This window comes from Oryza glaberrima, chromosome 11 (assembly GCF_000147395.1).
Source record: "Oryza glaberrima chromosome 11, OglaRS2, whole genome shotgun sequence".
NCBI classification, from domain to species: domain Eukaryota; kingdom Viridiplantae; phylum Streptophyta; class Magnoliopsida; order Poales; family Poaceae; genus Oryza; species Oryza glaberrima.
In genome coordinates this window covers 14,576,741-14,647,956 of record NC_068336.1, presented here as the reverse complement: position 1 = coordinate 14,647,956, position 71,216 = coordinate 14,576,741, and the positions used below count along the sequence as shown (strand labels likewise).

General features: G+C 42.7%; 6 protein-coding genes and 1 pseudogene across 7 annotated transcripts in view; 5 read left to right on the top strand and 2 right to left on the bottom strand.

The window, feature by feature from the left end:
- LOC127754199 (anthocyanidin-3-O-glucoside rhamnosyltransferase-like) overlaps positions 1-1,650 on the top strand; it is a 1,803-nt gene extending 153 nt beyond the window's left edge. Inside the window, exon 1 of the mRNA XM_052279688.1 lies at positions 1-1,650. This exon is cut by the window's left edge and continues 153 nt beyond it. Within this exon, the coding sequence (XP_052135648.1) occupies positions 1-1,411 (1,411 nt within the window). The 3' untranslated portion in view covers positions 1,412-1,650.
- A 23,507-nt stretch (positions 1,651-25,157) lies between these two features.
- On the top strand, positions 25,158-26,184 carry LOC127755285 (anthocyanidin-3-O-glucoside rhamnosyltransferase-like; annotated as a pseudogene).
- Positions 26,185-38,711: 12,527 nt separating this feature from the next.
- On the bottom strand, positions 38,712-41,602 carry LOC127754853 (SKP1-like protein 1). Its single transcript, XM_052280448.1, has 2 exons — positions 41,138-41,602; positions 38,712-39,129 (listed from the first exon to the last, which is right to left on the bottom strand). The coding sequence occupies exons 1-2, from the start codon at positions 41,483-41,485 to the stop codon at positions 38,956-38,958; spliced, it is 522 nt and encodes a 173-aa protein (XP_052136408.1). The 5' UTR covers positions 41,486-41,602; the 3' UTR covers positions 38,712-38,955.
- Positions 41,603-46,033: 4,431 nt separating this feature from the next.
- On the top strand, positions 46,034-48,603 carry LOC127753897 (uncharacterized). Its single transcript, XM_052279345.1, has 2 exons — positions 46,034-46,380; positions 47,538-48,603. Exons 1-2 carry the CDS (start codon positions 46,195-46,197, stop codon positions 47,922-47,924), a joined length of 573 nt encoding a protein of 190 aa, XP_052135305.1. The 5' UTR covers positions 46,034-46,194; the 3' UTR covers positions 47,925-48,603.
- A 2,330-nt stretch (positions 48,604-50,933) lies between these two features.
- On the top strand, positions 50,934-53,868 carry LOC127753679 (UV-B-induced protein At3g17800, chloroplastic-like). Of its 2 annotated transcripts, none has more exons than XM_052279093.1 (3): positions 50,934-51,105; positions 51,876-52,150; positions 52,884-53,868. In XM_052279093.1, the coding sequence occupies exons 1-3, from the start codon at positions 51,010-51,012 to the stop codon at positions 53,668-53,670; spliced, it is 1,158 nt and encodes a 385-aa protein (XP_052135053.1). In that variant the 5' UTR covers positions 50,934-51,009; the 3' UTR covers positions 53,671-53,868. The 2 variants fall into 2 exon arrangements, with proteins under 2 accessions (XP_052135053.1, XP_052135054.1); XM_052279094.1 differs by lacking the exon at positions 50,934-51,105 and adding an exon at positions 51,127-51,319.
- A 1,220-nt stretch (positions 53,869-55,088) lies between these two features.
- On the top strand, positions 55,089-55,881 carry LOC127754069 (rapid alkalinization factor 23-like). The gene has a single exon (XM_052279534.1). The coding sequence runs from the start codon at positions 55,303-55,305 to the stop codon at positions 55,615-55,617; it is 315 nt and encodes a 104-aa protein (XP_052135494.1). The 5' UTR covers positions 55,089-55,302; the 3' UTR covers positions 55,618-55,881.
- A 4,663-nt stretch (positions 55,882-60,544) lies between these two features.
- Positions 60,545-63,793, bottom strand: LOC127754688 (serine hydroxymethyltransferase 4). The gene is made up of 4 exons (XM_052280262.1): positions 63,026-63,793; positions 61,568-61,958; positions 61,373-61,474; positions 60,545-61,105 (listed from the first exon to the last, which is right to left on the bottom strand). Exons 1-4 carry the CDS (start codon positions 63,701-63,703, stop codon positions 60,861-60,863), a joined length of 1,416 nt encoding a protein of 471 aa, XP_052136222.1. The 5' UTR covers positions 63,704-63,793; the 3' UTR covers positions 60,545-60,860.
- Between the last annotated feature and the right edge of the window lie 7,423 nt (positions 63,794-71,216).

The following is a 71,216-nucleotide window of genomic DNA, read 5'->3' as shown; positions in this document are numbered from 1 at the left end:
GACGGCGGCCGGCGGCGGCGGTGGAGACGGAGACCTGCACGTGGTGATGTTCCCGTTCCTGGCGTTCGGCCACATCAGCCCGTTCGCGCAGCTGGCGCGGAAGATGGCCGGCGTCGGCGCCGGGGTGCGCGTCACGTTCCTGTCGGCGGCGGCCAACGTGCCCCGCGTCGAGGCCATGCTGGGCGGCACCGGCGGCACGTCCACCGTGGCGGCGCTCGAGCTGCCGCGCGTGCCGGGGCTCCCCGAGGGCGCGGAGAGCACGGCGGAGGTGTCGGCGGACGGTGCCGAGCTGCTCAAGCTCGCCGTCGACGGCACGCGGCCGCAGGTGGAGGCGCTGCTGGCGAGGCTCCACCCGGACGTCGTGCTGTTCGACTTCGCCACGCCGTGGGTCGTCGACGTCGCCAGGCCGCTCGGCGTCAAGGCAGCGCTCTTCTCCGTGTTCGCCGCGGTCTCCGGCGCGTACGTCATGGCCCCCGCGCGCCGCCGCCTCCCCGGGCCGGGGCGCCCGACCGTCGACGACCTGGCGTCGGCGCCGGAGGGGTTCCCGCCGTCGTCGCCGCTCGCCACCGTGCCGGCCTACCAGGCCGCCGACTTCAGCTACGTGTTCGAGAGCTTCCACGGCATGCCGTGCGTGTACGACCGCGTCGCCGCATGCCACAACGCCTGCGACGCCCTGGTCATCAAGACCTGCGCCGAGATGGAAGGCCCCTACATCGACTACATCGCGGCGGAGCACGGCAAGCCGGTGCTCCTGACGGGGCCCATCGTGCCGGATCCGCCGCGAGGCGAGCTGGAGGAGCGGTGGGCGACGTGGCTCTCCTCCTTCCCGGACAACTCCGTCGTGTTCGCCTCCTTCGGCAGCGAGACCTTCCTGCTGCACGCCGCCGCGACGGAGCTCCTCCTCGGACTAGAGGCCACCGCCCTGCCGTTCCTCGCCGTGCTCAACTTCCCCAAGGGCACGGACGCCGAGGCGGAGCTGAGGAAGCTCACGCCGCCGGGGTTGGAGGAGAGGGTGAAGGGGAGAGGGATCCTGCACACCGGGTGGGTGCAGCAGCAGCACATCCTGCGCCACCGCAGCGTGGGCTGCTTCGTCAACCACTCCGGGCTCAGCTCCGTCGTGGAGGGGCTCGTCGCCGGCTGCCGCCTCGTGCTGCTGCCGATGAAGGGCGACCAGTACCTCAACGCCGCGCTGTTCGCGCGCGAGCTCCGCGTGGGCACCGAGGTCGCGCGCCGCGCCCGCGACGGGTGGTTCGGGCGTGAGGACGTGCGCGACGCGCTGGCGGCGGCGTTCGCCGGAGGAGAAGACGGCGGCGGCGAGGAGAAGAAATGGCGGGAGTTCTTGATGGACGACGCCGTGCAGAGGAGGTTCGTGCGGGAGTTCGTGGCGGGGCTGAGAAGGCTCAAGGGCTGAAAACGGAACGTCACGCGTCGTTAATCAGATCGACAGCTGTCACAACTCTGAAGAAAATCGGACTCTGTTCTGAAGACTGTGAAGAGAAGGAATCAACGGCTGTGATTGCTTGATACTGCATCGCGGTTCTCGCTCTAGGGAGTACTACATCCGTCCTAAATAAGTGCAGTTTTACACTGTTTATATCCAACGTCTGACTTAACGTCTTATTTATAAAAATTATTTTTATGATTAGTACATATCACTGTGTAACACTGTGCTACGTCATACTTTTGTCATTTTCTTAAACTGTCCGCCGCATATCGCATATATAGATGGCCACAGGACCCATCCGGCACCGCACAGCCCGGCCCAAGCACGGGCTAGGAACGGCCCACCAGCGATCGGGCCGGCACGGTACGGTCGGCACTTCGTGCCGGGCAGTGCCGGCCCAAGGGCTGCACCTCCGGCCCAGGCATGGCCCATTCGCATATAAGTGCTTCTCGCAGCTGCAACCTGGAACTTGTATCGATGATGATTTGAAACCTAAAACCTACTCTCTCCGGGTTGATAATACTTATGCTTTTACATAAGAGTTAGGTCAAACTTTAGAATCTTTGATTATAAATTATTTTTAAAATATTTACCTTTCAAATACAGTGACTACATATATAAATTAGTTTTAAAAAATACTTTAATAAAATCACATATTTGTTAAAAATTTTACACATATTAAAATAAAAAATAATGGTTAATTTTTTTTAAGACCATGCTCATGTCCAAAACGATAAGTATTATCAACCCGGAGCGAGTACTACTTTATTCTTTGTCTTGCGGTGATTAATTTCCTACCTGCATAGTTTTCCTTCTATTTAATTACGCCTTTCACAGTGCGAGTACATGTCGACTAGCCCTAGCGCGCCAATTTGGATTTACGCTGATGTGTTGACTCCGCGCGAGCTCCTGCTGAGCCGCAACGCATTCTTCGACCGCCTCGGCAGCACGTGGCGTGAAAACTTGAACCACGCCTGTGCTGTTGTAACATCCTAAAAATAATTATTTTCTAATTCAGCATCTTAATAACCTTCTAAACCAAGGAGAATAATTAGAGTAACCTCCTCAAACTAACCAACATTTAATTTCTATTGTGTTTTTTATTTAAAAATATATTTGGCTAAATTGATGAATTTTGTGATTGAATTTTATTTTCGAATTTCAAAACTTTTTTAGACTAAAATTCCTTTATTTAATATAATTGAAAAACTTTTTACTTGTATGAATTATGGTCTAAGAAATCCTCTGATATTGCCCTTGAACTTCAACCACCGTAATTCTGATTTCATTCGAATTAATCCTTAACCAAAACCTTGGATCTAGAGCTATCTCTAATTCTCCTCTATCCAATTTTTTTTATATAAATATTCCAATAGTCAATTCCTATCTAGTCTGTAATTTAATTTCTATAGCTTAACTCCAACCTTGGCAGAAGAATAATATTTTTAGAATAATTGCAAGAAAATATATTTTATCCTCCCATCCCAAATCCAAAACCTCATTTAGCCCATAATTAATTCTCTAAATATTCCACTCCCTCCATTTTCCTTCCACATACTCAAAAGTATATCCAAAATTAAGAGCCATATCGTTTTCGGGCCTTGAGCGTTACAAATGGTATCAGAGCCGACCAATACAACTATACGTATATATGAACATGTATGCGGGCATACGGTGCGTACGAGATGATACCAAAGTGTCATGGTTGGCATCGTGTCACGGACAGAAATTCGCTAACCCGAATTTCAAGCAGAATGTGTATTAAATCTCTATCTAGATCCACGTCTTACAAAAATAACAAAATAAATCTCACAAACGCAACGGAAAAAATGAATAAACAAGACTTAATCTTCACGACCAAAAGCATAGCTTCCACCATAAACCACATGCAATCTTCGACGTCCAGAACAAGATAAAAAAAAATTGGTTTATTTTGCTGTTTCAGTAGCCTTATTGCTTGTATTTCTTGTATGCTTTGTTGTTGTTTAGATTCCGTCAGTTCCGGAGATCCAATTTATTTCGAAGTGGTTGCCGAGATTCAGTCAGCTCAAGAGCAAGGCAAGTCATACATACATCATTGATCATGTTGAGTCTATTTTACAAATCCCCTACTTTCTATTAAATTGCATTGTTTTAGAATGTCATGTGGGATGGATGCCTACCGTACTCAGCCTGTTGAATATCTTATGCCATTGATAACTTGAGTTATAATTGACTAGGTGATTGGTTTAGGAATGCTTAGCCATACTTAGATCAATTAGCTCACAATGGGATTCATTATAATTTAGTCCTTAATTGTATGATGATGTACCACCATGGTTACGGTTTAATTAAACTAAAATATGCTTTAATGGTGGGTTGTGGGTACATGCATGATTTTGGAAGTCGTACCCATGATAATTAAGGACCGGTTCTCGGGAATCCATGGAAGATATACTCGTTCTTATCACATGCCAGCATGGGCTCTAGGCTTAATCTAGAGTATTACTTAACCTAGCTAACATACCATGGCAAGGGTAGAGGCGATTGTGCGGTTCAGACCTAGATAATTGTCTCTGTTGTTTCCGGATTTACCTAGGCACGAGAAGGGACTGCCCGACTTGGCATAAGGAGGGGGTGAAACCTGAGATGGGTATGTTTGGTTAGGGAGAGTTATATGATGGGTTTTGTCACGATTTCCCCCTTTGCAGTATCGTGGCAGTACTTCAGGGCATGTGATGAGGACATCACTCCTTCAGATACACACAACAATCCTCCACCGGTCATTCAAGGACCAATAACAAGAGCTCGCGCGCGACAATTGAATTTAGAGGTGAGCTCGTTCCTATATTCTTCTTTATATGATTTTGAGAATAGATTGCTACCTAATGAATATATTGTGATTAGGAATAAAGGAGAGGACAAGGACTTAGAGAGGGACTTAGAGGCATGGAGAATCATCAAGGACGTCCAAGTCAATATGGAGGCCCAAACCAGGTCGACTTCGAGTACGATTCGGAGTCCAGGACCAGTCTGCACTAAAACAGGCGCCCAAGTCGCATCTGTGCACGGATTGGGGCGTTCCTTATATGGATGGAAAACTAAGAACATAACCTTTCCAATGGTTCTGGTCCCACGTTCAAATTCTTTCCGAGTCAATGGGAATCGACTAAACAATTTAACGTCCAGAATCTGTCCCGGTGCTGCGTCATCGTATTTGGGCGTTTAGGCCGTGTATCGTGTTGGAACCCATTAGGGTTGCGTCAAGGGTTGTTTACACGACCCTAAATTCTATATATCAATACCCGTCGTCATATTTAGGGTTTGGGTTTTGCTTAGATTATTCTGTCAAGAACAGTTTCGCCGCTAGATCGGTTTGTAAGACCCCAACTCGTGAGCTTTATCATTTATTTGCAATTTTGGTTGTATTCTTCTTTGTTCTTGTTTGTGTTCTTCGATTCGCAAACAGGGATTTGCCTTCTCGGCGAGGTCATCCGTGTTTCAACACGGGTGATAACCAGAGGAGACGTGGTGCTGCGATTGCGGGGCTCAAGAGCGTGTTCGTTTAGAAGCCAGATCGAACTGTGTCGTGACTCCATCCAAATCGACTACCTATTAGAACCTTTCAGAAGATCGGGAACCCTAGTCAACATTAGCATGGTAACATGTGTGGAATCGTGTCTTGTGGGTAAAGTTGTACACCTCTGATCAGAGGTAAAACTATTCGAATAGCCGTGCCTGCGGTTATTGGGTGGTCAACCAGTTCACCGTGATTAGTCCCACTATAATAATATGACTTATAGAACTGGTGTAGTTCAGGTGGTTTGGTTGGACCTGTTGCAACGTGGATTTAGCGTTGGACAGTGATGATTTAATACTGCTTAATTATACACTGTTTTTACTCATTCAAAATAATGATTTATAAATATTGCTTTTATTGCAAATATCCAATGAGCCACTCCTTTGATAATACCTTGCATCATACCTACCCGTTGGTATGACTTGTTGAGTACAGTGGTTGGTACTCAGTCTTGCTTTATCCCCCCCACCCCCACCCACCCAGAGGCAGAAATTGGTTCAGATGATGAGTTCTCTGAGGATTGAGCTTGTTCCGGACGTCGAGGATTGCCTGTGGTTTATGGAGGAAGCTATACTTTTGGTCGTGAAGATTAAGTCTTGTTTATTTGTTTTTTCCACTGCATTTTTTAGATTTATTTTATTACTTTTGTAAGACGTGGCTGGCCCTGGACAGATATTTAATACACATTCTGCTTAAAATTCGGGTTAGCAATTTCTGGGCGTGACACATCGTCTGCAACCGAAGGAGGAAGACACGCAACGCGGAAGGTGTAGCACGCACAGGAGCAGGCGACGCGAGCACGGGCGCCTAACAGCGGCCATGTCGGACAGCTACACTCCTAGCCAATGATAAGTTTAATTGAGATTGGATTGTTATCTCCACATTTTCCTCATTATTTGTTAGGCATTAAGTTAGATTTCTAAGCCTATTTACAGGGCATTTGGGATTGAAATCAGCTTGCAAGATTCCACTTTGTTTCCCATCTCTTTCTCTGTTTTCTCATCTCTTCTTCTGTGCCACTACCACGGGTCGCCGATCTTCTAATTAAGTTGCCGAAACCTCGGCCACCGATTACTCACTCCTACCCCATTAGATCATACACCGGTGCTCGTAACAACCAAGCTCCAAGACCATGGTGTCAGAAGATCTCTCCACCCACAAACAACCCATTCTCGAACCCACCGACTCACCCACCAAGCTCCAAGACCAAATGTCAGAAGGTTCCAGGGATGTGATCGTTGTTGGCTTCCAAGCACGATCTAGCTGATCTCAGTCAGACCGTTGCGGTGGCCACATCACGCATCACATCCCTGGAACAACTCCAGGGCACGATGTCATCATCGTCGCCACAGATCGCGCCTTGTTTGGGTGGCAGTGGCATCCTGGGTACGCCTGCCGTGACAGGCCAATCGCCGCCATTGGTGACAGGACCACAGGATACGAGCAGCGCTACCAGCGTTCCTCGTTTCTACAAATTGGAGTTCCCCAAGTATGATGACAAGGACGATCCGCTCAACAGGTTCAACCACTGTGAGCAATTCTTCCGTGGCCAGAAGACGCATGACAGTGATCGTGTTGGGTTGGCAACGTACCACCTAGCCGACAACGCACAGGAATGCTACTTTCACTATGAAATTCACAAGGGGCCTCCGACGTGGGATGAGTTCAAAGACCTCTGCCATGGCCAATTCGGTCCACCGATCCACCGCAACTCACTCGGTGAACTGAAGCGGCTGATCCAGACATCCACGGTGGCTGCCTACCAGACCATGTTCTTGACGCTTGCATGCTGAATGTCTGAAGCCCTCTCCGACCAGCAGTAAATCTAGCTATTCACGGCAGGTTTACATGATGAACTGGCGATCGATGTCGAGCTCGACCAGCCTGATGAGTCTACGCCACGGACGAGCCTTGCATGTCCCTGAACAAGCTCTCCGGCGTTGACGGCGCGAACACCGCTGGTTCGGCCAAACCCTGGCTAAGCCCCCTGACAGCACCTTTCATATGGGTCACTGCCTGGTGGGTCCTCATGTCGTTTTGGGGTGTTTGGACGAAGTTGAGGCGGTTCACCTCCTGGTGTGTGCTCTTTGATCCATGTACTCTTCTCCTCATTGGTTGGAATTATGTTCTCTTATTTGTGTTTTCTCTTAATTTGCACAAGTAATCACTTGCATACAAATACTCACCAGCAATTATGGAATTGGTTAGTACGTAATAAATCCATACCGCTAGATTTGGTGGTAGACTTTGGTAAAATTTATGCAGGAATTGATGGTCAAATTTGGTAGTTGAGGACCGTCAACAGCGACGATGGTTACGATATATAGGAGTAACATATTTTGGTCGGGTCATTTCTCCCAGACCCCAATTCGTCGATGTCTTCCTCATCGGAAAATTCGTAGCAGCAGTGTCTTGATGTAGATTGGGACGATGACGATTCTGATTTGAAGTGGAGCATAATTCGGTCAGGTCATATCTCCTAGGTCTGAAGACGTCAAAGATTTTTTGTTCAGAAGATTCGCCTTTTGGACCCATCTCGTCGAAACCTTGAAGCACCAAATCCCCCTACAGTATTTGTAGAATATGGGGATTGTAAGTGACAGGGTATACACGAGATCGAGGTAAAAGAGACGGGAGATAGGGACTTTTATACAGGTTCAGATCCCTTAACTGATGAGTAATTTTCCTACTCCTATTGGCTGAAGTTGGTGTTGCCATTTATATATCAATATCACATAAGTATAATATTGGGGATGCCTTAATCTAGTCCCGATCAGCCTAGCGGCATAGAACTCTCACATGTGGTCGGCGGCTAGTGTATTCTGCCTTCTCGAATATCATTCGGCGAGATTGAAATTGTATTATATTGGCTTGTCTAGATCCGTATTTACTTTTGTTCGCCTCCCATGTGTGTCCCCTCTCCTACTAGGAGGTCTTGTATTAGGAAAACAAGTATGGATACGATAAGAGTAGTCCTTGTCGTGCTCAAGTAGGACTTTTTTTCTCTTTCTTTATTCGGAACACCTTTCGTATATGATGCATGATTGCATATAAAACTTGGTATATGGTGGGTCCCGTCGAGCCTAACAAAAAATATTAGTGATGTCTTATTTATAACACCGACACTTTTCAAGATCGATTGGCAATTTCATTGAAGCTTGATTCTTTATTCTTCTGCAAATGAGAATGAATTGCCTTGTGTATATTGAGTCTGCAAGACGTTAGCTTGAAGCAAAGATATATAGCGGGAAACACGCATTTGGATGAGTCTGCAAAATACATTTGCATGGGCAAGTTACTAATACTCTTACAAGGGACAAACCAGGGTTCTTTCTGAAATACTTTGGCCCTATCACATTTAGGATCCAATGCGTTACTTTTGCGTGATGTGTTCTCACCTGCACGTAATAATTAGCATGACCAAAGGTGTTCATACATTACTACGTATATGTACTAGAATATGTCATTTCACCTAAACTGATAGCTACATGCTAATTGTCTATCTAACATGCGCTAACGGCATTGGATAGCAAAAAAATGGAGTACATATTTATGGATGGTTTAATTTCTGAAAGATCATTTCACCTAAAATTGACATATATAACTTCTCTAATCTCTATATGTCAATTTTATGGATGGTTTAATGTCATATTTAAACATATTGACATATAACTTCACCTAAACATTATGCAAGCAATAATGTGATAATGATGTGAAAATATTGTTTAGCTATTGCTTGCATGTTAATTTTAAAAATACATTAGAAATGATATGTCATATTGACATAATATTTAAAATACGATGATGTGACATACTTGTATATGATTTAAAATACTCTAGATAATAATATATTGCTTGTGGGTGATGATATGATATACTTACATGTTGAGTTTTAGGAGAGTAGTGAGCATCAACTTTATAGTAACTAGCAAAAATACCCGTGCGTTGCAACGGGCGAAAAACAATCCAATATCAATATACACTTTTTATGCATAACCATGTCAATGATAATGTCTGTATAGATCGTTACAGCTAAGACATATCATAAGAAAAATTAGAACATCTTTAATGTAATTGTCGATGCTTGCTTTACCCAAAAGAATTGGATTATTCATGTGGTAGCATATAGTCTAAATACTCTTTCAATCTCATTCTTGCAACCAGTAATAAGATCAATCAAATCTTACACTGCCTCGCATGGTCAAGTCTACACAAAATAAAGCCACCGTGCACTCTCCAAATAACAATTAAAAATATGTTTATTTTTTTTAATATTATTTTCATATAATATGTTATCAGGAATAGTAGCTATACTTAACAAAATAGTCTGATAATCGTGATGTGTAGGGCCTCCAATACAGGAGAATAGATGAGGAAACAAAAACCACTCCATCAATTTTAATTTTATCTCGTTGTAAAAAAAAAGACAAGCAAGACTAAGATTCTGACGTCAGAACATTCAACCAACGACGCTTCGAAAAAACCAAATCGACATGATAGACGATGGATTACACAACGTTAGGAATCTTTTTTTTTTCTGGAATCGAACGTTTTTCTTTTCAAATCAGACATTTTATTGGCATTGCACGATGCCGAACCATTTTTTTTTATAAAAAGTGGTTTTTCTCGCGTTGAGTCAGACTGCTTTTTTTGAGCGGTTTTTTATTTCTCGCGTTGAGTCATATGGTTTTCTCTAACTTTTTTTTTAAGAAACAGTCGGTTTTATTTTTCGCGCTAAGTCGGACGGTTTCTCAAACCGTTGCGGGTTTTTTCTCGCGTTGAGTCCGATTGTTTCTTCGATCCGGTATTTTTATAAACGGTTTTTTTTCCTTACGGTTTTTTCGAAGCGGCTTGTTTTTATAAACTAAGTTATTTTTTCTTCCGTTGTTTTCTCGAACCATTTTTAAGAAATGGCACATTTTTTATGACAGAGCCTTGTTATTATTCTCTCACTCGCTACGTGTGCAGTTTATTTATCCAATTATTTTATTCCTAAAGGTGAGCCACAAGCTTAAGGTCAATCTTAATATTCAATGCCTCATGGTTAAGTCTCACAATGTATAAGGTTCATCATAAGGAACTCTATGGGTCTTTTAAGACCCACATTGTAGACAGGGCAGAGCTAGAATGAAATTGGGAAGATTATGGGTACCACATACCCACATGGCATGTATATCCGACTGGTTATAGTAGATAGCTTATATAGATAGAATATGTTTAGGAAAGGACTCGTGTATTATGTTAAGTTGTATATAAGGAAGTATCCCGTAGTCCGTAAGGTATATGGGTTGTCCATTGTAATCTCTGCTCCTCCCCCTATATAAGGAGGGGTCCGGGTGCTCCTAGGGACATGACTTTTCTCCCAGATTGTCAGATCAATAATACACTCGGTGGAATAAATCCTCGGACAGGAGTAGGGTATTACTTCTCATCGAGAAGGCCTGAACTTGTATAAACCTTTATCTTCTAACCCATCCACTTTTCAAGCTTGATTGGCACCCCTTTTAGTATTGCCGAAATCTTGTTTCGACAGAAATGGAGAAGGGTGCCTCTTGCTTAATTTACTCTGCTTTAGATCAAGTTTAAGTTGATACGGGTGTCTAAGTTTGTATAGGGGTGCACACATGGTGAAAATTAGTGAGGTATAGCTAAAAAATTTTCTTGACTGGTTCCTGTGCACCCCGGCACCCACTCTATACTCTACCGTGCACCCACTCCTATACTCTACCTCCGTCCCTGATTGTGGGTGTCTCAAGTAGCGAGCATCAACTTTATAGTAATATTGGATTTGCCAAGCAAACATTGACCCGGCCCATTAAATGTGTGCTAATTATTGATTTAGCCGTGCCCTTAATATAGGAGAATGCCCAGCATCGGTCGACCAGGGGAGGTGGGAAAATCGGTCCCTCCCCCTCCCCCACGTGCGCATCTGTTGGATCCACCCACTTGTCCCTCTCCTTTTTCCAAAAAGATGTTTCACCTAGTGTATTTACAATGTTTCATTATTTATATATCTAATGTTGCAGTGAATTAAAATATTTTTTACAACAAAAAACCCACATATTTTGGAAACCCTCTATTAAAGAAAAAACCCGCATATTTTGGAAACTCTCTATTAAGGGAATTTGGTTTATTTTTTGTTCGACCAAAAATATTTCACTATGTTTAATTTGGTTTTTTTCCACCAAAAATGTGATCTGAAACATTTTTTCGCTATTTGCTGAAACATTGTTTTTATATAAGGTGAAACAACACCTGATTTAAACGATTGAGACATTTTTGATCTACTCAGTGAAACAATTCCGATATACCTGGTGGAACATAATGCAACATTTAAAAATAATTCAATAATAAGCTATTTTTTTTCGTCGGAATATATTCATGTGTGGTTTTGTTTTGAAGATTTAATTACAATGAATTTAATGGTGTAATTGGATTATAATTTGGATAAATAATTTAAGAGAAAAATTAGTTTAAAATAATTTTGCACTTAAATCGGCGTCCGATTTTAATCTCCTCCCATCGGACGCGAAACCGGAGTCGCGTCCCGTAATATGGTAATGGGATACAAATACTTCTCACTGAAAAGCAATCCCCAACTAAGAATGGCCGGATGCCACGGCCGCCGGCGGCGACGAGGCCGGCGAAACGTTGCACGTAGCGTTGTTCCCGTTCCTTGCGTTCGGCCACATCAACCCGTTCGTGCAGCTGGCCCGTAGCCTCCTTACCGTCCGTGGGGTGCGTGTCACGTTCCTGTGATCCTGTCGGCGCCTCGGCGGCGGCCAAGTGGCCCACGTCGAGGCCATGCTGCCCGCGGCCGTCGCCGTCGCGGCACTGCATCTTATATGAAGACAAGAGCACGACGTGGGGAACTCACCGAGGTGTGGCGCGACGATGGACGACGACGGAAGACGGCCGACGGCGAGGCAGAGGCGGCGATGTGATCGGGTCGGCGATGGCGGCTGCGTTCTGGTGATCTTCGGCGAAGGGGAGGGGACTCTATTTATAGGCACGGGAGCTCGGGTCCGGGCCCAAAACGAACGGCGCCGGGAAATCCTAGAGTTTTCGCCGCAAAAAGGAAAGATTTGATCCGCGAAATTGGAAAGAATTTACTTCGGGAATTTTTGGGGATTAATTCAGAAAAACGTAGAGGAGATCAAGGGGAATCCATTCCCGCAACTAATATGGAAAGAGGAGCAACGGGGAAGCCGGATTTGGGAAGGAGTGGCGGCGGCATCGGGCTAGGTTCGGCCGGCTGGAGGTTGATGGTGACACTGTTGCGACAGGGATCAAAAGTTGACTTCTGGCTGGGCTTCTTTTCCTGACCTGATTGAAGGAGGACGACATCTGGACTTCGGGGAGGTAAAAGGCTGGACGAAAGGAAAGGAAGAATGGGCCGAGAAAGAAAGTGGATATTTTCTGTTTCGGCCCGAAAAGGAAAAGGGTACTTTTAATAACTTTTCTATTTAAATTAATCACTGAAATGATCTTTAAATTGTTAAAAATAGTTCCAATGCACAAATAATTTTAAGAAAAATAATCCTGAAAAAAATTAAAATCACATCATTTAATGATTAATTTATTATTTAAATAATTATTGAAATATTCTTTGTGTTATTAAAATTTGTAATTGAGCTCTGAAAAATCCGAGAAAATTTAAGAGAGTGTAATTAATAATGGAGAATTTAATAAAAATTAAATCCAACCATGCTTTATATTTAGAAAATTTTATTTCCCACATTTAACTTTGTTTGTGAATTAATTAATATTTAATATAAGTTCTAAGAATAATTTATTAAATAATATATAAATCTTGAAACGAAAATCAGAATGTGACAACAGTGCAGTTGGAAAGGTAGAACAAGCAGAGCAGTAGCGTAAATAATCCCACCTCGCTCGCCAGCAAGAGTAAGCAAAAATAATCCCACCTAGATCGCCAGCAAGAAAAGTGACCTCCTTAAATAGGAGAGCAGTCCGATCATGGTAACACCAATTTGAAATTTTTGTGTAAAAGCCAGGACGAAAAGCGTAGTGTGTTACAGTGTTAAGTATGGTCCAACTAAAAAAAGATGTATCTCTAATATTGTTAAGAGCAAGTTCAATAGTATAGCCAACTACTAGCTCCAATTCATCTATAGCCAATGTAATAGTTTATTCATACAATAGTTACATACTACACTATTAATACCTAGTCCCACCTGTCACAGACACACTGCGTCTTGGAGTGACAATAGTTACATACTACACTATTAATACCTAGTCCCACCTGTCACAGACACACTGCGTCTTGGAGTCCGTGCTACAGCTGGAGTGACAATAGTTACATACTACACTATTAATACCTAGTCCCACCTGTCACAGACACACTGCGTCTTGGAGTCCGTGCTACAGCTGGCTATAAATCTGTAGCCCGCTGCTCTTCTCTCTCCTGATTTATCTTCTCTTGGAGTCCGTGCTACAGCTGTCCGTGCTACAGCTGGCTATAAATCTGTAGCCCGCTGCTCTTCTCTCTCCTGATTTATCTTCTCTTGGAGTCCGTGCTACAGCTGGCTATAAATCTGTAGCCCGCTGCTCTTCTCTCTTCTAATTTATCTTCTTAAAATATGTTTACAACTGGTTTATAGCCTGCTATTGTAACTGCTCTAAGATGTATCTAATATAGTTTTCAGACCCTGGGCGTTACACTTACCTATGCACGCTACATGCATGTAGCGGTTGGGTTAGCCCGGTGTAGGTTTGTGCCTAATAAATGGAGGCATGACAGTCATTCAAAACTTGAAGAATGAGTTGATCCGAGAACGCACCGCTACCTATCCCAGTGAAGGCTTGTCACGTCCTAATAAATAATCATTCTCTAAAAGGAATAATAGAATTAATTAAAATTCTTGGCAAACACTAAAATACGTACAAGAAAAATTCGAATGTGGCCCGGAGAATTTATGTTTAAATTCTCCTTGGTCTAAAATGATCCCTCAAATTTTACTTGAATTTTCAGAGCACCGAAAATAATTATTAAGCAACAAAAACAATTATCAAAATTTATTAAAAAGAAAAACTAAAAATAAACCCTACTTCCTCCTTTGGGCCGAGCTCAGCCCAAAGTCCTCCCTTCCTCCCTCTCTTTCTCTCCCTCTCCTTCTCTCCCTCTCTCTCTCTCGGGCCGCCCCTCCCTCCTCTCCTTACCGGCCCACTCCCTCCTCTCCTCCTCCCGCCTGGGCCTGCCCTGGTCCAAGCCGAGCCGCAGCCCTCCCGCGCACGCGCGCCCCACGCGCGCTGACCGCGCGGACCGGTGGGTCCCACCCGGTCGTCGTCCTCCTCCCGTCCGGCTCCTCCTCTCACTCCCGTGAACCCTAGTGCCAATCCTCCAAAAATCCACGCAATTCAAACCGGGGTTTCAGAAATTAATTGGGGGGAATTAATTCACATTCCTTCCTCTTCAATTCCCCCTAATTTCCCCCTTGAGTAGCGCCCTCAATCGCCCGGAACGGCCACGCCATCCCCGCCCACCTTCCATGGCAGCCGTCCGCCATTCTCGGCGCCGTTCTGCCCTCTCCCATGCCCGGCTAGCTCCCCTCTGCTATAAAATGGGATCCCCTTCCTCCGTTCTCTCGTTTTAGCCTCCTACCGCGTCTCCCCGTGGTCGCACCGCCTCTTCCCGCCGCCCTCCTCTCTCTCCCGTGCCGCCGGCCACTTCCAGCCGCCTCCCCCTCCTCGCCCGTGCACCGGTAGGCCGTGCCATCGCCATCCTCGGCATCGCAGCCGCCTCCTCTCCCCCGGCCTGCCCTCCATTTCGCGCGGTGACCGCCGGAGGCGCATCCTCGTCGACGTCCAGTGGCGTCACCGCCACTGCACCGCCTCCAGCCGCCTTGGCTGCCGCGCCTGAGCGTCGGTCGGCCGTGCCGTCGCCTTCCTCAGCTCCGCGGCGTCGTCCTCCTCCCCGGCCTGCCGCGCCTGAGCGTCCGTCGTCCGCGCCGCCCCTCCCTCGGTCTCGTCGGCACCCACTCCGGCAACCCCTTCCGCCGTGCCAGTGCGCCAGCTGACGTCGCCGTCTCCACCTTCGGCATTGCAGCGGCAAGGTTATCCTCGGCGTCGCCTCCCCCTCCTCCCCTACCGCGCCGGTCGTCCTCGCCAACGTCTCCTCCGGTCGGCCGTTCCTCTCCGTCGGCTCGTCGTCCCATGGCGCCGCCTCCGTCGTCGGCAATGCAGTGGCGCGTTCCATGCCGTCCTCGTCTCCGTGCAGCTGCTGCCGGCTGCCCTTGTCGTCCTCTCGTCGTTCCCGCTCGTCGCCGGCCCTCCCTTCGTCAACCTGTGCTCGTTCGTCGCCCGCGTTTCGTCAAGAGTGCATCGCAGCCCCGTCGTCGTCTTCGTCCTTGGCTCCGCATCGTCAAGCATTGCGCCAACTGCGTCTCGCCTTCGTCCAAGGATTGCCGCCAAAGTGTTGTCCTCGTCTCCGTTGTTTCTGTCCGTCTCCGCCGAGCCATTCGTCATCGTCGTTCCCACGCCTCGTCACATGGTGGTAAGGGTCCGTCCTCCCGCTGCCCCGTCCTCGTCCTTTCGGTGTTGCCCCGTGCCCGTTGTGCGGTTGTCGACCCCGGTACCCATGTACCGGTGTCGGTAGTCGTTCGTGTGTGCGTGTGGTGACCGTGTTAGTGTGCCCGCTCGGCAGCCGCGTGGTTTCCACGTGTGCAGCCCGCGTGGTGTCTAGTGGAGTACGTTTGTCGGCCACTCACCTTGGTTGACACATGGGGTCCGCTTCCGTTGACCCGTGAACCGTCTCTGTGTACCCGGTCTACCGTGGTCCCTTAGGTTGACATGTGGGGTCCGCATGTCAACAGCACAGCCTTCCTGTCTTTTCCAGGCTAGTGCTTACACATGTTTTATAGTTGCAAAGCTTAATTATAATAATCCGCAAATCTCCATATAACAGCATTAAACTTCGAATGACCATATCTTGGTCATACGAACCCCGAATCGACCCGTTCAAGTCTTTTAATGTTTGTTATAACCTAAAGAACCCTGTGCTTTCTTTTTATGTATTGTTATTGCTTCTTTATAGGCTTGTAGCTTTGCTTGTGTGCTTCGCGTAGCTTCTTTCGTTCCGGAGGTTCCCGAAGCGTGGCTCGTGGTCGTCACCGAAGGTTCGGAAGGCCGTTCTCTCTGAGCAAGGCAAGTCGCATCATCCTTGAGCATATTGAATCCCAGTTTATAAAATTATTTTGATTTAAATTATTGCATTATCGCTTTATTTAAATTCCCGCGTTATCACTGTTTTTAGTAATACCTATTAATCCTTGTTATAGCCTTATCATTACTATTGTTTATTATCACCTCGCTTACCATAGGAAAACAAAACCCCAACTAGTGGGTACTGTATTAATGGTTCCACTAGTATGAATTTAGGCAGATGCTTCGCTGATTAATTAGGCCACACTAGATGGTTTTATAACTGATTAATTAGTTCTCATATCATTTGGACATTATGGAATGGTTGGCTTGTGATGGAATTGAACACACACCTCCCCCTCTATTCAAACTCCCAAATGGTTGTAGGCTGGGCTCGAGGTGCATGGTTTTGCTAGGAGCACCTCGGCCACCATAAGGACCGGTCTTCGGGCCTCTGTTGCAAAGCACTACCATACTAACCATATGTCTAATGGGTAAGGCTTAACTAGGTGCTCAGTCTAGTCCTGAACAAAAGGACACGGATAGAGATGGATGAAGTGGTTGCGACGATGGATATCTCTGAGGCAAATGAAGGCTACATGAGCTACGGCTTGGTAATCGAGATGTCTAGGCAAATGAAGGCTACATGGGTCGGTGCCCGTTAGTCGAGATGCCATGGCACTGGACTAGTACGCGGGTGGTCTCACCCCTATGTGTGTGGCGCACCCGGTCTAGATCCTGTTGCTAGGGGCTCAATCCTGGCCTGCCTGTCCAGGGTACTGGCCGTAGGCAGGGTTGGGTCGGTACTTTTGTTCACGGCTAGGATGGGTGAAGGGTTATGTCACATGTTTACGACGGGTTCCAAGGCCATGGAATGCGGAGTAAAGATGTGTCTTGTGGGTAAAGATGTACACCTCTGATCAGAGTAAATCTATTTGAATAGCCGCGCCCTCGGTTATGGGCAAGCCTAGCAATGTACCCAAGTTAGTGGTTTAATTCTTAAAACTTGCTTAACAACTAAAATGTGGAATGGTTGGCCTGGGTTGGCTTGGGACGAGCTAGGACCAGGTCGGGTTGCCAGTTCGGTCTAAATCATTGTAGGCCTTGGGTTAAGGCAGGTTCATGTGGGTTCACGGCCTTGATTAATAATATTGTGTAGCTCTAGGATCGTGTTTACAAAATAGCTTTGGGCAACTAAGTGACTTTTAAATGCTGTTTACTGCAAAACTTAACCCCTATTATTATCCCGTTGTACCCCCTTGCATTAATCATGCATCTCCTGGTGCGGCTTGCTGAGTACTGTGGTTGTACTCATTCTTGCTCTATCTTTCCCCCCTTCAGTAAGAGAAGCTTTGGAGAAGAAGTCCTAGGTGGAGTCATGGCTTATACCCCAGTTGAGCGCCTGTGAACATGGAGCCATAGGCTCGCTAGTCTACTGCTGTTTATTTTTGTTTGTTAGGCCTGAAGTGCCTTTGTAATAATGTAAATATTATCAATATAATAAAGATGTGCCTTTTGTATCATATTTGTTTGGTGTATCCCGGCTTTTCCTGGGACGGGTATTAATACACTAGCGTTCTGGAAAAGGTATTTTTCCAGGTACAACAAGGCTGTGACTAAGAATGGAGGCATGACAGTCATTGAAAACTTGAAGAACGACTTGATCCGACAACGCACTATAACGGGATGATACGTTTTCAGGCCCTGGGGCGTTACCCCTACGTATGCACGAGAGCGCAACAGAAGCTAAATAATGCGATCAGAGAGGTCGTGAAAAAATAGGTCTTGAAACTCCTGCACGCCGGGATAATATATTTTATGCCGTATAGAGAGTGGGTTAGCCTGGTGCAGGTTGTGCGTAAGAAGGGAGGCATGGCGGTCATTCAAAACTTGAAGAATGAATTGATTCGATGACGCATTGTTACGGGATGAAGGATGTGCATTGATTACAGAAAGCTCAACAAAGCTACAAAGAAAGACCATTTCCCGCTACCTCTCATTGATGAGATGCTGGATTAGCTAGGAAATCATCAAATTCCCATCTATGCCGATGATCAAAGCAAGACAATGTTTACATGTCTGTCGGGTCCCAGAACTAATTACTTGGATCCGACTATGATTAATGTATCAATCCCTGGATCAGTAAATATTGATACATACAATATAACTGGTTCTTAATTGCATACATTAAAGTTCTACAATACTAAGGGTTTTACAATAATAGGTACTCACCTAATTGATTAACAAGAATTAATACACAGCGGAAGTTTCTATACATTCTGACTAGAGAGGTATAACCTTTAGGGATTTTCTAAATTATCGGGGTCATCGTAGTAATAGTCATAGGGGTCCTCCTCTTGACCCAAATCTGAAAAAGGGCTATAAGAGCAAGGATGAGTATTGACAATACTCAGCAAGTTATCATGGAAATATGTTATGCATTGGCATATAATGGGGTTCTTTGCAAAAAGCAGTAATAAACAATCTAGAAGAGTTATAGCAAGAATTTATAAATATATATAGACTTTAAATTTCTAACCAGGGTAACATATGAGTCCTGGTACTCAATTCCATGAGTACGGCTATTCGAATAGTTTCAAAGATATTCTACTGCAGCAGATGTACGCTTTACCCGCAATCCACAACTTGCTGATAATCATCGGCTTTAGTCATGGCCCAATATTAAGTTATTAACAATTGTGGCACCTGTTCCATGAACTTATATCCTCATATGCTCTGAACATATTGTTAACAGCAGCAAGAGGAGTTCTGGCGTTCCCGAGATATTTAAGGGGAACTGATCGTATGACACCACGTCATCTCGATTAGGGTTTAGAAATATACCATATAATTTATACTCGAGTATCACAAACCATTTACCTGTACATGGTAATGGTTAAAAGTTGCCTTTCGTGGCTATAGTTGCCTCCTGCGCGAGGACTTAAAAATAAGAACCACTATACAGAGGTGCCATATTGCTAATTAACATAATAACTAGGTCTGTCCCCATTCTAGAAACTGCGGTCGTACCCGTTCGTTCGACATAAGTACCTGGTAAAAACTATATCAATCGAGACAGTACTAGCCACCCAGAAATCAACCAAACCTTACGTACTGTCCCAATCTAAGTATAAGGAATTTTGACCAGATTGTAAGCAAAGTAAGCAATACTAAATTATCTGGGTTTCTATGGTTGAATTATGCATATAAAATAGAATATTGAAAAGAAGGCTATAAATAAATAATTTGTAAAATATAGGCTTAAATGATCAAAGGGTATATGGTAACTTGCCTTGCTCGATGTCCTGAGATTGATTGCTATTATCTAGTGTGTCAGAAGAATCCTCAAGACCTAGGGTTAGACATATAAAATTCAAATTCAAAAGGAATTCAGATACAATCCAAAAATAAGAAAAATAGGGAAAATAAAATAAAATAGAAAAATAACAAAATGGGTCTCAAAAGATAGAGAATGATTTTAGAAGAATATTGGTCCAAGTTTCAATGGAATTGGATCTATATTTTAAAAGATATGGGTTTCTAAAGTTTGAAAATCAATTAAATGTGAAATGGCACGGTGTGCAGGTCCCACCTGTCAGTCTCTCTCTCTCTCTCTCTCTCTCTCTCTCTCTTCTCTTCTTCTACCTCCAGCCAATCCCTATTTACGGCTGGCGGTGCTAGGGTTGGCGATTGCGGCGGCGATGGAGGAGAAAAGGGGTTGCGGCCGAGGAGGGGAGGGAGCTAGGGTTCTCCGGCGACGGCGAGCGGCGGCGGAGGGGTTAATTTGGTATGTGGTTGAGCTAGCAGCTAGGGCAGCGGTGGCATAGTTAAGCCGTGAAGGTGATCGGGGTTATGTGAGTTAGACATGGCTCAGGGAGGGGTTCTAGAGCATCTATGAGGTACCTAGAAGGGTTTAAGCAGCTTGCCGGCCTTCGGCAAGGTGTGGAATATACTTGCCGACGAGCTCCTCCATTGGCGGCGGCCGTGCTCACGTCGGCAGCCCAGAGGGTGGCATGGTAGAGCAAACCAATTGCTAAAATGGAATCTAGGGAGTACATAGATGGTTAAAACGAAAGAACTCACCGGGATCGGTTGAAACGACGGGTTGCGGCCGGAAAAACTTCGTGGCGGCGAAGAACAGAGCAACGCGGGGGCGGCGGTGCTCGGCTTGGTACGGCGAGGTAAAACTCGACGCAGAGCTTCGGTTAGGATCTAGTATGCTAAAACATGGTAGGATATAGGTGTTCTAAGGGGTATATAAGGTGGAGGATGGATGGAGGGGTGTGGAGTCGATCGCGCACAAGGTGTTCGATCGACGGGCGAGGGTGGTTGATGGAATGGATTGGTGAAACAGAGCTTCGGAGTTGCGGGGCTATGGTTATTGATGATCGATGATGGACAAGGAAAGGGTTGGGGCCTATTTATAGGGCCAGGGGAAGTGGATGAGTTCGGACGCCATGATCGCCATGGATGAGCTCAAGGATTGGATATGGCAAAGGTGGCAGAGGCTGTGAGAGGGTGGCCAAGGTCAATTTGAGTGGCGGGAGGCCACGTTTGAATACTTACCAGCAAAGGATTGGCTTGACCGCGAGTAGAAACGGCTGGCGACGTGTTGGCGCCAATCCGGGGGTGACGCGCGGCGGCGGTGAGGGTTAAAACGGTCGGCTTGGGGGTGAATGGTTTGAATTGAGAGAGGGGAAACCACCGTCTATCTTCAATTCAACCGTGTGGCAAGAATTGGCGTGATTCACACTGGGTAGAATCAAAATCGGACTCGGCGGCGGCTTTGGACGGGAGCGCACGGCATCGAGCGGCGATTTCTTGCGGCGGAGGTCATCCCGGCTTTGTTGTCATCAAGATTGGTGCGGCGGCGGCGGCCTGAGGGCGTCGGACGGGCGACGACGCGCCAAGGCAATCGGGCACGCGCAAGCGGTCCCGAGGCCGACGCGCGGCGGCTCGGCGCGCGGCAAGGTAGGAAGCCAGGCAGCGCGCGAGAAGGGGAGGAGAAGGCCAACTAAACCACGGTTTTTGAGTGGGATGTGGTCCCCAAGGATCCAACATAGACTTTGCAAAAGATTGGGTAGAGATTGGGCTGAGTTAGCTGGGCTAGGCATTTCATCGAGCACCTTGTGTGCGATGGACAGTGAAATTCAAGAATTTTGAATATTTTCCTTGAGAAGATTTGAATTTAAACTATGAATTTGGAAAGGTTTCACTATGGTTTGGAGTATAGCAAATCCTTACTAATATTAGGGTAAATTAAGGAAATAATCTAAAGTTTGAAATTTGAGAGAATTTGCTCAAATTTAGTAAGGTTCGGAATAAAGGGTATAATTAGGGTAAATTAGTAGGGTTCTAAAGAAGTAATACTTGAACCACTTAGGAATCAAATAGATTTTTAAAACACACTAAATTAATCAAAAGCCAGCATGATGCAGTCAAATTTTAGTTTTAAAATTTGAGGATGTTACAATGTCCTTACGGAACGTACGCATACCAGCGGATGTCGTTCGGTTGTGTTATGCACCCGTGTCGTTCCAACGGTGTATGATGTCTATCTTCTCCGACATGATTGAGGAAATCATGGAAATCATCATGGATGACTTATCCATCTATAGAAAGAGTTTTGATCAATGCTTGGAGAACCTGGACAAAGTCTTGCAGCGGTGTCATGAAGAGGACTTGGTGCTTAACTAGGAAAAGTGTCATTTCATGGTTCAGAACTAGTAAAAGTGCCACTTCGTGAAAAGGATTTTGTGCTTAACTAGGAATAGTGCTCAAACATCGAGTCTCCGAAAAAGCAGTACAGGAGTACAAAGTTAGAATTGAGGTAATCCAACAACTCCGACCTCCTATAATGTTAAAGGGGTCCGTAGTTTCCTGGGTCATGCGGGGTTTTATTGTCGGTTCATTAATCATTTTTCTTTAGTAGCTAGACCCCTCACCAACTTGCCAGCTAAGGATGCTCCCTTTAACTTTGATGATTAGTGCTTAAAATCTTTTAGTTACCTAAAAGACTCTGGCTTACAACTCTATAATGTATCCGAATGTTAAGGATTAGGAAAGAGGGACAGGGTTGTCATCACCTACCGCCTACCCCTACAACCCGTGGAGCACACAACAAACAAATGTACCTCCAGCCTAGACACAATGTATATGCTATTGATTACTACTCTAATCTCGGTACCAACTTAAGACAAAAGTACTCTACCTAAGTAGAGCAATGAATCCGCAACTATGAGAAAATATCTTACTTAAATAAGAAGAGTAAATACAACAAAGAAGTCATGAATGCTTACTTATATGAAGACAAGTTTGGAGAAGAGTGCCGACAGACCTTGCACTTCCCCAGGAGAAGAATGCCGACAGCCTGGCACTTCTCCAGACATTCTCTTATTTACTCCCTACTCTAAGCACTAGCTAAGTAGATCTTCACCTTTGGAATGTAGCAATGATTTATATCTTGGTGTGTGTTGAGAGTAAGGAATGGAGGCCTATTTATAATGTGGAGGTGATTTGAGAGAATATTCCTCCTCCAACTCCTTTCAAGCCACAGCATGTCCTCAAACCGACATTCATAGCGGTTACTCACCGTGAGCCTTGCACCAACGCCTCCAGGGGAGAGATAATTGATGCTATGTGGAAATTGTGATAGAGGGGAGCCACCCCTCGTTCGACCGAACCCTGGCTAAGCCCCCTCGCACCGCCTTTTATCTGGGTCACTGCCTGGTAGGTCCACGTGACGGTTTGGGGTGTTTGGACGACGTTGAGGCGGTTCACCTCCTGGTGTGGGCCCTTTGATTCATGTACTCTTCTCTCATTGGCTGGAATTTGTGTTCTCTTACTTGCGTTTTCTCTTAATTTGCACAAGTATTCACCCGCATACAAATATTCACCAACACTTGTGGAAGTGGTTTGTAATAAACCCCTACCGCTAGATTTGGTGGTAGACTATGGTAAAATTTATGCATGAATTGATGGTCAAATTTGGTAGTTAAGGACCGTAAACAGCGATGGTGGTTACGAAATATAGGAGTAACATATTTTGGTCGGGTCATATATCCTAGACCCCAAGTCGTCGATTCTTTGTCATCAGAAAATCCATAGCAGCAGTGTCATGATAGATTGGGATAATGATGATTCCGATTTGAAGTGGTGCGTAATTCGGTCGAGTCATATCTCCTAGGTCCGAAGTCATCGAAGATTTTTTGTTCACGCGATTCGCCTCTTGGACCCATCTCATCGAAACCTTGAAGCACCATATCCCCCTACCTGGCACGCCACTATCGACGGGCTATAGCCGCCTACGGTATTTGTAGAATATGGAAATCGTTAGTGACATGGTATACGCGAGATTGAGGTAAAAGAGGCAGGAGATGGGGACTTTTATACAGGTTCGGACCGCTTAACTAATGGGTAATAGCCCTACTCCTATTGGCTGAAGCCGGTGTTGCCTTTTATATATCAATATCACACGAGTACAATATTGGAGAGGACTTAATCTAGTCCCGGTTAGCTTAGCAACATAGAACTCTCACATGTGGTCGGCGGCTAGTGTATTCTGCCTCCTCGAATATCACACGGCGAGATTGAAATTGTATTGTGTGGCTTGCCTAGATCCGTATTGGTTTTTTCTTCGCCTCCCGTGTGTGTCGTCTCTCCTACTGGGGGTCTTGTATTTATACCCTCAAGTGTCCTCTTGTCTATGTAGAATTAGATAACCAAGTATGGATACGATAGGAGTGGTGCTTGTCGTGCTCAAGTAGGACTTTGCTTCTCTTTCTTTATTCGGAACACCTTCCGTAGGTAAGGTATGATTTCATGTAAGACTTGTATATGGTGGGTCTCGCCGAGCCTTAAAAAAAATATTAGTGATGTCTTATCTATAACATTCACTTTTCAAGATTGAACGAAATTTTAATGAAGCTTGATTCTTTATTCTTCTGCAAATGCGAATGAATTGCCTTGTATATATTGAGTCTGCAAGATGTTAGCTTGAAGCAAAGGTATATATCGGGAAACACGCATGTGGATAAGTCTGCAAAATACATTTGCATGCGCAAGTTACTAATACTCTTACAAGAACAACCAGGATTCTTTCTGAAATACTTTGGCCCTATCATATTTAGGACCCAATGCGTTACTTTTGTACGCTGTGTTATCACCTGCACGTAATAATTAGCAACAAAAGGCGTTCATACAGTATATGTACTAGAGTATGTCATGTCACCTAAAGTGATAGCTACATTCTAATTGTGTATATCTAACATGCGCTGACGGCATTGGATAGCAAAAAAGTGGAAGAAATATTTATGGATGGTTTAATTTCTGAAAGATCATTTCACCTAAAATTGACAGCTAACTTCTCTAATATCTATAATATATATTTAAATAATGTGAAAATAATGATTTGATATTGCTTGCATGTTAATTTTAAAAATACAACAAAATTGTTAATGATATGTCATCATATTTAAAATACTCTATATAATAATTATTACTGCGTGATGATATGGCATATATTGCATATGATTTAAAATGCTCTAGATAATACTACCTCTGTCCCAAAATAATTGTTTTTCTAGGATTTGAATTTGTTCCAAAATAGTTGTCACGATAGAGTAATAATGGTCTTATTAATCACTTTACATTCAAATTTGTTTCTACTTTACCCGCAATTACCCTCGCACTCTCACATATACACCATTTAATTAGGAGCATCATAGTTTTTCTTATCAAACCTTAATATATACTAAACAAGCTAGAATTATAATTATTTTGGGATGGAGGTAGTAATATATTGCTAGTGGGTGATGATGTAATACTTTCATATTGAGTTTTAGGAGACAGTGAGCATTAACACGGCCAACCAAACATTGACACGGCCCGGCCCATTTAATATGTGCTAATTATTGATTTAGCCATGCGCCATCCGCGTATATATAGATGGTAATGGGGTACAAATGCTTCACACTAAAAAGCAGTCCCCAACTAAGCATGGCCGGTGTGGATGCCATGGCCGCCGGCGGCGACGAGGCCGGCGAAACGTTGCACGTAGTGTTGTTCCCGTTCCTTGCCTTCGGCCACATCAACCCGTTCGCGCAGCTGGCCCGTAGCCTCCTCGCCGTCGGTGGGGTGCGTGTCACGTTCCTGTCGGCGGCGGCCAACGTGGCCCACGTCGAGACTCGAGACCATGCTGCCTGCGGACGGCCGTCGCCGTCGTGGCACTGCATCTGCCGCGCGTTCCGGGGCTCCCCGAGGGCACAGAGAGCACGGCGGAGGTCGACGCGGACGGCGCCGAGCTGCTCAAGCTCGCCCTCGACGGCACGCGACCGCAGGTGGAGGCGCTGCTCGCGAGGCTCCGCCCGGACGTCGTGCTCTTCGACTTCGTCACGCCGTGGGTCGCCGACGCTGCCAGGCGTCTCGGCGTCAGGTCGGCGCGGTTCTCGATCTTCCCCGCGGTCTCCGGCGCGTACTTCATGGCCCACGGGCGCGGCCTCTACGGCGCGCGCCCGACCGCCGAGGAGCTCGCGTCGGCGCCCGAGGGGTTCCCGCTGTCGTCGCCGCTCTCCACGGTGCCGACCTACCAGGCCGCCCACTTCACCCACATTTTCACCAGCTTCCACGGCATGCCGAGCACGCATGACCGCTCCGTCGCCTGCCACAACGCCTGCGACGCGCTCGTCATCAGGACCTGACACGAGATGGAAGGCCCCTACATCGACTACATCGCGGCGCAGTATGGCAAGCCGGTGCTCGCCACGGGGCCACTGGTGCCGGAGCCACCGCGAGGCGAGCTGGAGGAGAGGTTCGCGACGTGGCTCTCCTCCTTCCCGGACAAGGCCGTCGTCTTCGCCTTGGACAAATATAGAAAAATCTGTATGGAACCATGGACATATATAGAATAATCTGCATGGCAAAAAGTATTGTTTTTGGACATGGTACTCACATGGTATTTGTTATTGTAAACGATGTTGATGCCATGGATCAAGTTCTGCAAGTAAATGGAGATCACAACCATAATGCATTTCCTTTTAATCTCAACTTTGATGCCGATGAGGAAGACCTTCAAATGCATCCAGGTAAGCCATTTAACCGACATGAATATTAGACTTAAAAAAAATGATAAAATGTGGTTTTACCCAAAGGATCATTGAAGAACAATATTATTTATCTGAAACCATGTTTTTAATTAGAAGTTAGTAATATTATATCATGCCAACTACCTACAATAGTACGTCCAGCCATGTCATTCGTTGTATTAGTTACAATAACAATTAAGGATTGTAAATTAGACATTTCAGCACATAGTAAATCACAAAGAATAATGAGATTGACCAATAAATACATTGATATGGTGTATTTACATACAATTGTCATGTCAATTGGTTCACTACCACAGCAATATGAAAGAAAGCACATAAACTAAATTGTGTCAATGTCTCTCTGTCGCACTTAGATCTAATATGTATGGTTAAATCATATTATAAATAAAACCACGTGGTGAACCTAAAAAGTTGTGCCATAATTTTGCAAGCATGTTGATCCATGACAATAAAATATTAAAATTCTGAATTGATACAGATGACTAACCTTATAATTGTTGTTGTAGACATGCAAGAGTACGGCGTGTATGCGGGTGATGTGGAAGTTGTTTTCGAACAAGAGGAGTTATCCAATTCAGGTTAGGAAGATGAACATCAAAACAAAAATCTGACTAAAATACAAAGACAACATATATATGCAGCATTTGCTGGAAAAACCAACAATGGAACCCTAAGAAAAAAATGCTACTTCCTCCGTTTCATATTATAAGACTTTCTAGCATTGTCTATATTCATATATATATTAATGAATCTAGAAATATATATGTGCTTGGATTCATTAACATCTATATGAATGTGGACAATGCTAGAAAGTCTTATAACCTGAAACGGAGGTAGTACAACTGAAGTTACAGCAATGTTTAATGTGAAAAGGGCTAGAGTGCAAGCTATTTGGCGAAGAGTGAAGCAATGTCTTGCCCAGGGAATACCAATCGATGTAAGGTCTAGGAAAAAAAAGAATTGTGGTTGCAAAAAGAATGAAATCAACATGACAGATGTTGCTAATGTTCCCTTGCAACTAAGGGGCACTTTACGGTCATTTGCATCAGCCTCTGGTATACCAAAGAGCATGTTGCATAGGATGTTGAAAGAAGGGCTGCTAAGATGTCACTCAAACACACTAAAGCCATTGTTGAAGGAAGAGAATAAACAATCAAGGCTGCGGTGGTGTCTTTCCATGTTAGATTGGCATACTTTGCCAAATGAACCCAAGTTCATTGATATGCGAAACACTGTACACATAGATAAAGAATGGTTCAATACAACTAAAAGGACAAGAACCATTTACATGGTCCATTGGGAGGATGATCCATACAGACCTGTCCAAAACAAAAATTCTATTGATAAAATGATGTTCTTGGCAGCAGTTGCTAGGCCTAGATACAATGAAGAAGGTATCTGCACTTTTGACGGCAAGATAGGCTTGTGGCTTTTCACCAGAAAGGTACCATAACCTCTTCATATATGCATTTTTACTTAGTGATTTGATCTGAAAATTAATTGTTAATCTAATTTGATTATTGTACTACTTAGGAACCACCGCAAAGGACAAGTCATAATAGACCAAGGGGGACTCTAGTCACCAAGACAATCAAGGTTGATCGAGATACCGTAAGGTCATTTCTAATTGCTAAAGTCCTACTAGCTATAATAGCAAGTTGGCCTCGAGAAGAAACACACAACAGTATATGGATTCAGTAGGATAATGCTCCTCATGTCCTAGTGGATGATCCTCGATTTGCCTATGCAGTTTCCCAAACAGGGTTTGACATCCGACTCATGCATCAGCCTCCTAATTCCCCATATATGAATGCACTAGATCTTGGGTTTTTTGCGTCTCTACAATCATTAACATATAGAAGGATATCCAGGAATATGGATGACCTAATAGATAATGCTGAGCATCAGGCCTATGATGAGAACAAGCTAAATAGGGTGTTCCTAACATTGCAATCTTGCTTGTTAGAGGTTATGAAAGCTGATGGTGGAAATGGATACAAGATCCCTCATATGGGTAAAGAGAGGCTAGAGCATCTAGACATTCTCCCCAATATCCTTAGTTGTGGTTTTGAGCTATATGATAAGGTAAGAACAGCATTAGCCAACCAAGTGCAGTAAATCATGCAATATGGTAAAGCACTATCATGGTTTCAACTTTTGGTTAAATGTCAGGTTGTATATGTGATAAGTTAAGATCAGTGTTACGCAAGTAAATGCAACAAACCATGTAATGTGGGAAGTTTTATGATGGTTTCAGCTTTTGAAATATGTAATATGGGAAGTTATCATGGTTTCATATTTTGGGCAGTTTTCAGGTTGTATATATGACGATGTAATATCAGCATTAGGAGTAAATCATGTCATGTGGGAAGCTGTATCATTCTTGAGTTTCATAAGCATTGCATGCATCATCGTCATATTGTTCGTAATGTTAGAAACATCATATTATTTTCATTGACCACAATAAACGATCATATTTTAAAATAATTCTGCAGGATACCATTCATAACCACTCATGTACTACCATAATTACACATGCTTTCATATACAATACCAAAAGTCCAAACACTTCAAGATACTATGTTAGGCCATCATTCATAACCACCAAACCAGCATAAAAGCAACACATAATTTAATCATTCATCTAAATTTTGTGCTCTTAAAACATTCCGGAAAATTCTTTACCGATTTTTCCAAGGCATCTTGGTCTTACATGAGTTCTTCTAGGCCGCTATGATTGTATAGATCTTGTGCATATCCCCCAATGACCATGCCAACATCATCGTCGCTATCCTTCATCTCCTTGGTGCTCCCCTCCTCGCTAATCACATCCTTAGCTTTTCCACTCATATCCTCAATGTTGATTTGCCCGATGAGTGCCTTCTCGATAGGAGCTTGTGGTCGCTATCGTCTTCCAATATTGTCCTGGAAAGGATAAAACACAGTACCAATACAAGATGGGATCAGTTGTTAGAGACATGAACCTTGTCACGCTCGAAAATTCACTAGTAATTTCCGAACTAATTTGTGCATAAAATCCTTGTCCAGGAATCAGCCGAGGTACACAAACTGACAATTTAATATACAAATCCGTCGTAATAATAATATTACATACTTACAAAAGAAAAGAAAAACAACAGCGGATTAACGGTCTAGCGAAGCTCCGGCTCCACTCCCATAAGCAGCTCAACTGAGGTATAAGCCAAATGTCTGTTCCTTCTGGATCCTTTTTCTTCAACTAAGGTTTGATTAATTATTGCAAGGTGAGTACATGGAATACTCCGCAAGACACACAGCAAATATGCAAGTGCACAAATATACCAAAGGATGGCATAATATAGGCTCATTTGCAAAAGCAGCATTTAGCAAACATTTAAGAATTGTAAAACAGTAGAGTAATTAATCATCAATATTAATCAACACTGAACAGCACACCCATGCTGCACAGGCCCAACCAAACCTTGACAACCAACCCTGGTCGTACAGATCAAACCTCCAAACTAGGAATAAGCCATTCCAAACCAGGAGCCAAATTAATTAATTATATTATCATTAATGAGTAGTGTGGGACTAATCACGAAAAACATTGCTCAACCTGCCCATGACCACGGGCATGGCTATTCGAATAGTTTTACTCTGGTCAGAGATGTACCACTGTACCCACAAGACACAACCCATTGTCATGTCACCGTGTCCGTGCAGACACGTCACCATGGCGAGTGATTGTGACAAGACCCCTCGCATAACTCAACTCAAAGCAATGCACCTTTCCTGGATCATAATCACCTCCTCAATAACCAGAGGCATGAACTCCCCAGCGATCCCCACGGACTTCTCGCCGCTTCACAGTCTGGTGCACCACAGTGAGCCTTGCTACACGAAGTGTCCAGCCGTTGCCCATGCTAGCTTGTGGTTGGCACGGTTAATGTCTCACAACAGTAGCTCGCGAACCAGTCCTTGTCATGAACACAACCATTAAAACCATGTGCTTACAACTCACCATTAATCAAGTTTTAGTTGACAAGTAATTAATAACCAATCACGATTGACCATCGTGAGCTACCATTAAATATCCATCATTAAGTAATAGTGAAACATTAATCATCCCAATCATGTGCTAATGTTTCTAAGCATGGCTAAGCAATTATACTAATATCTAGTCGAACCAATATATAAAGTCCAACTAGTCAAATTATAGCCCAAGGTATCAAGAAATAGGATAATCAATGCAAATTGGCCATAGCAAAGGTATAAGTTCACACCACCCGATGACATTCGAAATTAAATGCACAGTTGAAATAAATAGAGAATTTAAATATAGTATCAACTTGCCTTGCAATAATCGGTCTTCAATTAGTCTTATTGAACACTTCCAACGCACTCACGAACCTTCGCAACGACGGAAACGACAAGCTAACACGCAAAATAAGGAAAAGGACCAATAAAAACCAAATAAACAGTACATAAAAAGTAAACAAACATGTAGATCATGATTTTAGATGAATTTAAAGACTTGAACGGCCTCATTCTGACTTCATATGAATTAGTCATAAATTTTACAGGATTTAATTCAATTAAACCTATTTAAAAAAGATTAAATAAATTTATAACACAATTTATATATAATTTTAATATATAGATCTTTATTTTATACACTTTTGCAACTTGAACCACATTAATCTGATTTACAATGAATTAGATATGGATTTTTTAAGATTAATCTGATTTTAACCTTATACAGAAAAAGATTTACAATTTAGGACACAATTAAGATTTATTTTTAGAAGGGAAAAGGGGCTTTATGACGTCAACATGACGTCATCACCGGCTGCGGCTTGGGACATCATGGTCGCCGGCGAATTTGGCAGAGAGCCGCAGCGGCTCGGACTCGGCCGAGCGGCTAGAGGAAGGAGAAGACCCCGACATGTGGGCCCCATATGTCGGCGGCTGAGAGAGAGGAGGAGGGGCGGCTTGGCCTGGGCCGACTTGGGCCGAGCGCACGTGACCGGGGATGAGAGAGGGAAGGCTGGGCCGACTTTCGGCCCAAAGCCAAAAGGGATATTTTAAAAACCTTTTCTATTTAAATTTATTCATGGAATGCAATTCCATTTATTAAAAATACTTCCTTGGCTCAAATAAATCCCAAAAAAATCCAAAAACTAAAGAAACAAGAGAAATATTTAACAAAGTTTTATCTAGACCATTTTTACATTGAGATTTATTAAACTAAACTTAGAGCTTTTCTTTTAGGATTTTAAGATCATTTATAATAACTCAATTTATAATTTAAGGATTTTTAAACAACCAAAAAATTTAACAAAATTACATATAGATCATTTAATGATTAGTTTATTGATTAACTAATTACTGAAAAAATCTTTGTATTATTAAAATTAGTAATTGAGCTCTGAAAAAATCCGAGAAAATTCTAGATAGTATAATTAATTATGGAGAATTTAATAAAAATTAAATCCAGTCATGCTTTATATTTAGGGAATTTTATTTCCCACATTTAACTTCACTTGTAAATTAATGAACATTTAATATAAATTCTAATGATAATTTATTAAATAATTTATAAACCCTAAAATGAAAATCAGATGCGACAGACCCCCAACATATAAATAAAGTATTTCGATTTGTGATGTAAAGGTGAATCTATCACCGAATCAATCAATGTCTAAAATGTAGTAAAGACCAAAGGGACTGATCATGGCAATGATAGCTAAAAATCAGAGTACATCAGTGTGTGTGTGTGTGTGTATATATATATATATATGTGTGTGTGTGTGTGTGTGTGTGTGTGTGTCCTAGTTAATGGAGCAGAGCCAGGGACTTGTATTATAACCTTCGAAAAAGAGTTGCACTCAATAAATGTTAAGCATCCATGCTATTTCTCGTATAACAACAGCAAGATTATCTAGTTAATTTTTTTTGCGGGGATTATCTAGTTAAGAATGGCAATATATGAAAAAGCTACTCCTAACTATTCGTGGGTGCAGTTGGACTGTTGGAGCAAGCTGAAGCTGTTCAGGGCAAGGTTTCAGAACTCCTTACTGATTATTCTACTCTTACTGTTACTAGTAGTTTTAAAATAAACAGGTCAAGCAAGCAACAGCCGCTAGCTAGTTAGCTGCAGCCAGCAGGGGTCCCAAATTAATCATGTCATGTCATGCACGAGGGAACAAAACAAGTGTGACAAGCTGCATTCATGGACACCAGTATACTCCTGTAAATTAGTTTCAGCTCAACTGAAAAAGAGAGGGGAACATGGTATAGTGACCTACAAAAATGAGGGGTGGAGTGAACCCAAAGACCGCCCATAGGCCACAACTTAACTAATATTTGTGGACATAGAGAGTATTATGGATTATCGAAGTAAGCTTTGTAAGTTACAATCTTCCCATGAATTCTTTGCCTACAATCAGTCATTTTTTTAGAAAAAAAAAACTTATCAATCTTCTAATATTTTTTCAGAGACCCTTCTAATATTTAACTCCACCTACTTTCTACTTTCTTAATACTTTCTAATATCAATTATCTCAATAAATTGGTAGAAACTCAACATATATAATTAATCGACACCGGAAACATAGATTGCTTTGAACATATATAATTAATCCCATATTAACATTGCAGGAGATTATATATACTCGTAATTATATGCAAGATAATACAATATTTGATGGAACATGAACGTTGAAATAACTGCTATAAAGAAAGCATGCCAACCGGCACGCTCATGTTCTAGTACTTGCTATACCTAACAGTTATTTTCATACAAAAAATTAGGTATGCAACCACCCGCCGTGTATATGTGCTACATCCACAATTGAAAGCAGTTTTCAATGCCATTCAAAGCAGTTTTCATTGCATGAGAAGAACGTATTGGTGGCAGGGAGATGGAGCGGGAGATACCTTTGGTAGCAGAATGGATTGTGTACCTCATCGCCGCCAATGTCCCCAACTATTGGCGTCGGAATTAGAAAAGGAGGTCGGTAAGCCACCTTCTCCGCTGCTGTCCCCTCCTGCATCAGATCCACGGGCGCTGCCACCTCCTTGTGCATCACATCCACTGCCTTGCAAACCTCCAATGCCTTTGCCGTATCCGAACCGCTTCCACCCCCCGCCGTCGCCACCACCTTGCAAAGCTCCGATACCGCTGCCGCATTCGAGCCGCCTCCAGGGGCGGATCCAACGTGGGTGCAGGGGGGACTCAAGTCCCCCCTACACCCACAAGACTCATGGATACCCCCGGAGCACCCCCCTTTGATTTTTTCACCATGAATGATAAATTAAAGGTCTCTAAATGGCTGTAGATTGAAGAAACTGTGTAAGTGAGCCCCCCCCCACCCCCCCTAAAATTTTTGTTCCTAGATCCGCCCTTGGCCGCCTCCTACTGTAGCCTCTTGAATCAGAACCGCAAGCCGGCACGCCTCCTTCGCCTTAGCTCGCGTATCTTTAATCAAAACTATATTTTTTTCCGCCGCTTCCATGTAGGGGTGGGCATATAAACCGAGGACCGAAAACCGACACCGAAAAAACCGAAACCATAACCCGAAAAACCGTAGTCCCGGTCTTCGGTCACACGATCAGAAAGACCGAACTAACTTCAGTGAGTTCGGTCGTTAGGGCCAGCTAACCGAAGACCGAAAGTACCAGCATTGCACCAGGCCTCCAGCCCATTGATCCCTGGCCTCCAGCCATTAAATGGATGCTACCCATACCTGATGACAGTGGTAAAATTCAGGATTGAAATAGAGGATAGGCTCAACCTCAAAGTACTAATAAGTTATAACAAAAACTATCTTTACACTAGTTATTCAACATATACATGACTTAAAAAAATAAACCATAAAGAAGAAGTACCTTCTCAATGAAAAGTAAGTGATTATATCCCTTGGCTAATCCCATCATCATCAGAACAGAAGTACACGACCAGGTCAACAAAATAAAGAAAAGAAAGAGTCAGATCTTATCCCCTCGATCTCGCCATCTCGGTAACTCCCTCGTCTCCATGACCCCACGCTGATGCCATGTTGCGCTGTTCCCGTATCCCGTCGAGGCGTTGTGACTGGCGGGGTCGGCGTGCGGCGGCGTTGCTGATGGCGACGACAACGGCGACATACGGCCGTGATCCAATCGGAGCATCCGACTTCGCCGCGCACGGGACCACGTCCCGCCCTCCGGGAGCCAGCTCGTCGATGTCGTTGTCCTCTCTTCCTCGAGCCAATCGTTGTCTTCCCCACCGAGGCTCTGCACTGCTCGTGCCTGTTGAAGGGTTTCTTTCCACCCATGCCGCCGCGTGCCTCCGGTCTGCCCTCTGATGTCTTCTCCGCTGCTCTTCAGGGCTCCGACGCGGCGACGCGTGCCTCCCGGCTGCCGCCTGCCGTTCTCTCCGCCAGCTACCTAGGCTCCGGGCGCTACATGTAGTGTTTGGTCAAACTCGGTTGAGACCGAAGACCGACCCGAAAGCTCGGTTAACCGAATTGTCGGTTTCTGGATTTTTATGGACAACTTCGGTCATCTATTTTCAAAGACCGATCTTTTAAAAAAACCGAACTACCCGACCCGAACTTTCGGTTATAACCGATTGCTCAGCCCTACTTTCATGAACGTTGCTACCGAGCCAAATCCTTCCACCGGAACTGCCTCCTTTATCAGATCTAAACCCTCGCAACTGTCTGCCACCACATCCGAGCGGCCGCATCCTGGTGAACACAGAACATCAAAGGGAGAAGCGGGAGCGAGGGGAAGCGACGTGGAGCACGGAGGGGCGTGCGGGGAGGATCAGGAGGAAGGGAAGCTTGCGGCTTCGATTTGACATCTGGAGGTGCGGAGAACGAGAGAGAGACGAGAGGAATACGCGAGAGAGGAATACGCGAGAGAGAGGTGGCAATTCCGGGAAGGGGAAGAGATAAGGGCCTTGTTTGGATCCTCCGGGCTATTAAATAGCCCTCCGGAATCTTACGATTTAGAAGTATTAAACGTAAATTACTGACAAAACTCATTTCATAACCCCTAAGCTATTTTGCGAGACGAATCTAACGATGTATATTAATCCATGGTTAGCATATGATTATTGTAGCATCACTGTAGCAAATCGTGGATTAATATACCTCGTTAGATTCGTCTAGCAAAATAGCCCAGGAGTTATAGAATGGGTTTTGTCAGTAATCTATATTTAATACTCCTAAATAGCAAGATTCCGGAGGGCTATTTAATAGATCGGAGGATCCAAACAAGGCGAAGGTTTCTGTGGTGTGAGAGGAGAGAAAGGTTACCGCCCTCAGTACTATGGCCCACAGATAGATGCGATACATAAAATATCTAGTTTTTTAGGCTGGAATCGCTTCTTTGTGGGACAAATCCTCCCCTCCAGAAATCGCCTCTTTCTGGGACGGAGGGAGTAGTATAGTAGATTGTGTTCGCTACCACTAGTTGAGAACTTATCTCCAGCGCACGGAAAACGGAGCGATCCATTAGCGCGTGATTAATTAAGTATATGCTTTTTTTTCAAAAATGGATCAATATGATTTTTTAAGCAACTTTCGTATAGAAAACTTTTGCAAAAAACGTACTGTTTAATAATTTGAAAAGTGTGCGCGCGGAACACGAGCGAGATGGGTTGGGAACCCATCCTACCGAACTATGCCTTAAAAAGAGTCCAAGAGTCAAAATTCAGATGAAGAATTACCAGAAATGGGAGGAAAAAAAACCCAAGGAACATACAAGAGCAAAAGGCGGCTTCTTACAAAGGGTGGAACTCTCAGGCTTTTTTTTCTGAGAACTTAACCAACTTTATTAAGCTAGAAGTAAAGTAAATGGTTTAAGGTAACATCTCCTAAGGGGTTGGAGAATAACATCTGTTATGCTTCAACGTCTTGTCCTACCATGGAGATGTTATTCTCAACAGAAGCAGGCGCTCCGGCGGTCAGGTTTGCAGGTAGCTTGGGCAGCAGCAAGCCAGCAACAGCAGGCAACGGTGACGGGTTGGGCCGACGGTAGCAGCAAGCGGTTGTGCCTTGCGGCTTGGATGACAGCAACAACAGGCGGTTTGGGCGGCAATGGCGGCAGCATTAACAGGCTGTTTGGGCAGCAGCAACAAAGCCAACACATACTACATCACTAGCAGCAGGAACTGCTAGGAAGATTTTGTGACCTCGTAGCAATGTTCTGTTGTGTAGTCAGGGTTGTCAATTGCAAGATTTTGGATGAATCATATGATGTGTTAATCTTTCAATTTCATGGGAAGGGGTATTCTTGTCCTAATTTTCATAAAAGCCAATCTTCTAATGGTGTTCATCTAAACTGTCAGTCCAATAGCAAGTATATTGAATTCCTACCATTTTGATGGCAAATATGCAATTACACTTTTTACAGTGGCAAATCCACGATACCGGTTCAAACTAGTGGCAAATATGCAATTGGCCCTTTTTTCCTCCCATTTCCGGTAATTCTGGTCAGAATATCTCCTTCATCGATATATATCCTCTACGTCTCTTTGATAGATGACATCATTGGCATCGCCATAACATTCGCCATATTCAAAATATATAAATACCACTTATTTTGTTGTGACGTGTTTTATCATTAAATAAACTTTACACTTTAGCATATTTATATTAATTTTTTAATAAAACAAACAATCAAATGTTACTTTCGCCAGTTTATATTAAGAAACTAGATAACATAATTGACTTTCGCCAGTTTTACCATTTGCCGTATTCAAAATATTTATATAAATATCTCTTATTTTGTTGTGACATATTTTATCATTAAATAAACTTTTAAATATGATTTAAACTTTACCGTATTTATATTTTTTAATAAAACGAACAGCCAAACATTATTTTTCAAAACCAACGTTGTCATCTACTATTAAAATAATTAATACAGAGCTAGTATAAGACAAACTTCTTACCTTCTTTTTTTAAAAAAAAATAAAGAACAAATTCTGAATTATGACTGTAGCGACTAAACCGCGCACGGCTTGACACGAGCAGATGATTCACTTGAGCATTATGCTTTGTTTGTTCCTGGCAGATCTGGGAGATTGAGAGAGAGAAAATCTCGTTTTCCACGCACACGCTTCCCAATATACTAAACCGTGTATTTTTTGAAAAAAAAAATCTATAGGAAAGTTACTTTAAAAAGAATATTAATCTATTTTTAAAATTTAAAATAGTTAATACTCAACTAATCATACGTTAATGGCTCACCTCGTTTTACGTATCTTCTCAATCCTCTTCTCTCCTCTCAAACACTCATATATGGGAGGAAGTGTGAATGGAAGTGTCATACAGTTGACTCACCCACTAGATCTCATTGCCAATAGTGATACTACATACTACTGTATTACATAATACGTTAAAACGGTCAATGAGAATACCGAAAATACTTTAAATCGGTCTACTACTATACTTTATTGTGGAAAAAATCGGATGCTACTTATACTTTATGTGTTCTATTTTTTTCTCTTCACACCTACAGCCTAGTGTGTGCCTCTGCTCACACGTGCAACCTACTATGTGCCTTATGTGTAATAAAGGATAAAGTTTTATTACCAAGTTTTAAATACTTTTTTTCTTTTAAATTACTCATCTTTTCTTGAATCTATTTATACCATCGTACTAATTACAATTAAACTTCATAACAAGATCTAACATGATTATATCGTCAAAATAATATATATGTTTCGATCGTCCAAATTCGATGTTTCACGTGTGAAAAGAGAATCTTTCAGTTGGAATCCAAATATGTTGCACATTGAATGTTTTAGTTGGAATCCAAATATGTTGGACATTTTTAATTTTTCATGCTATAATCAATTTTTATCTATTGTTGTACGTGGTGTTATGTGGATGTGACTTATTTTGATATTTTGTTGATTCATTTGTTAATGTTGCACCTTGTATTATTTGGATATTTCAGTAAATATTAAGTGATGTTTCAATCGTTTACACCCCGACCCCGATGTTTCATATAGTATATAAAAATGTTTCAATTAACAATATTATCAATTGTTCTCATAATATGGTCATGCTTATAAAGATTTAAATTGAAGGGTGAAAATGAATAAAACGGTATAATCGGATTATAGATTGTATCAATCATTTAGAAAACTAGATTTAAAAAAAAAGTTTGCATAGAAGTGAGGCAACCCGACCCATGAGAGGAGAGAAAAATACAAGCTGCAGAGAATCATACCCCGATCCGTAGTCATCTCCTGAGAATACTAATGTCCACGAAACAACAACCCAAATTCAACCTAACACTATTTAGGAAAGACAGTCAATAAGCAACGAGATGCTATGCAGCCCAGGCAAAAAGGCGAAGAGGCTACGGCAAAGAGATGATATTTGACCCATGCCATTTGAGATCAGATCGTAACTCCACCACTCCACCGGGCTAAGGTCGCACAAAAAATATGACATACTTTTCAGCAAAGCATTTCACTGCAGATTGATAGTATTAATTAATGCAGATAACAGGTTCAGTAGTTCTGACCACATCAGTTCTTTTTTTCCTGGATAGAACTTAACCATTTAACCAACTAAACGTGCACATGAACCCCCATCGGACTCCAAAATACTTACAACCAGCACGACATATAAAAGCAGAGCATACGTAGATACGGGGTAAGGATCTAAGCACCAAGACATCAGAGGCCTTGATGCCTTCTACTCAAAAGCCCACTGGTTCTCCCTGCGGATCTCCTCTTCCTCCTCAGGGGTGAAGTCGTTCTTGATGTTGAAGGTCTTGCGGATCTCCTCAGGAGTCTTCCCCTTGATCATGTCAGCAACAGTCTGGCAAGTAAGGTCCAGCAACCCCTTGATGTTGAGGTAGTTCGCGGCCTGTGGGATTTGAGAATCAAATAAACATGGTATAAGAAGCAGTAATCACTATGGCTAAAGCACAGATCAACATTCAGCCACAAAAGGAATACATAGTTCAACTTTGGAATAGAAAAGAAAGCATAAATGTAGAAATGAGAACACTATGAACTGAAACAAATTACTTTAGCACATGATTGTGTAGCAAATCCAAATTAAAATGCAGAAATACTAGAAATGGGTACATGACACCGTGGGATGAGAAACAAACAACAAAGTTAGAAATAACAGATATATGTAAAAACTTCAAGAAAAAAGGCAAGTGTGTAGCAAATCCAAATTGAAATGCAGAAATACTAGAAATAGGTACGTGACACCGTGGGATGAGAAACAAACAACAAAGTTAGATCCGCAATAGTGGAGTACACAAATAAAACAGTGCATGTGAACAAATACGGCATTTTACAAAAAAGAAAAAAAAAGGACCCTCCATAGAAAGAAGTTGGTATACAAACACTTGAGCAACAAGTTAAAACATGATACATTTTGTTTTGCCATAATTTAACATGCACTGATACCCCATAACCCGTCTCATTGTAAAATTGCAGTGTTGTTAATAGTCCACCACCATCAAGCAACTTAATTTAGATAGTAAATTCTTGTGACAATCAAAGAAAAAAATGAGACTGCCATCATTTCTCTTAGATCAAGAGAAGTGTTAACAATTCATGAAAAAAGAGCAGAAAGAATAAACGAACAAAATAACAGAACTGTTTACAATTCATGAACAAGAGCAGAGAGAATTTATGACCCCAAACTGTAGTATGCAATGAATTGATCAATAGAAGAACGAATTTGTGATCACAAACTGTAGTATGCAATGAATTTATTACTGGATATCAAAGAAATATCACAGTGAAGATACAGAGACACAATTACTCAATGCCTGAAACATCATAAATTAGAGATACAGAACAAGTACTAAATCCCTTAAGATAATGCTTCCCCATTTTAGCAATACAGTAGTCAATCATACATAAAAGATGCATCACAAGACTACATCAATGTAAGATCATTATCTGTAACAGCCCTAATTTCCTTATGAACATAATCATAAGGAGGCTGCATCAATGTAAGGACATAACAAAAGCAATTGACTTATGAACAGGAAAGAAAAACATTACAATCAGAAGGGAGAGAATTTATTACAACATAGAACTACAAACATATATCATGCTTGATATATGAATCTCAAATTCTTACCAACACGAAAGGAAATAATGTATAACAACAAACAGAAGGGAACAAATTTAAAGCTTGACCTAATCTACCAAATTGGCAAGCATGCATCTAAACAATCAATTTCATACTATATCATGCTTGCTATATAGAGAAGCACAAAATCCTTATGAACAGGGAAGGAATTGTGTAACAGTTAACAACAAAACAGAAGGGGACGAGTTTATTACAACATGGCACTAGAAACATATTTCATACTTCAAATATATACAATCGCAAAACTGCATAGCTCTTTATGTATTTCTTTAACTAAATGTTGTATTTAATAAAAACCCATGGTAGCAATACATCAACCGATCATACCAAAAAATCTGCAGAATATCAATTACCACATCTACGCAGTCCTGATTTACATAATTACCAGTATGAAACTAACAAATAGCAGGGCACATTTATCCAATCATATGGATACAATCATCGACCATACAGATGAGGATACAGAATCATACCGTTACCCCATCTGCACAAAGTACACTTGTTTTCCCTAACGATATTCACGCAACCATGATTTCCACAACTGACATGAATGAATGCGTGATGCATGGAAACCACATCCAACCCAGTAACAAACATACTGGATGAAATACATCCCAAAAAGGTTGGAACAGAATGCACCTCGAGCTATTGACCAAGAAAACAAATCCAGATCTAGCAATAACCGCAGATCTGAATCCCCATCAAGAAAAGGTAGGGGCGCGATGGGGGAGGGAGAGGGGGGGGGCTTTTATACCAGGATGAGGTCGAAGAGGGTGGCCTGGTCGACCTTGACGAAGTCGGCGTCCCAGTTCTTGAGGTCCTCGCCGGAGGGCGGTGGCACGGCTGCGGCGGCGGACGCGGCGTCGTCGGCGGCCTTGGAGGCCGCGGCGGCCGCGGCGTGCACGTGCTTGTTGCAGTACTCGATGACCTTGGAGAGGATCTTGGAGTTGACGTTGGGGAGCGGGATGCCGTTGTCGGCGCAGTCGTCCTCGATCATGTGGCGGATCGTCTGCGACTCCATCGCCACCGCCTCCTCCACCTCGAACTCCTCCCCGTCGGAGCTCTTCAGGGTGATCATCTTCTTCTCTCCCTCAGCCGCCATCAATAGAGCCCTCCGAAATCGCTCGCGGTCTCGGTCGTCGCCGAGGAGGTGAATCGCACGAAACCCTAGCTTTCGCAGCGGCGGCGATGGGGATTACGGCGAGATTGGGGGTTGGATTGGGGGTGGGTGGGGAGGTGGGGGATATTATTATATAGGAGAAATGGGAGGGCGAGGGCTGCGTGGGGACACGTGGAGGGCGGAGGAGCCGTCGGATGCGGAGGTGTGGACGGCCACGATTGGGTGTGATGGTCCGGGCCGCACGCTGGGTGGGGCCGGCCGAGCCCATAGAATCCGTTGCCGAATAAAAGAAGAAGGGAAATAATACCACTCTATTTGTACTTGGAATAGGAATAATAGACTCCGTTTGATATTGTGCTTTTTTTTTTGTACGTTTTACTACGGTTGGGCAAATATTCCCTTTTTTTTTTAACCTCTATATAGGCTGGAGATGGGTGGAATTATTGCATGAAAATTATACCGGTAAAATTGTGTTATGGAAATATGGGACAATAGGGCCAGAAATGGTAAGTAATAGAATTTGTTTTCGTATTGTTTATTAATTGAGTAAAAAAAATAATGAAAATTATTATAATTACATATTATTCTCTTTAGTGATAATAAAATATTTGATATTTAGAATAGGTTAGGGCGAACTTTTAAGGCTTATGTTATCAATAACTTCTCAAAGTGCATAGTTCTTAAAAAAAATGGTATAAGCATATTATATTAAAAAATATTAAATAACATTAAAAATTATTAGATGTAATATGAATTGATGGCCAAATTTCAAAACTTTGATGATATCTTCGTACCATCAAATATTTATGACCATAGAGGGTACAACTTAAAAGATTAAGGGTTTGTTCAGTTTGATGCTAGAATTAACCTTTCAACACCAAAATTTGGTAGGATTGAAGTGTGTGGGTTTTACTTGGTTTGCTACCAATGCCAAATATTCTTATATATTGTTATGTGCAAAAGTTTCTAGAAAATCACCAATTTTTTAGGATGGTAAGATATGGTAGATTATTTAGATGTCTTCAGAGTATATAGCTTAGTGGATGCTACGTAACATAAATAATAAGTACTTTTATAGCATAGTACTTGCAATTAGAGGGGAAATTTCAAATCCATCATCCATATAGACAATTATGGTTTGTTAAGATAGCCAAATCTGCATTAAATAAGTGGGGGAAAAGAATTATTACCTGCTGCGAAGTTCAGAACAGGCTTCTCTTCTCCCTTCATATAGGTCTCCTTGATCATTCATTAGGCATCGATTAAATCGCGTACTGCGCTGTTGGGCTAGGGCAGAGAAATGGCAGAAAATATGCTAGGTTGGCGCCAATACTTCACGCCTAGCGACGATGCGGAGAGCGCAGAGAAGTGCATCCTCATTGTGGAAATAGGGAATGAGGTCATGTAACCGGTGGCAGGAGGAGAGCAAAGAAATATGGGTTGTAGGATACAACATGCCCCCAACGGTAGGGTTTTGTGTAAAAAATGCTTAGCCAGTAGTTTTGTGATAGGTGTGCCTATTTACTCTTGAGAATAAGAATATGGGGATTGTGTCAATGACCAATTAGCACAATTTTGAGTAGGTCCTCTCCCAAAGATCCATTTTTTATGTGTGTTAAGCTAAAACAATATAATCACGATATTATTACAAAATTTTGCTAACATGCTTTTATCATACAAATTGTTCATATGTTCCCGTGCGAGGCAAGAAAAGAAGATATGGGGTTGAGCACCACTTAAGGCTGCGTCCGAGAGAAAAGGTTGGGAACTTCTCTTTCATACACGGAAAATGAGGTGGCTCATTAGCACATGATTAACTAAGTTTTAACTTAAATAAACTTGAAACCGGATTAATATAAGTTTTCAAAAACAATTTCACTTAAGTTTTTATTTTGCAAAAAAGTTGCATTGTTCAGTGGTTCGGAAAACGTGCTACGGAAAATGAGATATTAGAAGATGGAAACTTGTAGTTCCGAACGCAAACCTTAGGCAATGTTCGGCATTGCATTTTGGTAACTAATCCTCCAAGCAAAACAGAAGGACTCATTAGCACATGTTTAATTAACTAAACGAACTTGAAAATAGATTAATATGATTTTTTAAAGCAACTTTCCTAATTTTTTTTAATAGTTTAGCAATTTGAAAAATGTGCACACGAAAAACGAGGAAACATAAGTTAGGAAAAGGAGTATAGCACGCAAGTATATGACATGTTTAAGGAAATTCAGTCATTTAAAACTCAATATCAAATTACATTTTTAAAAAACTCAAGAATGAATAGTTATGTTTTGGTTGGTTCGGTCCGGTCTTTAGTCATAACCGAAATGTGTGGTAGTAAAATTGTAGCAACTTTTCTCTCTGCAGAACATATATGTTGACAATTAAATAGCACATATAACACATCAACTCATCAAGAGCATCAATCATAGTAATCTAGTATACTTAAACAATTGATCCCCACTAACTGTAATCAATACCAATTCTTTGTTCTCTGGTGTAATCAATAGTACCAATTTTTTGTTCTATGGTGCAGCCACATCATCTTACTTTATGCTAACCGTTGGATCTAACTTGTGTGTCTAGATTAGCTCCTAATCACCAAGTAGCAACCAGCCATATTTCATCTTCTGTTAATGTTAGACCAAGCCTAGCCCATCTACACTTCTTTACACCGGCCGGTTCCTCTTCTATTGTCATGCATGCATGCAACCATTACAACAGATGATCAATTAATCTCCTGAAACTGCCTTCTTTCCTCTTCTGAAACTGCCTTCTTTCCCCTATGTAATACTTCTGGTCATTAAGTGATCTTCAGAGATTGCAGTTACTTTTTCTATCTCTTAGACTATAAAAATAGTTAGACTTTTGCATAAACTTCTCACTTCAAACCACATATTGCCCTCCGCTTTCCCTTCAATGTTAGTACATGTGTTCTTTGTCTGACTTTTATATTATATGCATCAATTCGATCACACGATACCATTGATTTGGTGAGTTACGTCTCAGATTTTAAAGATGTTCTGTTTTTCTCCCCATTTGAGATTGCTCGTGGGTGTTTTTCTTTGGCAAATTGGTTGCTTGATTTTATTTTGTGCGGTTACTCATTTTGCTTAAGTGCAACACACTCTATCAAGTAGGTTTACATTTTTGTATGAACATTTGGGTCTGTCCCATGCAATTCATTTTAATTTTGAATTTACTATATTTTTCAACCATTCTTACATGTTTACAACGGTCAACGATATTATTATGGTAGTTTGCCTTTTACCGCATTAATGGGTAATGCACTAAACTTTGACAGGGAATTTTCCGTTTAATCTGTAATGATGTGGATATGAAAAGGATATATGAAAGGACAAGAATCAGCTAGCCCTAACGAAGAACATGGGTTATATAGATCACAGATTTGTTATCCACAATCAATTTTGTTTCTTTGGTACGGAGTATGTTTTTTCATTTAGTGTACAATATTGAGTGTTGTGGAGCATAATTAATATTTTTCCATACGTTCATCCTATAGTGCCGCAGCAACACACATGGCTTTTGACTAGATTTAACTTACAACTTAACACCGATCAAGATACATAATTAGGTCTATTTCCTAATGTCAATTAATCGAGAGTGCTAACCGAATTATAACCAAATTAATTTCGGTTGGTTGAAGAGCCTAACAAAAAATTCTGTCTATGAGCAAGTTTTATAGAAGAGGCAAATGCCACCCCTAATTTTATCCATGTAAGTTAAGTTGTAACTCCTACTCTCTCTTTTCTTCTCCCCTCCACCTTACCATATTAGTTTAGGTAGCATATTACTTGCTCTAATAAGAGCATCTCCAACAAAATTGGCTATTTTTGTGGAAGAGGGTATTTACCTGTAGGCTGTAGGAGTCGGTGTAGATTGGGCGACGACGGCAGGGCTCTTGATGACGGTGGAAACCGGAGAGACGACAGTAGCATCGAGCGCTTGATTCGGGGCCAACAACTCTTAGTCTGGGGATGGCGGCGGCCACAGCAGTGGACGATGGCGCGGCGATGGACAAGGGGCGTAGCAGATAGACGCCGGTGGCGGCGCGCAATAGGGTCATGCGTTGGATCTAGGAAGGGGGCGATGGCCGTGCGCTCAATCGCACACTAGATCTGGGAAGGGGGTGGTGGCCTCGTGCTCGATCTAGGAGCGCAGGGAGGGTGCTCGATCTGGGATGGAAAGACAATACATACAGGAAAGGAGAAAGGGGAAAATGTGTGGGGCCCATGCGTGGTAAGGCAACTTTGCCATTTTGGTTGGCCAACTTTGGCTAACACATAGAGGACTTTGGCCAGTCGGATGGTTTTCATCCAGTTGGCAAGTTTGTTGGATTAGGATTTTGATTCAAAAAATATCAAAATTTAATTTGAAGAATGAGATAGCCACTCTGTTGGCTTCAAGTTTTAACCATTTTTTTTTTCACACCGCGGCCACACCGCGTCCGCAATGCCTCCATTTCTTCCTCCAACTCAAATAACCCAATAATACATATAGTCCCCAGCCCAGCCTGCTCCATCCGAAGGCCCAACCCCGCTCGCGCCAGATCCCCCCAAACCCAATCGATCCCCATCGATCACCGCGCTCCCCCCGGCGCCGCCGCGGCGAGAGGTAGGGTTTGCTCGACGACGCGAGGGGGAGCGACCACCGCCCGCGACCCGATAGGAGGGATGGCGGCGGCCGAGGGCGAGAAGAAGATGACCAGTTTTATCGCGAAGAGCTCCGGCGCCGAGGAGTTCGAGGCGGGGGCCATCCGCCGCGCGATCGAGGACGACTGCGACGACGACGACAGCGGCATCCTGCCCCCCGACGTCCTCTCCGGCGAGGGCCTCGATAACCGCGACGCCGGCTTCCCGGTAAAGCCTCCCCCCTTCCCCCTCCCCATTCGTGCCCTTCTCCTCGAATCCGAAGGGATTCGGATTCCCTTTCCCATCCCAAATTCGTGCCTCCCTTCTCGAAGGGATTCACAGATCTTGCTGGAATAGTTGCAGTCAGGTTTACGTAATAGCTCGAGGTGCATTCTCTTCGCAGCGCAGGGATGACTAGAAAGAGGGTGGGGGTTCGGTTGAGTTCTGTGGAAACCAAGACCAATTTCAGGGAACTGATATAACTGGATTTTTCCCCCCATTTTGGATGAAACTATGCTAATTGAATTCTTCGACTGAAAGATGCCCTGTTGGGGGGAACACTATATTGAGATGGTTTACATGTGTCATGGATTCTTGCTAGTTCTGAAAATTGCAGTTCAATATTCTTTGTATTAAAAGAAGGTGAAAGAAGAAGCATAGAATGGGAGGATCAGCTTTGAAGAACTGACCAGAAAAGAGTCAACAACCAGAAAAGGAAAGGGAGAAAAATTAAGAACGCTGCTATACATACGACGCTAGCGTTAGACTGATGTCCGACTCCGTTACGGCATCACCTGCGCATGTCAGATTCTATCACGGAGTGAGACATTTGCCGTCTGAGCCTTTCATTGTGGCCATGGTCGTACACAGTAGCCGGACAACAAGGTCATACGTATATCATTTTCAAAAAAGGAAACCAGGCTAAATCTCCTGACAGTGATTACTGATAAGACAACCTAAGAAACTTAATCAAGGGATTACAACATCCTGAAACACCACTCAGGATAGATAGATTTAAGAGTTTAGCCCCATGGGCGATTTACATGCATAATGCTAGAAAAGAGTGATCTAATTCTATGGATTGTTGCAATGCATTATCATTTCTGTATCTACATTTTGAAGAATATTTGCTACCTACACGTTATTGTTATCTCATCACAAGTCACATGTGCAATACTCCTGCTTGTGTAGTGTTAGGAGTAGGTTACCAAATACATAAAAAACGTTATTAACAAGTGAGCTGTGCATTTTAAGTTCATATCAAAGTATCAAACATTTATGCCTGTTTGTATCCCTGCTTTGAGCTATGCATGCTTTTCAATGGTTTAATTTTGTTTTTGATGAATCTTATAATGCCCTGTTTATTTGATTCTGAAATCTCACAGCCTTCACAAAGAAGCGCCTCCAAGATCACAGGAGATCGCGCGGCGGTGAACCCGGCAGCCGCTGATCCACCAATGCCCGTTCCAGGGTTGCACCATCATCCTAACATCCCCGCTGCAAACCGCCAGCTCCCTCCTGCCGCTAGACTACTGATCAACTGTGGCATCTTCCTCGTCGCCACTGCCGGGTCCTCCATAGTTTTCCACACTGCTGGAGACCCTTCCGCCATCGACGGTCCTGCATATGCCCTTGTTGCATTCCTCTTCGTCCTCCTCGGCTTGTGGTTTGTGCTGCTTGGACCCGTCGCCGGCCAGTTCCCTGGAGCCACGAGGGTCGCCGTTGCCATTGCGAAAGCGCTCAAGGGTTACCTGCTCGGCGGCGGCAATTGATCAAATATTTGATTCATTCTTTATATAGGTATAGCTTTGCTAGCTCACAGTAGTTTTCTGTTTGTTTGTATGTCGTGTCTATAGGCGTTGTAGCCCATAAACTCACTGTAAAGTGTGCAGTGTATATACGTGTTCTTGTAAGGCCCTGTTTCTTTCAGCTTGGGATTATTATAATCTAGATTATTGAGTCAGATTACTATAAGCTAGATTGCTATAATCTGTAGTAGAATAAGCGGTTAGTTGTTTCTTTCCTAGCTTATTAGAGCCTAGATTATTGGGTTTTCAAGTCTAAAGAGAGAGTGGGGTGGCATGGTGGATAATTTTTTACTCAATAATTTGGAAAAAGCTTACCTAAATGAGCTTATCAGATTATAATAAGCTACTTCAATAAGTTGTTTGTTTCTTTCAGCTTACTCTCAATAATCTAGATTATAATAATCCTAAGCTGAAAGAAATAGGGCCTAATTACATCTGTACATGTCTGCTCTGTTCAATCCGACGTTTTGATAAATATTAGCTTTTCTGTTTCTCTTTTAATGTTCGGTTTCAATTATGGATACACACAGTTATTTAAAATTGGTAAAGATCGCTTTAACGTACATGTGTCTCGAAAGGGTAAGAGTGATAACTGATTATGTCAAGAAAAAAGTTGAAAAGAGAGATGATGCTACCAATGGTTTCTCTCCAAAGGGTAATACTGATTATGACAGTAACTTGATCCATCTGTAGATTGCATCAAGAGCTCAGGCCTGACCTTCAATTCAATTTGTGATTGGACAATTTGAAAGGGGGATCTTCGGTTTTAAATCATGAAATTCTCACAATTGTTGGTTCCTGGTTGATTTGTGATGTAGGGCAAGAGGACTAGGAATGATGGTGTTAGTCCTTCTCACAAGTTTATTGCAATCATAAGGAAAGTTATTTTCCCCTCAAAACAAAAAGGAAATAATTTTGATTTGATTGGAAGAAGTATAAGCCCAAAAGAAGATAACCCAATAAGTTCTTTACAGCAACACAATATATATTCTTTTTTAAAAAATTATCGAGTCTGTTGAAATTCGGTATAACTAACTGGAGTTTTCGTGTGAAATCTATCGAGTGAGGAAAAAAGAGGACCGGTATCGCCAGTGCGCCACCATTGATTTCAATGGATCTTACCAGGCCTAATCTAATTCCAAGAATTTCTTTGATTTCGATCGCCAGTCAATAGAATATAGGAGTAGTAGGAATGATCATAGTCTTGCAAGCACAACTGTTTTACCCATATCTTCACACTAGTAAACCATTGCTTTAAAATCCGAACCACTCCGCTCCACACAGTAAAATAAACTATGAAACCAAAAGCTAACAAACTCAGCATTTTTAATTCTCATCTGCTACTTCTCATAATATCAAGTTCTCAAGTTCACCACATAGGACCAATATTATTATGAATCTACTCCCTCCATCTTCAAATACAATTGTTTTTTACAATTTAAATTTGTCTAAAGCTACCTTTTACCATCTCAACTAATCACAACCATGTATCACTTCACTATACTTGTTTTCTTAATCTCCATATATACCTCTAAAGATAGCTATACTTTGGGATGGAGAAAATAGGGAAATGTCTCCTAGATCATATATCTACTAATTCTTTAGAGGAAAATTTGCAAAACTCACCCCATAAAATTACTTGAAGTTTTACGTTCCCCCACAAATCATTTGTTGCAAAAACCTCCCTAATATACACATATTTAACCGAATCAATATGTTTTCATAAATTGTGAGCAGTTAACGTGATCTTAATCAAAGCTAAGGCTGTGTTCGGCACTACACTTTCCTAAATTCTACTCCCTCATTATCCATATACACGTTTTCCAAACTAATAAATGATACATTTTTTTACCAAAAAAAATCGTATAAGAAAGTTGCTTTTCAAGTTTTCATTAAATCACTTTTTAAGTTTTCAAGCTAATACTTAATTAATCATATGCTAATCTACCACTCCGTTTATGAGCTGGGGAAAGTTTCCTATCCCAAGAGAAAACAACCTAAATACTTTTAGGTCCTGTTTGGCTAATGGGATAAGGAAATGATTTCCCACTCACCAAAAGACATCTTTAAATCCTAACCATTCATTCTCTCTCTTCCATTTAATCCTAACCCTTTATTTATTTTCTAATCCCAATCCCCCCCTTATTTCCCATTATCTAAACACACCCTTAGGAGTATAATCTTGACTTTATTTTTTTTTTGAGATTCCATAAATAAAATTGTTGATGAGAGATTAAACAATGTCGCACTTATTTTTGCTATGTACGGTAAAAAAATCGATGAAATATAAAAAATAAATCAAATACAAGTACCTCGATAAGATTGACTCAGCTAGCTTAGTCTGGGGTACCTCTACAGTAGCAATAATAGCTGATTTGGTTAAGCCAGTGCGCACTGGGTGGTTGTTACATCAAAACTAAGTGGAGTGGTGGGCATTTGAAAAAAAAATAAATTACAGGATGGAATGCCAAACTGATGGTCTTTATAACTTTCCATCATTGAAAATTTTGAACCGTGTGTTCAAACCAAGTAGAGTGGTGGGAATTTATAACAAAGTAAGGGTGTGTTTAGTTCACGCTAAAATTAGAAGTTTGGTTAAAATTGGAACGATGCTACGAAAAAGTTAGAAGTATATATGTGTAGAAAAGTTTTGATGTGATGTAAAAGTTGAAAGTTTGAAGAAAAAGTTTGTAACTAAACAAGGCATAAATTACATGGTGGAATGTAAAACTGATGGTTTTTATAGCTTTTTCCATCCTTCAAAAAGTTTGTGCCGTGTGTTTGGATTTCTCCCACAAGGGCTCTCGTGTCAAAATGTGCCGTGCCAGTGTGTGGGGGCAGGGGGTAGGCAGGCCACACCCACACCACCGAGTAGAGCGAGTGTACAGCCACCACGCGTGTCCACCCCTCGCACGAGAGTCTCTCCACCACTCGTCGCCGACTCGTGCGAGCGAGAGAGAAGCCGCTGACTGCACCGCACCGCACCGCACCGCACGCACCCCAAACGCTATCCAACTCTTATCCCCTTCGATCCCCCCTCAACCACGGCATGGCGGCCCTCCGCCCCCGCGCCTCCGCCGCAGTCGCCCGCCCGGTCGCCGTACGCCGGGGCGGCGTCTCCTCCTCATCCCGCTGGAAGCTGCAGGTCCCCCCCCCCCCCACCTCCCGCCTCTCTACGTTCTCGGTTCCTCTCTTGCCCGTGATGTGTAAATCCACTAGGGGGGATGCGTGGAGTCTCGTGGTTCCTGCCTTCATTGATCGTTGGTGTTCATGGCGGATGATGATTATGATGATGATGACGTGGTATTTTATATTTAGGGGCGGTGCTTTGCATAGCGGAGTGATTGATTTGAGATGAGGTGTAGCAAACGACCTCCTGCGCTGCAATTCTTCCCACTCTTGTTTTTGGAAGTTAGGAGCTTTGGTTACGACGTACCTGTACTGCCTAAATGAGAGGTTTTACTTCTCAAGTAGGCTGTTTCAAACTGGATTCGAGCTCTTTACTTAAACTGAGATGTGTGAAAGGAGATAAATTTCTAATGTCTGTTTCTATTAAGTTTTAGTGTTTCCTTGTTACTGCTCAATAGTAGTCTTAGTTTTTATAGCTTTAGAGTGTATGTTTATGTGAAGTAAAACTTATACTTTAGTTTCTCTTTTTTTTTTATTTGTCAGTTGTCGTCTTTCTTCTATCAGTATCCTATCCACTGCACCGTCAAAATTGTTTTCCAGACAAGATATTTCAAAAATTCACTAGTCCACAGCCACAACATGCATCTTTGATTCTTACCGAATTTAGTCTGATTTATTCATGCCCTCTGCATTAGTTTAATCTAGTTGTTGCATCATTGATTTGTGCGTGTGTTTCGCCTAGAATATTGTCATGACAATTGCTGCCCTATCAACTTTGCAACACAGGGAAGTATGTTGAATTGGAAATCTAAATGCAGTACCAGAAGTCCACGGACTACAGTTGCTGGTGCAAAGCCTGATGACTCTGAATTTGAAAGTGTCAATGCACCACTCGAGCCCCAAACGTGGGAAGGAAGCTTCTTGTGTGGTTTGTTGAAGAACCAGCCACAAGTACTCCCAGTTGCTGCGGCAAAGCAACTTCAAGAACTATCTAATCAAAGAAAGGACACCTTGATCCGCTGGGAACATAGCATCGGTTCTCCTGAGGACTGCCTTCACAGGTTAGTTACAAATGCCCTTTGTCAAAAGTGTTTAGTGGTCTCAGGAGGTCGACATGCTGCTATCCTTATTTTTTCCCCATTCAAGTTCTCTGTTATATTTCAAGCGTAAATTGTATTAATTAATTATTAAACAGACAACGTTGCACTTTTGTGATAGAATAAAAAACAGCATTCACTTAGAATGGCATTTTATTTTGTTGTGCTGATGAAGAACAACCAATTAGGTGATACCTCTTCAGTCCATAAGCTACCTGTTATTTGGACATATATGTTGGATTAGAAAATTTCTCAACTAATTACAGAAATAAAATATAGGTTGGGTTAATGAAATCATGTGAATATTGTAGATTGCAAGTGAGACTTGAAATTATAAAAGCTAGCTTCAATGGTTAAATGATGGGAGATAACCTGGAGCTCTAACGTCATTTCTAGTCTTTTTAATATGAATCATATAGGAGCGTCACTTATAATATAATAGTAAATCTACATGGAAGAATATGGAGGGTCAGGTCTTTCTTTAATCTATTCTAGTTGATACTGCATCGATATTTTTGAGTCACAAGCTTCATTGTTAAAAACTTAAAATTTACCAAATCATTTCATGTAGCTAGCATAATTGTCACTGCAGGTGATCTATATTCGGCACTAAAAAGTCTATATTGTTTGCTCCTTTTATCTTTATATTGTATTTGCATCTGAATATTAATTGATTTGTTGGGACTTCTACAAATAGGAGGATTGCTGAAATGAAGGAGCATGAGTGCCAGACTGCTATTGAGGATATCATGTACACTTTGATTGTTTATAAATTTTTCAAGATTGAAGTTCCATTGGTTCCAAATCTATCAAAGCTTATCAGCAATAAAAGACTACAAATATGGCCACCAAGGGAGGCAGAACTAGAATCAATTCATGGACCTGAGGTGCTAGGTTTAATTAGGGAACACTTGACCAGTATTATCAGATGGGTACATAGAAATGGTCCCAAGATCAATCGCTCAACACTTAGAATCAAAAGAATGCAATTTAGTCGGATTTATTCTGCTTCAATAATGTACGGATACTTTCTGAAATCTGTCACTACAAGGCATCGTTTGGAGCTGATTCTTGCTCAGTCACAAGAATTTTGCCCACCAATTCAGTTTCTGAATGCACAATTTAATAGCACCCAGAAACAAGAACAGGAAGAGTCCATTGGAGGTTCTGCAGAAATATCATCTTCCTCAAAACCGAGTTCTGTTGTTGATCTGCATGACTTGAAGAGTTACATGATGGGCTTTGATCCAAAGACCTTGGAGTTATGCGCAAGGCTGCGCTCATGCGAAGCTTCTAATCTCATTGAGAAGCACAGTTGGGCACTGTTCAGAGAAAGCATGAAAGATTTCCTAGAGCCTGATGAGGCAGTGATACTTGATCCGTCATCCCTAAAGAGATTGTTGCTTGAAGCCATTGCATTTGGTTCCTTTCTTTGGGATGTTGAGGATTATGTTGACGAGATTTACAAGTTGCATGATAGCTGAAAAAAGTACATGCAGGAAACTCCTGATGCCTTGTAAATATTCTTGAATCTTGTATATATGATTAGATATTTAGCTTCTTATGCATGTAAATCTTCCTGTCAAAATTTTGCTATTTCTAGCATCCCAGATTGCCAGGGTGCTGAATGACTGCCGTAATTTGCTACTCCTATAAAGGTTTTGGTACGATTTCTGGAGCCAGGTACACCTCGTACTTGTAATTTGTGTTTTTTTCTCCAGGAATTCCTAACTGCTGCTATTCATTTTTTACATACGGAGTATAGTTTGCAGTCTTTTACATAAGTACTACTGTAAAACTGAAGCTTAACTCGATGTAATCGTTTGAAAGCTTGAAACATTTAATACTACTACCATGTTGTGACTCTCAGAGCACCTGATAACTTCAGAAGTGTTTGGATTGGACCCAGAAAATATGGAACTGACTGAACTCATGCCCAGAATTACACCAAGCAGCATCACTGCTGGCAATTGGACAATTTTCTCATTTGTGACCACATGAGCGACAGAGACTCGTGATGGCGTATGAGAGAAGGATGCTCTGCTGCTCCCCTGGTAACCACTGATTAGCAAATGGATGGTCCAGATCTGAGCCACCATGAACCCCACCACCCCTATGGTTCAATCATTCAACAAAATTGCACAAAACCAAGAATCTCAAATGAGTTTCCAAACATGTTCAGAGCTCCCCAAAGTCCAAATTAATGTGTCAAATGAGCTTCACAATAAAGAAAGAAAGAAATCGACCATGAATTTTTCCAAACATGTTCAGAACTCCCCAAGATCCAAAACCAATGGTAAATCTGAACTTATTTAGGCTGCGTTCGTTTCTCCAACAAGAGTTGGATGAAATTTTGGATACTCATGGCACGTTTTTTAAATTGCTAAATGGTGCGTTTCGTGGGAAAATTATATATATAAAAATTGCTCTAAAATATTAGATTAATATATTTTTCAAGTTTGTAATAATTAAAACTTAATTAATCACACGTTATTATCACCTCGTTTTGCGTAAAACACTTAATCTTTATCATTATCTACAGAGATTCAAACACCACCTTAGGTGATGTTCTTTTCTCATGAAGATGAAGATTAAGTTTTTTACGCAAAACGATGTGGTATTAACGTATGATTGATTGAATTTTAATTATCACAAACTTTAAAAATAGATTAATATAATATTTTAGAGCAACTTTTAATATAAAGTTTTCGTATGAAACGCACCATTTAATAGTTTAAAAAAATGTGTCACAAAAATCTTAATTTTCATTCAATTGAAGAAAAGAACGGGACCTGGTAAACCTGGGCCACTCTCCTTCGATATTTGCTCCTCCATTGAACAGCTCCAGAAAGGACACAATGGCAGGTGCCTACAACTGGCTGTCTGGCACTGCATTGAATGCACCTCCTCACTCACTCACACACACACACACACAAGAGAGGCTCTGCCTCTGCCTCCTCCTCCATCAAGGAAGGAGTACATCACAGGATACAGATCCAGACTCCAGAGCCCCATAGAGAGAGAAAATTCAGCTACTCCTAGATGAGACCCTGAGTGAGAGAAGAAGCAAAGAAACAACAAGAAGAAGAAAGAGAGATCTCCCTCTTCCATCAACAATGCCACCACCATCAATCACCACCACCACCACCAAGCTGTTCTTGCTCCTCCTCCTCCTCCATGGAGGCCACTGCCTGAAGAGCTTGGACATGGCCATGGAGATGGAGATGGATTCAGAGGCTCACAGCAGGATGCTGTGGGAGTCCAGCAGCAGCAACGGCAGGAGGTACATCAGCTACGACGCCCTGAGGAGCGACGTGGTGCCGTGCTCGAGGCAGGGTGTCCCTTACTATAACTGCAGGATCATGACCACCGCCAACCCTTACACCCGGGGATGCGAGACCATCACCAGGTGCAGGGATGTGGATCCGTGATTACTACTGCACTGCCTGCTTGTTTTGCTGGATGATCTTGCCATGGGAGGAATTGCAGGAGTGGCTACCTGAGATGCAAATCTTGGTTTTTATTTTTTTTTGTTTTTCTTTTACCCTCTCTTCTGTTCTTTCTTCTTCTTTATGTTCTGCATTTGCTGAATCATTGTAGGTGATTCATGGATGATTTACATGTTCAAAGATCTTATGAGTATGTATATGTAAGATCTGGTTGCAAGCTATAATATTATAAGGAAGCTTGGATCAGGGGAGGTGTGCTGCTTTGTGCTTGAAATTGTCGGCATTGATAAGATTTGATGCCATCAATTGACATGGAAATTGCTCCTTTTCTTCGTTTGTACAATTGTACTGGTATGTTAAAGTTGGTATACGCAATTGAGCACGTTGAATCTTTTCGGATGCTCATCGTTTCTTCAATTTTTTTTAATAGCTAGTCGTGTGATGAAACCTGGTTCGTTCTTGTTTAATAAAGATATTGCTTTGCAGTGTTTTCAGGGGAAAAAGACTCAAATTTCACCAATTCATTATTCATGGTGTGATTCCTCCTCTTTTTTCTTGGTGAGGAAATCATCAGTTTGTGTATCAACTTCCGAACATACTGAATTGTACAGAAGAGAAGGGTATAAGTCTGAATAAATTCAGAAAACACTCTTAATAGATTATGACTGGCACTGTTGCTTCATAAATTCACACATCTACTCGAGTGTCTCAGTAACAAAACAATGAGCATTACTCCGAAGTGCTACTATGTTAGATATTGTAACTACAGACAAGAGATATCACATGAATTTGGATTTTTTTTTTTCGAGGGAGATTCTTTAAAGAACAGAGATTTTGGTGAGTTAAAAAAAAAAAAGAAGAAGACCACATGCTGACCTGTAGTCAGCCACCAATCCTTAATGCAGAGATCACATGGATGCACCGACACAATCACACAAATGTCATCTACCCACATTTCTCCCACCGGCCTGCGCTGCACTCCCCAAATAGTGCCCTACTGCCCTGACAAGAAATTGACTGTTGCACAGTGTGTTTGTATCGCAGGTCAATGACGTTGGCATCACCATGGCTAAAGTGATCTACATAGATGGACCCACGTAAAGAGACTTTAACTATAGCAATCTCTACAATGTATATAAATACAAGGTAGCATTAGGCCATCAGCAATGGGCACCTCCTCAACCCGTGTCTCTCCTCACGGCCGTCCGCCTCCCGTCGCTTTTTGAGGCTGATCCGTTCCCTAGCAGGGGAGCGCGGCGCCTCGCAGGGGACGCGGCTCCCTCCGCGCCTTGCCCACTTTTTCGTGGGGGGTCTGAGCCAGGCATTGCATTGAAGCGTGGGGAGCTCGTGGACACGACGCCCTACCCCGATATTTCCCCTTGTACCCTCGCCCTCATCCACAGCTGGCGGCCGGCGGCCTCCTCGTCCTCATCTGCCGCCGCTGTCGCCACCGGTGGCTCGCCGTTGACCACCTCGACGGGAGAGAGAGGGAGAGGGACAGGGAGAGGCAAACGACGGCAGTGAGAGGGAGAGAAGAAGACCAGATCTGGCCACAGCTCGCTGTTGACCACTGCGTCGGCATGCCAGATCCGCGTGTGGCTCCCCGTCGGTGACAGGCGAGGAAGAGGGGTGGCGGCGCGGCACACATCCTCCAGCGATGACCCCACGACGAGAGAGAGAGAGAGAGAGAGAGATGGATGGATCCGGTGGTGGAGTAGGCGGCCCTCCTCGTCGCCCTCGCCGATGAAGCTCCGGCGGTAGCGGCGGCCTTTCTAATCTCCCTCGCACTCCGGCCGCATCTGGCGAGGAAGAGTGGATGGCGAGCGGCGGCGGCGGGAGAGAGAGGAGAGAGAGGCGAGCAGCGGCGGGGGAGAGAGGAGGGAGGTGGTGGTGGCGGCGAGATGGGCGACGACGAAGCGAAAAGAAGCGAGAAGAGAGGGCGGAAGAAAAGAGAAGGAAAAGGAGAGTGGGCTGGCAGGAAGGGGTATTTGGGGATTTTTCATCTAGGGATACTTTGGGCCAAGACACCCATTGTGGGCTATAGTATCCTCACCGGGTTGCTTCAGATTTTGAGGAGCCCATCCAGGGGTATCTCCCAGTGTGAGTTGAGTTCCCCTATGAGTGTTCATAGTTAGTGACACTCTAGGAGTGGCTCACATTGTGGATGCTCTTAGGAGATGAGAGAGAAATAGAGATAGATAGTATTATTTATTTATGGGTAGTCCATATGCTTAATGGATATCTTTTGTTGTTTTCTCTATATGGACTAGTTACATAATGTTAATAGGTAGCTGAATAAAATATAATATTACCTATGGACTACATTTGCATCACATTGTGGATGCCTAATTGTCGAAGGTTTCGCTGGATTTTTGTTTCCCAGTTCATATGAAAGTTGAACCAATTTTCATGAAAACTGTTGAAGAAGTTAGGAGTATTGTTCTTTTCAGCTATTTCACTGGATTAATTTTGTGGATTATCGTATTGCTTAGTTCTCTTGTTTTAAGCTATTTGTTAAGTATATTCATCAAAATATTTAATTTATACATATAATCATCTAGATAATCAACTGCAATAAAACCGGTCTTGGCTGGAGATGTAAATGAGCAACATGAATTAGAATTATAAGAACATTTCAATGGGGTAAAATATTTTTTATGTGAATATCTGTAAAATCAAAGGTGTTTTTTTTGTTATTATTCTATGATGAACAATTGGGCATTGGAGATTATTGGTTTTGTTATTTGGAATTTATTCACGAAGTGGTTTTTGGAAATGTTTAGATTCACAGGTGATCGCAGGATTTATTATTTCATGTGACCGGTCAGACCGGGCTGTGCATGCCGGTCAGACCGGCGGTGGTCGAGCGGTCAGACCGGCCAGCTCGCGGTCTAACCGACCGACGCTGTGTCGGTTTCGGTTTCGGATTGTTTGTTTGGATATCCGTGATTATTTCATGATTATGGCTTCTAGATGGATACTATACGTATGTAATACTGTTGTTTGCTACTAATGAGTCAAGTTGGAGATAGCTTGGTCTCGGAATATGGTTTCTTTGTTTATTTCACGGATCGATCTACATCGGTCAGACCGATGTTCATCAAGCGGTCAGACCGGCGCAATACCTTCGGTCAGACCGCAATCCATCGACTTCGAGGGTAACTTTTATTTCCGCTAAAAGTTTTCGGTTTTTGGGTATACCAACCATTCACCCCCTTCTGGTTGGCTTAGTTCTTATGATTCGATCCTACAATATCATCACTATATGGCCATAAATTTGTGATTAGTAATAAAATTACTTCAGGTTCAACCGTTCAATGGTAGCAGAAGTGACTAAACAAGTTTGTTAAAGAGTCGCAAAACTGTCGCCTGTCGGACACTGGCGCGGCATGAGCTGGGAAGCCGTCTACACGCTTGGAAGGATTTTCAAAGAGAAATGGAAATGAAGTGACAGTAATATTTGTTTAGGATGTGTTTGGAACTACATGTTTTCAACTTCTATTTTCTTATTTTACACGTGCACGTTTTCCGACCGTTAAATTGAGTGTATTTTTTAAAAATATTCTATAGGCAAGTTGCTTTAAAAATCATATTTATAAAATTTCTCAAGCTTTTATAGCTAATACTTAAATAATCATGTACTAATGAGTCATCACGTTTTATGTGTGCAGGAGAGAAATTCCCAACCTTCTCTCTAGAAAGCACCCTTAATCCTTCTCCCAATAGTCTCGACCAATGAAGATCTAATATCAAAGAAAACAACATGAATTCTATGTGGTTATTTGAAAATACAGTGTACCCCTATAAAAGATGACACGAGCAGGTTCGACATCGCTAGAATATCTATTATGTTGTGATGAGAAAGCAAGTTTGATTGCCTATGTGAGTGCTCAGATTCTAATCTTGGTAGGTATCTGGTATATTTGGTGGGAGAAAATTGGTTCATGGTGAGAAGGTGCAAGAACCAACTAGGGCGGCAATGGCTATTGGTGTACTCCCCTAAACTATTGAAAAGCCAACCCGAGGAATAGAGGCATTGCTAGATCGGGATGGTGTCAACCATAAGAGGGAATGGTTAAATTGAATGTAGATGCCATTGCCAGGAGATGTTCTTTGGGATGATAAAGTAGAGTACATAGCATTGGCAAATGATCGCATGGAGTATTACTGCGGAGATTCATGCCTTGAGGAATGGAATTTTACTAGCTAGAGGTCAATAAGTTGATCGAATCATCACTAAGTTAGATTGTATCGAAGTCATCACAATGATGCAAAATAGAGGGTTCTCGACGACAGCAGCTGCGGCGATCTATAATGAATGTGTGGTTCTTTCTGAAGCTTCTACATTGGTAACTCTTGTTTACTGTCCTAGAGAGGCTAATTTAGTTTCTCACGAGCTTGCTAGAGCAGCCTGGCTTAATCCACCATCTATTTGGTTGGAGGAGCCAGTAGCTTCAATTAAGCGGTTAGTGAGCGATGTAACTGCTCTTTGATCTAATAAAGTTATGAGAGTTTTCCTTTTCTAAAAAAGGACGGCACGTAAGGTAAAAAGGTTACGTGAAAAGCACATCAATGTTGTTGTGGTTGCAGCAGCGGTGCCACACGCTCCTCACAGCATGTGTGGGCACCGCCAGGCCAGACCGTCCTGTACAGCTAGTGTAATGGCTTTCTCCCTTTCCCTTCCATGGCGAGACCTAACGCCGCACAGAGATCCCTACACAATTAAACGCTAGTAGCCGCCAACGCGCGACGCGTACCGTCACGTTGCAATCTACAGCAGTCGGCGTATTGGCAATGCGCTGCACGACAGTGGCACATCCATGTACCCAACTCTGAAAAATTCCAGCATTTCTTTTTTTCGTAGCTTCGCACAGTTTGATAGTTTAGCAATCCCACAGAAAACACAAGGTAGGCAGAAATCAAACGGATTGATTATTGGCAAATACTTGACATTCCATGATTCCAAAAGGCACAGCTCCTAGAAATTAGAAACAAGAGGAGGAAAAAAACCGATGGGGGATGAGGTTGGCAACCAAACCAGAGGCAGCAGCAGGGTGGGGGAGAGAGCGTTTTATGAAACCTATCATCTCGATGGGCAGACAAAATCCGTAACGCAGGGCCAGCTTGTGCCGAGGAAGAAGATGACGACGACGGCGGTCCACGAGAGCACAGCTGGTCGACGATTAGCGGCGGTAGGACCATGGTTTGTGTGTGTTTTTGTTTTCCTACTCCTTGTACTTCATGCTGTCGAGGGTGAAGCCGGGCATGTCGAAGGAGGTGGCGAACTTCTCGACCTCCAGCTTGAGGTTCTCGATGTCCTTGTTGTTCACCAGGCCCTTGGAGAAGTCCTTGAGGAGCTTGCCGTGCTCCTTCTGGATGTTGAGGCAGATGGTCACGGCCTGGTGGAGGAACTCGCCGATCTGCTCAAAGTCCTTCTCGACAAGACCCCTGGATGTCATCGCAGGAGTACCTGAAAACCAGCCAGAATCCGTCTGAGATACTTGCTTGTGCAAAGAAAGGTCCAGTAGTAGCACTTGTGTTCGATATAACTATCATCTATGGACAGAGGCTCTGTAGTGAAACATGGAGCGAAGCAATTCGCATCAGATTAATTCATGATTTTGCAGAGTTGTGTTTTGTAACCATGAATCAATTCCATAGCAATCAGCAAGATCTGGACTATAAGATGTTACTACATTAGCATGATAATATTTTCTGTGAAGGGGAATGCACTCACCAATGCGGACACCGCCAGGAGCCAATGCACTGCTGTCACCAAAGACAGCATTCTTGTTAAGTGTAATGCTGCAAAGGTCACACATCTTCTCAACCTTGTTGCCTACATGAGTAAACCAACATTAGGACAAGTTTAATAGCACTAATTAAAAATTAACAGCAATTATACTGAAGAATGCAAAAACAGTCTGCATACCAGTCAAGCCAAGAGGGCGAAGATCCCAGAGAACAAGGTGGTTCTCAGTTCCATCAGTCACCATTTTGTAGCCCTTGCTCATAAGATACTTGCCAATGGCGACAGCGTTGGCCTTGACCTGCTTTGCGTAGGCCTTGAATCCAGGTGTCATGGTTTGCTGCAGAGCAACAGCAAGGGCTGCAATCTGGTGGTTGTGAGGGCCACCTTGCAGTGATGGGAACACTGCGAAGTTGATCTTGTCCTCGTAGTCATAGACAGCACCCTCAGGCTGGCCCTTCTTGGGAGGCTTAGGGCCCTTCCTGTAGAAGATCATGCCAGCTCTTGGTCCTCGGAGGGACTTGTGCGTGGTGGTGGTAACCACATCACAGTACTCGAAAGGATTTGCAGCTTCCTAAATAAATGAAACAAGCATATTTTAGAGACTATAGGACTAAAATTAACATTAATACATCATCATACAGTTCAGACATGCCAGACACCAAAGAAAAACAACCTGAATGAACAGTATATCTTATGATTTTGCCCTTTATATCCCAGCATCGGTGCACGTAATAAGAAATTGAGGAATATGTCAAACATGTATTCTTATGGCTAACAGGAATATACACTCAGATAATTCTTTAGAGATCTGTTACCACTCAGCAAAAAAGCTATTGTTTCATAACAATGTTTATAAATATATAAGATGAAGCAAAACACAACTTGTCACAAATGAATATATTGTGCCCTATAACACCCAAAACAAACAAATTAGATGGGCGAGCGCAAAATAGCAAATTGATTGAAGACAACTAGGATTCCATTGTGTATCCACTATCAGAGTGCTCGGCAAGTTGCATGACCAAACACAGGAAAACAAATCCTCTACCACAGACTACCAGATCTATCATATTTAAAGAATTGCACTAAAGCACACTGAAAGACTCAAATTTTGTATCGAATTGCTAATAAACAAAACAAGCTAGAAGACAAAGAGACATACATCCTTCCAAGATTTGCCTATTCCAAACAACCCCAACACCCCTCACCCAATTTAGGCACTTATAGATATATGTATATAAAGCTAAAGTTACCACATAGTTTAATCACATACAACCACCAAACCCAACTAACCCAGTCCTTCCATCCGAAAATAGAGCAAAGATATGTCCAGATTCATAGTATTTCATAGTATTAGGATGTTTCTCGGCCGATACTGATTGCTATATTTCGGGACCAAGGTGTACCTAATAAGATCCAATCAACCAAACCCCCCAGATCGGGCATCCAATTCACTCTAAAACCCAACTCGGGATTACTCACCATCCAGATCCCCAAATCCAACCTTTACAGCAGACAGCAACGAAGCAAATGCCGGCGGACAGAATTTTACCCCATTTCATTTTTCATTTCTGAAATGCAACAACTAATCGAGACGAGTTGGGGGTGGGAGGATTGGACTGGATAGGATTTTTATACCTGCGCGGCGACGAGGCCGCTGATGTGCGCCATGTCGCAGAGGAGCAGCGCCCCGACCTTGTCGGCGACGGCCCTGAGCTTGGCGTAGTCCCAGTCCCTCGGGTACGCGCTGCCGCCGCAGATGATGAGCTTGGGGCGGAAGTCGAGCGCCTTCTCCTCCAGCTTCTCGTAGTCGATGTACCCCGTGGCGGCGCTCACCTTGTAGGGGAGGCTCTCGAAGTAGATCGACGTCGCGGAGATCTTCTTCCCGCCCGCGGTGTAGTAGCCATGGGTGAGGTGGCCACCGGAGGGGAGGTCGAGCCCCATGATGCGGTCGTGCGGGTTGAGGAGCGCCGTGTAGGCGGCGAAGTTGGCCGGCGAGCCGGAGTAGGGCTGCACGTTGACGCCCCACGATGCGGCGTCGAGGCGGAACGCGGCGAGGGCGCGGTCGCGGCACAGGTTCTCGATCTCGTCGATGACGTCGTTCCCGCCGTAGTAGCGCGCCCCGGGCATCCCCTCGGAGTACTTGTTGGTGAGCGCGGAGCCGAGGGCCTCCATGACGGCGAAGGAGGTGAAGTTCTCCGAGGCGATGAGCTCGATGCCGCTCCGCTGCCGCCGCTTCTCCCGCTCGAGGAGGTCGTGGACGAGCGGGTCGGCCGCGGCGAGCGGGGTCAGCCCCCACGACGCGACGGAGTCCATGGCGGCGGCGGCGGCGGCGGCTGCGGGTGATGCTGCGGCGAGGCGGCGGTGGTTGCGGCGGCGAGGCGGGAGGAGAGGGGAGTGGTGGGGAGGGGTGGAGAGGAGGGGATATATAGCGGAGGAGGAGAGGAGGGCGCGCGTGCACATGGATGTGGGTTGTGGGGTGGGAGGTTGGTGGTGGTGGGTGCGGGTGAGGTGTTCGACGGAATGCGTATGCGGCTCGCTCGGTCGGGGTTGGTACGGGTGCGGGTGCGAGCCAGACGATGTTTGGGTCGGGGATAAGGAGGCGTGGAGATTCGTGCGGAGATCTCTGCATCGGCTGAGGTGTCCGCCGTCAGCAGTGGTATTCGTATCCAATGTTTAACCGTCGTCTTATTTAAAAAATTTATTTAGAAATTTAAAAAAAATAGTCACACATAAAGGGCTATTAATATTTTATTATCTAATAATAAAAAATACTAACCATAAAAAAATTTCAAGAAAGATGAACGATCAAATGTTAGACACAAACGGTATAAAACTACATTTACTTTAGGATGGAGGGAGTACATTTTGAGGCGTTTTTTTTTCTTCTTTTAATTTGTGTGTGTGTGTGTGGTGGTGGCGGCTAGCGGAGCAAACAACGCTACACAGGAGTCGGAGCAATGTATAGGGCATATGAAAAGAATGTGTAGTAATGTTGTTTTCTAAAGAAAAGAAATGTAATGTATGTGCAAGTGTACGTCTCTTTTGAACGTTGGCATGTTAGCATGTGGATTTTCTTCTTTTTTTTTCGAGGACATGAAATCACGTGGTTCTTACTCTAAAATATACTCACTCTGTTTCACAATGTAAGTCATTCTAGCATTTCCTACATTCATATAGTTGTTAATAAATCTAGACATAATAAATCTAGACATAAAATAATGTCTAGATTTATTAACAACTATATGATTTATGTCTAGATTTATTAACAACTATATAAATATAGGAAATGATAGATGACTTATATTGTGAAACGGAGGAAGTAGTTGATATGAAAGCGAGGGTGAAAAAGGTTTGCATAACTTTCTCTCTACGTATATTGAGGATAACTTTCATTTACCCCTCTCTCATTAAGCTTTTCAAGAGCTGAACTATTTGTTAGTCATTTTAAATGATGTGAATCTGTCTCATGATAGAGATGTCTGGGCATACATTTGGGGTAATTTGAAGTATTCTTCTCAGAAATCCTATGCTTTGAACTTTAATTAGAGCTATGCAGCCACCTTCTTATTTTCTCTGATTATGGTAGTGCAAGGCAATTTCGAAAGTTAAAGTCTTTGGGTGGTTGCTATTGATGAATAGACTGAATACAAAATATATGTTGGGTCATAAGCATTGTGCTCCTCCTGACTGTGATCTAAGTTATGTGCTCTTTCCAGTTAATTCTATGGAAGACTTGATCCATCTCTTTTTTCAATGCTCGTTTACACAGAATTGTTGGAATGTTCTTGGTATTTATTGGGATATTTCAATGAGCATGGAAAGTATGTCGCGCCATGCAAATTAATCCCTTTATCAGGGACAGTGCTTCATGGACAAATTTTTATATGGTACTTGGAATATCTGGAAATAAAGGAATGGTTTTATTTTTGAGCAAAAAATTCCTTCCTTGAATTCTTGGACGCAACTCTTAAAGGGTGATATCCTCCTTTTGCTGTTTAGAATTAAGGAGAGAGATAAGGATGTAATCTTGAATTGGATCAATTTTTTTGTAATTTTTTTTTATTTATTTTTAATCAAATCTTTCTACCAGCGGGGGCCTCCCGTGTTGTGCTCCTTTCCAAAAAAAAAAAGAGATTGTTTCAGCAATTGAGCATATACAAGCAAAAATACCTAGTACTACCTCTGTCCCAACTAGCTACACACGGATACAGATGGATCAACAATTTTAAGATATGGAAGTACAAATATGATAGCCCAATAGAGACAACCGTGTAGATACATTATCTTTCAAGATAACGAAGCAAGGGGTAGAGTCTCGTGGTACTAGCTATCGGTCTCAATATTTCGAAGATTGTTTAAGGCAGATGTGCATTCTTTAAATTTTTTTAGATAAAAATAATATGTGACAGGTTTATAACGAGCGATATAGACCATCAATAATTATGTATATCATGGTTTTCTAAGATTATATACTTTTTCATAGAGAATAAAAAAAAGTATGAATAACTAACTTAACGTGTGTAGATGTGTAAAACTAGACTAAAGCCAGCCACGCCAATGCTACTATACATTAGTTGTTTTTTTAACCTATGGACAGTCGGCCATCGAGGTAGGCACGAGCATGAGCCACAGTGTCACGAGCCATAGAGAGGTAATAGATGTGAGAGTATATATCAAGGGTGGAGCTAAAGTGTAATTATTAACGAGTCTAATGACCTAGTGAACTTCTATAAACTTTATGGTAAATCATTTAGTCACGGTTAAGAAAACAAGATTGACTCTATGGTACAACATATACAACACAAGTGACCCTGGTGATTTTTTCCCCAAGATCCAACTTTGGTTGGTATGGTGTACATACATTAAGGTGCATGGGAGCGGCAACGGATAAGGTAGATCTAGAAGATGACGAACTCACGCATACTTGTTGGCGGCACCCTTTATTGATATCCGACCTTCAACAAATTCAATATCTACATCACATCTAGACCACATTATGGTTTACCCTCACCTTCACCCCTTGTGTTTTGTCGTACCATGCAAGCTCATATTTAGATGTGCTAGATTGTATGCTATGTTACTTTGAAACTCACGATTATAAAAATAGAGGTATACGTATGGGAAAAGAGCAATGCACTAGAATTTAGCACACATGAATTTGAAAGATGGATCATAGAAAAGAGAACTGGAACATTAGTGGATTATATACAGATGTGAGAGATAAAGACAGAAGATGCATATTGGGCTTCTCAAAGGAAAAATAAAATAAGGTTTGAGCTCACATGTAAATTTCCTTTGGAATTGAGATATAGGATTGTAATCCAAAAGAATTTTTCAAACTACAGCAAGTTAGGAAGAAAATTCACAAGGACGAATCCTCCTTCGATATATTCCTATAGACTCATTTGTTGATCCTCAGTGAGCTTTGAGCAATGGTCTCAACGTGAATATATAGAAGTACCAGTGTACCACTAAAAATGCTGCATTCAGTTCACCTAAAAAAAAAGCTGCATTCAGTGTGTGCTATGTGTGCTAGCGGCTGCTCTGAGCTGCATACCAATTTCATGGAACATTTTGAAATGGTAACGACTCACAAAAGTCCTCTCTTTATATATTTAACCCCTAAATCATTTTAGCTCGATGATTAGACAAAAGCTTGGAGGTTCAATTAGTGGCCTCCTTGTTCTGCCTTTTTCCTTTCCTATCTATATTAAGAGACTTTGTTAATGACCCCTTCTCTAATCAAAATTAGCGGACTGTTTCCAGCTTAAACTACAAAAAAATGTGGACTTCTTTTAACACCTAACAGAAGCACTTGGTATATATCTTTCTCCCTAGTGATGGTTGTTGAGGTTGGTGAGCGAAAAGGACCCTTCATAATTGGCACGGTAAGTAGAGCCTGTAGAGGTTGTTCGTGTGGTCACCGTGTCATGCTACCAAGATCATTGGATCCAAGTTGCTTCTTAGTTTTTGTTGATATCAATATTAGTCTCTGTCCGTGAAGACATATCCATGCAAGGAACTGATTTGTGTGACATGTAAAAAACTAATTTCGAATCCTAATACAAGATAAGCCCCCGAGCCGCATAAGGGAGAGTTCGCAGACGAAGAAAATGAAGACCCAATTCTGTTTGCTAAAACCCTAAACCTAATCGTCCGATCGACTTGAACCGAGAAGAGGTTTGTATAGCTATCTCATGCCTGGTGAAGATTCGAAGGCTATCGACATCAAGCTAAAAGCAGACAATTAGATCTTGATAGAGCTGGTGTCCTGTTTCCCTTATGACACAACCAAAAGAAAAACTATAAGAGAAATAAGAAGAAAGAAGAGAGGAAGAACCGCAAATAGAATATATCAAACAGACGGCGAAGACGTGTCCTAGGAGTTGATTATTTGAAGATTATGCACGAAGCTTATATTTTTTTTTCTGTTCTATGCCGCTAAAAAGAAAGATAATACCTATATGCTAATGAGTTTGTTTCTCCATCCTCACCAAGATACTAAGTGGCAAATAGCAATCTGGTAGCCCCTAATGAATTAGTGTAGGTAGCAAATTGCAGATTGCATATGCTATGATAGATTTAATTTTATGGCAATAATACATACCAAACCATTATCCGCCACCCAAAACGAATCTAACCCCGGTCAAGGTTTACAAAATGACATATATATTATCAAGATAAAAGAACACATGACATTATGTTTTTTCTATCATGCATAAGGAAACCTATATATCTAAGGCTCCATTCGGTAGTACAGGTTCCCAACTCCTCCTCCTCGTTTTCCACGCGCACGCTTTTCAAACTGCTAAACGGTGCTTTTTTTTCAAAAAGTTTCTATACGAAAGTCGCTTAAAAAAATCATATAATCTATTTTTGAAAAAAATAAACTAAAACTTAATTAATCACGTACTAAAACGCTGCTTCGTTTTGTGTGCCGGGGAGTGAGCCCTCACTCCCAAACAGAGCCTAAGTATAGTTAATGCTAATTCTCTCTCCTCTCATGAAGCCACATCGCATCAATTGCTTTAAGCCTTTGGAGATTCATCAAGGGTGTAAATTGCATCTCTTTATATCACCTCAATTGTGTTTAATCTTTTGACGATTTATCAAGGGTATAAATTACATTTCTTCCCCCAAAAGGCACACCATACAACCCAATCATTTATAAACTATAGATAATTAATAAAGGTACAAAAATATATATAAACACATAAAAAAATCGTATAGTAGGTAAGAAAAAAAATAGAACTCATATATATTATTATCACACAATTCTCCCTTAGCAACACGCGGGGTACCCATCTTGTATTATTTAAGCGTAGTAAGTCAATAGCGGTTGTAACAGTAGTTGCTAAGTGCTGTAGCTTCCACTAAGTTCCAATACACTATTTTTGTTCCCCTACTGCTAACCTTGGTCAACAGGTCCTAAAATGGTTATTAATCAGCTTAGGTTGAGTTTTTATCAGCATGACTTCCTCGTTTATCACGAGCATGTTCTTAACTGTTAAACGACATATTTTGTGAAAAAAAAATTATTTAAAAGTATTTTAAAATATTAAATAAATCTATTTTCCAACATATAGTTAATACTTAATTATTCACGCCCAAATAATCCGTCCCATTTTATGTGCAATTAAAAAGTTGAAGGTAACATTTGTTTTGAACACAACCTTACTCTGAGTTTCAATTAGCTTTATAAACTTTTTCAAAAAAAACTTTTTATATGAAATTTATTTTTAAATTTGTAATAGATAATATTCAATCAATCATAAGCAAATAGTTTTCTTATTTTACGTGTCATTAAAAAGCTCAAACGTTGAGCCTATTCGAATAAGGTTGCATTCTGACACTTGGTTTTGAAAGTCAAAATGGGGTGATTAGTGTCAACGTTTGATGTCACGATTCCGGTATTTGCATAGTATGGGGATCATTGGTACCAGGATATATGCGAGATTGTAGTAAAAGAGACGGGGACGAGGATTTTTATACAGGTTCGGGCCCCTGAATTGTCAGGTAATAGCCCTAAATCCTGTTGGCCGAAGCCGGTATTGATCTTATTCACCATAATCACACCCGTACAATATTTGGGATAGCCTATCTAACTGTTGTCGACATGGCGGTCTGAAGCTCTGACTCGTAGTCGACAACAGGGTAGTCTTCCTCCTCGAGTTCGTGTCCGGCGAGATCAGAGACAACGCTAGATCCTTACGGCCGGCCTTTGTAGGTACCGAATAGGGTCGATCCAGGCATATCTCTGATGTCGATATCCGGCGGCTCGTCTTGGCGTATGTTGGCTTGTATTGGCTTCTGGCTTTGTGGCGTCTATGTTGATTGTCCGTCTCCCCTCTCCTCCTATAGGGCCTTGTATTTATACCCATAGGTGTCCCCTTGTCCAAGTAGAACTAGGGAAACCAATATGAATACAATCCGAGTAGTCCTTGTCGTTTCCATGTAGAACTCTATTCATCCTTCCTTATGCGAAACTCCTCCTATATTCGAAGGTTGTATCCGTATAAGACATGGTATGTGGTGGGTCCTGCTGAGATTTGGTCAACTACTATTAGGTATGTGGTATCTATAACCCTGACAATTAGTGTGTGATTAATTCGGTATTAACTAACATAAACTTTAAGGTGGTAGCACTGCGGCAGGGAGCAGGAGCTAGAGCCAAAGAGGAAACCTCTATGCCGTGAGTTAGGACGTCTACACCTTCCCACCACCGTCTCGCCCTCCTGCCCATGGCCATCTTCATCGTCGCAGGCTCATCTGTGCGCTTAGATCTGACTCGACCGCTTGACCTCAACGGGCAGCCACATCCAATGCCTCCCTTCATGCGGACAAGTGGGCGAGATCGACCTCGACAGGGCTCGCTGGGTGCCACTGCCACAACCCCTTCCCGCAGAGCTCGAACTCAATGGGGTGGTGCCAGCACGTGCGTGGTACTCAAGCTCGAGCAAGGCGTGTTCCAAATCTGCTACCGCCTAGGCTTCGGTGGAATGGTGGATGCGGTAGCTCAAGGTCGAGTTCGATGGGGCTCACTGACCACCGTTGTCATGTTCCCTCCATCACGCCACACTGGAGCCAGGAGTCACCATCAACTCGCTGTGCACTACCGGTACCTCGACCCAATGGTAGATGTGGTGTAGAGGCAAGGGTGGTTGTCATCCTGCTACCCTCATTGCACTATAGTCCATCCATGCTGCTACCTATTGCTGCCACCATCGCTCGGCGGCTAGTATTAGCAGTCATCGAGCTCAACATCCTCGTCACTATGGAGAATAGGGGGGGGGGGGGGGGAGGGCCAGCTAGCCAGGGGAGAAAAGGGTGAAGAGGGAGGGGAGAGAGAAAAGAGGAAGAGAACGGATGACATGTGGGCCCTATGCTGGGACTAACATGTGGGCTCCATATATTTTTTATTTTTTATTGAAATCGATAATGCATGTGGGTCCCATTTATTTTATTTTTACTTTTTTTGTTGATTGCGACTTCACATAAGTGCCACGTTAGCTGTTACGTAGGATAAATACTGTGTCAACGTGCCACATCATCAAAAACGACCGTTAATACTGCCGAGGGAGTTATTTTGCACATGTTTTAATAGTTGGAGGAGTAGTTGTGTGGTTTTGAGATATAGGGATAAGATTCGAGCTATAGTTGAGGGAGTCAAGTTGGGCTTTTTCCTATCTCTGGTATAGTTCAACTTCCACCTGAAATGAAGGCTCAAATTAGAGCTGAAAGCCACATTCTTTGCTGACCTATGGGCCGCACTCTCAGCACTCGTGGATCTTAGCCCATCATACCCTTGGAGATGCACTTAAAAATC

Coding starts and splice junctions, on each gene's coding strand:
- LOC127754853 (XM_052280448.1), bottom strand. CDS start 41,485: ATGGCGGCTGAGGGAGAGAAGAAGATGATCACCCTGAAGAGCTCCGAC. Junction 39,130..41,137: donor CCCTCTTCGACCTCATCCTG/GTATAAAAGCCC, acceptor CAAATCCCACAG/GCCGCGAACTACCTCAACAT.
- LOC127753897 (XM_052279345.1), top strand. CDS start 46,195: ATGGCGGCGGCCGAGGGCGAGAAGAAGATGACCAGTTTTATCGCGAAG. Junction 46,381..47,537: donor ACCGCGACGCCGGCTTCCCG/GTAAAGCCTCCC, acceptor GAAATCTCACAG/CCTTCACAAAGAAGCGCCTC.
- LOC127753679 (XM_052279093.1), top strand. CDS start 51,010: ATGGCGGCCCTCCGCCCCCGCGCCTCCGCCGCAGTCGCCCGCCCGGTC. Junction 51,106..51,875: donor CATCCCGCTGGAAGCTGCAG/GTCCCCCCCCCC, acceptor TTTGCAACACAG/GGAAGTATGTTGAATTGGAA. Junction 52,151..52,883: donor CCTGAGGACTGCCTTCACAG/GTTAGTTACAAA, acceptor TTCTACAAATAG/GAGGATTGCTGAAATGAAGG.
- LOC127754069 (XM_052279534.1), top strand. CDS start 55,303: ATGCCACCACCATCAATCACCACCACCACCACCAAGCTGTTCTTGCTC.
- LOC127754688 (XM_052280262.1), bottom strand. CDS start 63,703: ATGGACTCCGTCGCGTCGTGGGGGCTGACCCCGCTCGCCGCGGCCGAC. Junction 61,475..61,567: donor TCGCCCTCTTGGCTTGACTG/GTATGCAGACTG, acceptor TTACTCATGTAG/GCAACAAGGTTGAGAAGATG. Junction 61,106..61,372: donor TCCTGGCGGTGTCCGCATTG/GTGAGTGCATTC, acceptor GCTGGTTTTCAG/GTACTCCTGCGATGACATCC.